The sequence below is a fragment of the Rutidosis leptorrhynchoides genome, chromosome 10 (assembly GCF_046630445.1).
Source record: "Rutidosis leptorrhynchoides isolate AG116_Rl617_1_P2 chromosome 10, CSIRO_AGI_Rlap_v1, whole genome shotgun sequence".
In the NCBI taxonomy this organism is placed as follows: Eukaryota; Viridiplantae; Streptophyta; class Magnoliopsida; order Asterales; family Asteraceae; genus Rutidosis; species Rutidosis leptorrhynchoides.
The window spans coordinates 355,332,393-355,404,481 of record NC_092342.1 but is presented as its reverse complement, the minus strand read 5'-3'; the positions used below and the strand labels follow the sequence as shown (position 1 = coordinate 355,404,481).

The window sequence follows — 72,089 nt, the reverse complement described above, 5'->3', positions numbered from 1 at the left end:
TACTCCGTACATATAAACTGGAACATAAAATAAATAATTATCGAACCTTTTTGACCAGGTTTCAAACAGATAATGAGTGAAATAATTAATTATATTTAATCTAAAAGTTTGGGATTTTTAGGGACACTTTTATACATTAACTGTTTAGCAATGGACACGATATGGCCATCTGGGATAAACTGTCGGTAGTAAGATGACAAGTAAACTGGCTGCTCACTATACATGTACGTTTCATTTCAATCATGTGATTAATATTAAATTATTATTATGATAATTATTGTTAGTTGATTACCAGTTTGTCAAAGATATATGTGATCTTTTTGCCAATCAACTACAGTATCTATCTACACCTATCCATATTTTCCCACTCATATATAAAATATAGATATACATATACATACTGATGCATTGGAGAGAAGGAAAAAGAAAAGCCATAACCCATATTCTTTGCTCGATGATCAACTCAAAACCATCTTACAATCACCTTCTACTACTCGACCGATTCTGGTTCTGGTTAACACACACAACCACATACGCCATAACTTTGTTTCTTCTTCTTCCATTGCTTCATCAACAAACCACCGAACCATGATCACAATCACGACAACTTTGTCTCTGTTATATTATTTTTTTTCTCTCAATTACAAACCCATGCAACACCAAACTAATATTTTTGTTTCTTAAACTATTTCTACTTGCTCACCATCCTATGTTAATCAACCGCCACCACCTTCTTATGTGTTTTCTGCAAACCATCTGAATGGTTAACAAACCAAACACTTCATCGTCGCTACCTTGCTACTGCTCTTGTTCGAAAATCACCACCACCTTGTTGATTTATCAAACTCGAAACCCATCAATCCATCATCACTATCTCGCACTATATTTTTTTTCTCTCTTCTAATCTCGTTCAAGAAACCGTCATCACCACCACTACACCACCGTCCAACGACACTATAAACAACTATCATCACCACACGATTCACCATGAACCTCACGAACACCCTAACTTGCAAATCATATGATACTTAATATTTTCTATCCATACACTTTCGATATCACCTTTCTCCTTGTGATACTCGATCAAACCCAACACAACCCACCATTTATCTATATCTCTCATCCATCTCTCTCTCTAAAACGTTTGGATCATGAACCACTCCAAGGATTACCGCCACTTCCATAACACCATCTCCACAAACTTCATCACCATCACAACACCGCCTTGAATCCCCCACTTAACCACCTTAAATCATCACAATCAACTATTACTATATGATGTTATTGTTTTTCAATTCAAATCGAAACCATCAGGTTAAACTGGTAAAGTGCTTCTGTTTTCTAATCATTTTCCCAACAAACCAAAACCACTTGCAGTCATTGTTATTGCTACCGTTTATACGTACTGTCAAGTAGGACCAAGAATTTTTTTTTTTGTTGCTGCTACATATATCGCTTGTATCTGTTTTCTATTTCAATTAAAAATCAAACCCTCAAACAGTAAACGATGGAACGAAGGAGATAATTACGCGTTTCACATAATAGGCCAAATCATTACACGTTTAGCGTATGAAGACGATTGATCAAACCCTCATACGCACACCCATCAAATTAGGTTGTTGATACCGATACTCTTATGTTTAAAATAACTCGGGTCACTTAAATCTAATTTGGATTGCAACATGATGGGCCTCAACACTAAATAATATGAGAGGTGAAGGAGAAGCCCATTTAATTTAGATTATTGGGCTATGATAGTGGGCTTATAACAAATCCTTTTGAGTTGTAAGGTGATTAAACGAAAGATAATGATTATGTGATAATTTAATGGTGATGATAATAATGATAGTTGATGATGATGAGTTAAATAAGGGAAAATAATGAGGTTATGATAATGATAATAATTGTGCCATGGAACGATGAAGATGGTGGTATGGTTATGGGTGTTGTTGGTAAGCGAGAGGTTGTGGGTTCGAGTCCGGGCATGGGCATTTATTTTTAGAAAAAGCTTTAAAGGTTCGTGAATCCGAGGCCAACCCTACACTTGTTCAATGTCGTCATATGTATTTTTACTACAAAATACATTATGTGAGTTTTCATTTGCCCCTTTTACTCTTTACATTTTTGGGCTGAGAATACATGCAAAATGCTTTATTAACTGTTTTACAATATTTATATGCGTGAGTTTCATTATTCCCTTTTTATATACATTTTTGGGCTGAGAATACATGCAAATACTTTATTAACTATTTTACAATATTTATATGCGTGAGTTTCATCAATCCCTTTTTAAATGCTTTTGCAATATATATTTTTGGGACTGAGAATACATGTGCTGCTTTTATAAATGTTTTACGATATAGACACAAGTAATCGAAACTACATTCTATGGTTGAATTATCGAAATTAAATATGTCCCTTTTTATTAAGTCTGGTAATCTAAGAATTAGGGAACAGACACCCTAATTGATGCGAACTCTAAAGATAGATCTATCGGGCTCAACAAGCCCCATCCAAAGTATCGGATGCTTTAGTACTTCGAAATTTATATCATGTCCGAAGGAGGATCCCGGAATGATGGGGATATTCTTATATGCATATTGTGAATGTCGATTACCAGGTGTTCAATCCATATGAATGATATTTTTGTCTCTATGCATGGGACGTATGTTTATGAGAAATGGAAATATGAAATCTTGTGGTCTATTAAAATTATGAAATGATAATTTATGTTAAACTAATGAACTCACCAACCTTTTGGTTGACACTTTAAAGCATGTTTATTCTCGGGTAGGAAAGAAATCTTCCGTTGTGCATTTGCTCATCTAAGAGATATTACTTGGAGTCATTCATGACATATTTCAAAAGACGTTGCATTCGAGTCATTGAGTTCATCAAGATTATTATTATTAAGTCAATTATAGTAAGATATATTACGAAATGGTATGCATGTTATCAACTTTCGATGTAATGAAAGATTGTCTTTTCAAAAACGAATGCAATGTTTGTAAAATGTATCATATAGAGGTCAAGTACCTCGCGATGTAATCAACTGTTGTGAATCGTTTATAATCGATATGTACTTCGTCCGGATGGATTAGGACGGGTCTCTACACTACGTACTTAAAGGCACGTTTTCACATATAAACGAAAGTAATCCACATGTAGTAAGATCCCAAAGTATAATATAGCTCGGTATGCATAAATACGCAGTTTCGTGAAAGCACAAAGCACAAAATCAAGTCGAAAAAGTCAGGTCGTTACATTACCCAATTGTTAATGAAAATTTCGTCCCGAAATTTTAAGCTGAGGTAGATGGTAGAGTTGTGAAGAGGTGAGGATACTTCTATTTCATCTGATCCTCTCGCTCCCAAGTAAACTCAGGTCCTCCTTTTGCATTCCATCGAACTCGAACGATCGAAATCTTGTTGCGTTTCAAGGTCTTGACCTCACGGTCCATAATTTTGGCATGTTCTTCCACGAAGTGGAGTTTGTCGTCAATTGTAAGCTCCTCAAGAGGTATGATGAGTTATGGTTCGGCAAGACATTTCTTCAGATTCGACACGTAGAAACTGGGGTGAACTGCACTCAATTGAGTCGGAAGATCCAAACGGTAAGCAACGGGTCCAACACGCTCCAAGACTTCAAAAGGACCAATATATCGCAGATTCAACTTCCCACGCTTTCCGAAACGGATTACACCTTTCCAAGGTGTGACTTTCAACATAACGTGGTCGCCTATTTAAAATTCGCGATCTCCACTTTTAAGGTCGGCATAGCTCTTTTGACGATCACGGGCCGTCTTGAGCCTCGCTTGAATTTGGACAATCTTCTCGGTTGTTTCATGGAAGAGTTCGAGATCGGTGAGTTGCTTTTCACCTACTTTAGTGCAACAGATAGGAGAACGACATTTACGGCCATACAATACTTCAAAAGGTGGGCCTTAATACTTGCGTGATAGCTGTTGTTGTAAGAGAATTCGGCTAGCGGCAAGTGCTTCTCCCAAGCCTTTCCGAAATCAATAACATAAGCACGTAACATGTCCTTCAAGGTTTGGATCGTGCGCTCACTCTGTCCATTGGTTTGCGGGTGATACGCAGTACTCATATCTAGACGTGTTCCCAAGGCTTCTTGTAAAGAACGTCAAAATCTAGAAGCGAAACGGGTATCGCGATCTGAGAAAATCATTAAGGGTACACCGTGACGAGATACAATCTCCTTTATGTATAACTGTGCCAGTTTCTCCATCGTATCAGTTTCCTTCATGGCTAGGAAGTGTGCAGTTTTGGTAAGATGGTCAACGATAACCCATATGGTATCATAACTGCCTACCTTCTTCGGTAGCTTCGTGATGAAGTCCATTGTTATTCCTTCCTACTTCCATTGTGGGATTTCAGGTTGTTAAAGTAATCCATATGGCTTCTGATGTTCGGCTTTGATCTTGGAACAAGTTAAACACTTTCAAACATATGCTGCAACATCCCTTTTGAGGTTTGGCCACCAATATTGAACCTTGAAGTCGTGGTACATCTTACCAGCTCCTGGATGAATTGAATACCTTGACTTGTGGGCTTCGTCTAGAATAAGGCTTCGTAAATCTCCATAACTAGGGACCCAAATTCTTCCGGCAAAGTATCGTAGTCCAGTCTCCTTGACCTCAAATCGAGAAACGAAAATGTTCAAGTGCTCTTGAGAAATATTCTCCTCCTTGAGAGCCTCTTCTTGAGCTACGCGGATCTGGCTGTTGAGATTCATCTGAATGGTGATGTTCATGGCACAGACATGAAGGGGTACCGTTCTCTCCTTTTAGCTCAAGGCATCGGCTACAACATTTGCCTTGCCAGGGTGGTAGCGAATTTCACAATCATAGTCGTTCAACGTCTCAATCCATCGACGCTGTCTCATGTTCAGTTGCTTTTGATCAAAGATGTGTTGGAGACTTTTTGTGATCGGTGAAGATATTACTCTTGGTTCCATACAGATAGTGTCTCCAAAGTTTGATTGCAAAGATAACGGCTCTAAGTTCGAGATCGTGAGTAGTGTAGTTTCGCTCGTGAATCTTCAGTTGTCGGGAGGCGTAAGCAATAACCTTCTTCCGTTGCATCAATACGCACCCAAAACCTTGTCGGGAGGCATCGCAATACACAACGAAGTCATCACTACCTTCGGGAAGGGATAGAATAGGAGCGGTGGTTAACTTCTACTTCAGGGTTTGGAATGCCGACTCTTGCTCGGTTTCCCAAACGAACTTCTTCCCCTTGTGAGTTACGTAGTTAAAGGATGCGCAATGAAAGAGAAACCTTCGATGAATCTATGATAGTAAACGGCGAGGCCAAAAATTGGTGGATATGAGTAGGAGTAGTGGAGGTTTCCCACTTGCTGATAGCTTCGATCTTTGCAGGATCGACTTTGATACCCTGATCGCTCACAATTTGACCGAGAAATTGAACTTCCTTCAACCAAAATTCGCACTTAGAGGATTTGGCATAAAGTTGCTCTTGTCTCAAGAGTTCTAACATGAGTCAAAGATGTTGCTCATGTTCTTCTTCGCTTTTAGAATAGATGAGGATATCATCTATGAAGACGATAACGAACTTGTCCAGGTACGACTTGCATACACGATTCATGAGATCCATAAACACGGCAGGTGCGTTGGTTAAACTGAATGGCATCACGAGAAACTCATAATGGCCATAACGAGTTCGGAATGCAGTCTTCAGCACATCGCTCTCCTTCACCCTCAACTGGTGATAACCTGATCGTAAATCAATCTTGGAGTAAACATTGGATCCTTGTAACTGATTGAAAAGATCATCAATCCTGGGAAGGGGATACCTGATTCTTGATCGTCAACTTGTTCAGTTCACGATAATCGATACACATGCGGAAAGATTCGTCCTTCTTCTTCACGAACAAAACAGGCGCGCCCCAAGGCGATGAAATCGGTTGGATAAACCCTCGGTCTAGCAATTCCTGTAGTTGACTCTGCAACTCTTGCAGTTTGGAAGGTGCAAGTCGATAAGGTGCGCGCGCTATAGGTGCAGCTCCGGGCACTAGGTCGATCTGAAACTCCATTGATCTCAGCGGCGGTAATCCAGGCAACACTTCTGGAAAGACGTCGGGAAATTCATTCACAATTCGTACATCATCCACGCTTTTCTCCTCAGTTTCTAGCCCCTTCACATGTGCCAGAATAGCAAAGCGCCCCTTCTTCATAACCTTTTGTGCCTTCAAGCAACTAATAAGGTTTAGTAGCTTCGGGCTACATATATCTCCGTAAACAATCAGTGGCTCACCATCTTCGCGAGGTATACGAAGAATCTTCTCACCACAGATAACTTCGGCTCTTACCTTAGACAACCAGTCCATACCGACAATCACATCAAAACTTTCCAACTTTATGGGTATTAGATCAATCTCAAAATCCACTCCGGCTAGGTTGATAATACCTCCTCGGCCAATTTGGTCAACTTTCTCATGTTTTCCATTGGCTACCTCAACAAACATACTCTCCTCCAAAGGAACTAATGACCAATCTATCTTAGAGCAAAAGTGTCTACATACATAACTCCTATCGGCACCAGTATCAAACAGAACAGAAGCTAATAGGTTATTGATTGTGAATGTACCTGTAACCAAGTCAGGATTCTCGCGGGAATCTCTTGCGTTCATGTTGAAGGCTCTTCCACGTGCTGGCCCGCCATCCTTTTTCTTGTTGGGACATTCATTCCTGAAGTGGCCCTGCTGTCCGCACTCATAGCACTCCCTTGGTCCATTTGGGTTTGTCCTCAAAACTAGGGCGGTGTTCTTACAATCTCTGCCGATGTGTCCAATCCTTTTGCACTTCTCACACAGTACGTTGCATTGTCCGGTATGATGCTTGTAGCATCTCTTACACTGGGGAAGGGTACCTTTGTAGTTAGGGTTTGAGCTAGGGTTCGGGTTCGGGTTCCTCCAGTCATTGTTCCCTTTGAAATTCTCATACCTCCTAGCTGGGTTCTGGTCAAAACCTTTTCCCTTGTTTCCGTCCCACTTACGTTTCCCATTACTAACTACCGATTCTGATTTCGCCTTCTCTGGCTCTTGGCGGGTAATTTGATTCATCAGGGTGTGCGCCATACGCATAGCTTCTGGGACATTCGCTGGTTTCGAAGAAGTGACATTTCCTTGAATGTCCTTGGGGAGTCCCCACAGATACCTCTCCATCCGCTTGTACTCCGGAGTAACCATTGTGGGGCACATCAGGGCTAACTCCAAGTACCTTCGGTTATAGCCATCAAGATCAGTTCCTACCACTTTCAGTTTCCAAAACTCTGCTTCCATCTTCTGAATTTCTGTTCTGGGGCAGTACTCCTCGATCATAGCCCTCTTAAACTCTTCCCATGCTGTAGCATAAGCTTCGTCAATTCCTCGCGCCTGGGCGAGCGTATTCCACCAAGTCAAAGTGCCATCCGACAAAGTGCAGGATGCGAACTTGGTCTTATTCCCTTCGGAGTAGTTACTCACACGAAACACAGATTCCAACTTCTCAAACCATCTCGTCAGCCCAACTGGCCCTTCTGTTCCACTGAAATTGTGGGCCTTGCAGCTCTGGAACTCCTTGTAAGTACACCCGTTCTGAATAGCTGGGTTAGCCGGTGGAGCTGGAGCAGGGTTGGCATTCGCTATAGCTGCGGCACTCGAGTAGCTATCATCTCCTTGATCTGAGCTGCGGTGGGGATTTCTTGCGGACCTCTTCCATTAGCCATCGATCGTCCAAACAAAAATTTTGACTTAAGTCAAAATCCAATGATCGATAACGTCATAGCATAAGGTAAACAGTACGGAAACAACACAACACACAATAACTAAACATGGCAACAAGCAGCAGGTAGCACAAAATCCAACATGTAATAAAACGCCGTACAACAATTAAGCAACTGTAATTCCATTCATAATAAGAAAGTTACGTACAATGGCATGAGGTTCGTACATTACATTAATGAAAATCAGGAAACTATAAATGGAATACATAAGGAAATCTAATACAATAGTCCTAGGGCGAAGGTGGGTAAATGATGTCCATCGGGTGGGACATCTGGTCCTCGAGCTCAGTTACCCGAGCACGGAGGGCATGCACTTCCCTTGTCAATTCCTCGACGACGGGGGATGCTGGTGGGGCAGGTGGTGCAGATGGTGCAGATGGTCCAGATGATGCAGATGTAGACGGCACAGTGCGGGTGGTCTTACGCACGAATGGATCGGTAGGATACGGTACGACCCTCTTACGGGCTGTGACCCTAACCAACTGTCCATGTGCATCTACGAACGGTCTACCTCCATTAACCCCTGGAATAACAGTACCATCGAAACGATACCGCTTCTTCGGCGGGGTAGAGGGCGGCTGCACGGGCACCTCCTCAGGGTCCTCCTCAGAATCCTCCTTGGGATTCTCCTCGCTGGAGTCGTCGGATGATGATCCGTCTGAATCGTCGGAAGGTAATGCGGAATCATCGCGGGTGGGAGAAAGCATCTGGCCAGTGTTCATAAGTCGATATCTGCCTGGTGGAATTGGTACAACACGTCCATCAGCAGTGCGTCTAGCCCAATGTCCATGCTCGTTACGGAAGGGACCGTCTCCATTTCCCCCAAGGATCACAAAACCACTGAAATGGTGATGTGGCTCCGGGATTCTAGGGCTGGGTGGTGCTGGAATCATATCGGGATCCTCGTCTCCATCTGAGACGTCCATCAGGTCAAGCACGAGTCCACTATCTCCAGAAGGCGAATCTCCAGAGTCGTCGAAGGGTAGCGGTGAGTCAGTAACAATAGTAGGCGAGGCAATAGTCGTCTCTGAGTCACTCTCGAAGTCAAAGGTCATGGGCGGCATGTCCGACATCTGAACAAGGAAAAATAACTTTTTCCATGTCAGTAAGACATATAGCAAGCACGTAATCAGGCACTACATCAACCTAGATTGTCTACCACAGTACATAGCATGGCAATAACAACAGTACTAAACAAAGTAACATGCAATCGAAAGCAGACAGTAGCATGCAGTAACGAGGATAAGCAATAGCATACATCAAGTTCACATAGCAGTAAGGGTAAGCAGTAGCATGCAGCAAGATCATACGGCAGTATAAGTAAGCAGTAACAAGTAAACGAGCAAGTTGTAGATTAGTCCTATTAGTGAATCCTACTTGGTCTGGTCTAGACTCACTAATGCAACCTAATTCCCTACAACCAATGCTCTGATACCAAATGTGACGCCCCATACAAAACCATCATGTACGGTTCATCAACAACAGGATCATTACATGGTCAAACACTATATGCTGTTTGAAAAACAGTTTTGCACTCATAAAAAGATACCGTTTTACAAAAGATAACGTGACACAAAGGTCGTTACAAAGTCATTGTTTGAAAATAACATAAGTTATGAATGCAAAAGAAAAGTTCCATGATTGAGACATCTCTAAGTAATGCAGTGGAAATCTAACACAGCAGGTACATAACAGTAAGTCTATAACACCAAGACAGCAATTCTAGCAGTGGAAGCAACATCGTCTAAGCACCTGAGAAATACACGCTTGTAAGTCAACACGAATGTTGGTGAGCTATAGTTTGTAATCAGTAAAGTAATGTAGACCACGAGATTCCAGTGCTTCAATCAGCAGTTTAAATCAGTATGAAAAGTATATGCTTAACCGTGGGTACCCGGTAACTAGACTTAACGTATGTATATCACCCCCTAAAATTACACCTGGCAAGTGCGTTTGTTCTCGAAGTATTAAACACCCGTTGTCTGCTAGCGCGACTAGCCCGAGTGGGGTTGTCAAACCCTATGGATCCATATCTAAGATTCGCGTTCACGGTTAGAAAACCAATGATTAAACGTTACCGAGCTAAGGGGAATCTTTGTGTCGTTTTGTAACCACACATATATAAAGTTTAAGTACTCGTGTTAAGTGTGTAAAACATAAAAAGTGCATGTATTCTCAGTCCCAAAAATAGTAAAAAGTAATAAGGGATGCTATAACTCACAGTGAATAAGCAGTAAAAGTCGATATGAAACGTATGCAGGTAGTAAGTCGGTCCGAAAGGTCGTCAACCCAAGTCAAAGGTCACTAGGTCAGTATTTTGTCCCAATAAGTGTAAAAGTGCATAAATTAAGTTTAAGTGTCATCATCAACATCATCATCGTTCATCAAAACTAAGGTAAGTTTAACAAGAATAGTGATCGAAACAAAAGGCTGATATTGGACAGCTGTTACGACCTCTATAGAAATCTAAAAGACGCGTAGTCAGTGGCCATGGCTCCGTATGTGAGTCCTCTAACCGCTGACCAATTTTTATAACCTAAATAGTCTTCGTTTGACCGTGGCGACGGTTTAAGTGCGAGTAGGTCATAAATTTCAGCACAACGTTACAAAGGCGTAGTGACTTTCGGAAGGCTATAAATCCTAAACCGTATATCGGATTAAGGCGAGGCCTAAATGAAAAGTCATCTAATCAAAACGAAATATCTGAAAATCAATTTTCCAGAAGTTCAGGAGTCAGATTAGACCCCAAAAAACAGCAAACAAATGCTCCGGTGAGATTCTTGATGCTTGATGCTCATCACGGTTCTCATCATTGATGCTTGTAGCTTCAAGTGTACAACTCATTGATGTGTTATCATCACTTTAACCAAGATTCAACCATCAACACACAATATGGTAAGACCAAGTAAGAATACAACTCACTTAAGAGTCTTAGAAGGATGATGAACCAAGGTTACATCATATTCTTAGTCTTAACACAAATACAAGTTCTATTTCCAACTAAAGCTATAAACTTTCCATCAATCAAACAAGTATGAACACAAATTTGATCAAACAAAGTAATGGAACCCTAGGCTAGAGAGCTTGGATCCTTATCACACAAGTTATGAGATTACAAAGCTAGAAAGCTTGAATCTTTGGTGTTCTTGAAGATCTTGAAGCATAAAGCTTGGATCTTCAAGTTACATGAAGATCATAAACACAAGTTTTGATCTTTATAACAAAATAATGAGATCATAAGTTAGAAAACCTAGATCTAACAAAAGTAATGAAGATTCAAAGCTAGAAAACATGAATCTTGGTTGTTCTTGAAGATCCTTGAAGCATGAAGCTAGATCTTCAAGTTACATGAAGATTACAAACACAAGTTTGAATCTTTACAATAAAATAAAGAGATTAAAAGCTACAAGATTTAGATCTACAAAATAGGTGAAGATTCAAAGCTAGTAAGCTTGAATCTTCCATGTTCTTGAAGGATTCAAATCCATGTTTGTATCTACAAGATGTAACAAGACCAAAAGCTAAAAGCTTGATCCTTTAAATGATGATGATGATGTTGTAGATGACAAGGGAAGAAGAAGAGAAAGAAAATTTAAAACTTACACTTTTTAGATTGAGAAAGAATAGAGAGAGAATTAGAGCGTAAGTGTGTGTAAATTGTAAATGAAATCAAGTGTGAAATGGGATGAATAAGCTTGGTATTTATAGAAGGTGAGGTTATGGGGAGGTGGTGGTGGCCGTGGGATTTAAGGGGGGACAAGGGGGACACCTTTTTGCTTTTTGGTTAATGGTTGTCTAAAGTTGGTGCTTATGTTAGGATCCCATGCAACATTAAGGATAATGGTTAACAAAAATGCTAGTATGTTCACTCTAATAAATGGGCATTTGTCTTTCATTAATATGAGTCACTAACTTATTAAAATTGAGCTAATTAAATAGTCCATTAGCTAGTGTAGGATGGGCTAAATTCCAACAAGGTATAAAGTCCAACAAGACTAACTAGTGTGCTCTAGTAAATTACTAAGCGTAATTAAGCATCCAAAAACCCAAGTAATTGTTATTATAAAATAAAAATTAGTATTTCGTAGTCATAATATTCCGATTATGACCAAAGTTAAACGTGTACACAGTACGCAGTTCGTTCTAAATGTCAAGTGACACCAACGGTCATAAATGTAGTGACCCGGGAATTTCTAACCAAATTTAAACTTGAATCTTTATATGATTTCGACACGATAAGCAAAGTCTGTAATGTTGAGTCACAAAATTTTTGAACTGTTTCACATATTCAATTGACCTTCGACCATTCCCGACGATTCACGAACAACTATTTGTAAATAGTTATATATATATATATATATATATATATATATATATATATATATATATATATATATATATATATAAATATTACTTGTAAATATATAATATTATATATAGTTGTTTAAAAGAATATAATTAATATATTTATTTACTTAAACTTGTTAATTAAGATTTGATATATATACAGAATGTGTATATTGAAAATGATTGATTTCGAGCCTAATTAGTAAACGTCAGTAACACTCGGTTGACGTTTTGTTAGTTTTAATATGGATATATTACATGTTCATGAAGGACTAAAATAAAAGTTGAATTGTAAATCGATTTAGAAGATGTTAGATTTGTTAAAAATATTTTTACCTTTTAAAGTTTAAATATTAGTACTCCGTACATATAAATTGGAACAGAAAATAAATAATTATCGAACCTTTTTGATCAGGTTTCAAACAGTTAATGAGTGAAATAATTAAATATATTTAATCTAAAAATTTGAGATTTTTAGGAACACTTTTATATTTTAACTGTTTAGCAATGGGCACGATATAGCACTTCGTGGGAAAACTGTCGGTAGAGTAGAACAAAAAGAGACAGCTTGCTTTTAAAAATAAAATGTGTGCTTTGAATTTAATCACTGTTTTTGTCTTAGCTTATATGTACATATTCATATTCCTGAATGCTACTTACTATGTTTTTATTTCAATCACAAAGAAAACCGCCACTCGTTTTTATTTTTTTTTATTTTTTTTACAATCAAGAACCAACACCCGGTTGTCTTCTTCATCCTCTACCAAAAATCGGAGATCAACACACCCATTTAAATTACACCTATCTCCTCTCAACTTACAACTAGTCATCACCACCTTGCTTTCTTTTCTATTGGCGAGCTACAAACACACATAACCACAACCATCATCACCACAATCAAGCCACCACTTCAACGATCACTGCAAATTACCTCCAACCACCACATAAACACCACCGCTGCTACCATCCTCTATCACCTCACAACCATCAAAGTAACAACCACCATCTCGTCATTTAACCACCACCTTTACTACGATCAAAACCCAATTTTCTTTTATTCTTTTCGTCACTGTTGTGCTACTACTGCACTGCTGCTTCTTGCTTCTGTTACGAATTAAGCACACCATGGCACCTTGAACCTCTCTCTCTCTCTCTCGTATCCGAGAACCTCTATCAAACACCATTAACGTTCAATATCAGACCACCATCAAACTTTCTTTACATTGGAACTGTTGAACTGTCAAGACTTGTAACAGAAACAACCAACGAAACCAACCAAAATATCCAATGATAAACACCACCAATAAACCCACATCATCACCACGATTAAACCCATTTTTTTTACTACTACGTATAATTTTTTTTCTTCTATTATTGATCGAAACTCATTTCTGCAACAAATGAGGCGGATGACTACTGTAATGATGGTGAAACGGAATCAGGCCACTCGTTGCTACAACCTGTTTAAATCACCACCGATCACCCCATTACATTTTTTTTCTGTTAACTTCCTGTTTCGATTAAAGAGCTGCTGTTGCAGCTATATTTTTTTTTTGTTTCTGCTACGGTTGTAACAATGAAAGTGATGATAGTAATGAGGGACGTGATTAAAGAAGATGATAATGGTGATACTAGGAAGATGGCAGCTTAATATATATTAAGTAAATAGATCTGCGAAGTATTACAAGAAGTAACAAGCAGAGCAACGGTTTGGTATGGTTGTGTTAAACTATAGGCCACAAGTTCGAAACTAGGCCACGACATTTTTTTCAATTAGCAACAAGAGCTGATGTTGGGCTTGTGCATGCTGATTGGGCTGAGATAGAAATGCAAGTTCAGTTGGGCCTGACCCCATTTATCCTTACTGTTGGGCCGATCAGAGAATGGACCGAGACATGTTGGAGTTGTTGCTGGGATATACGTATAATAAGAATATGAAAAACTGTTGGATCGATTGAAATTTTTTTAAGAACAAGAAGAAAAATGAAACTGATATGAAACGGGTTAAATAAAAATAGTATTCGAATTATCTTGGAAAAGCTGAGATAGATTGATGGTTAGGAGGTGTTATGGGTGAGTGAAAGGTCTTGGGTTCGAGCCCGGACTCTGCCGTTTCTTTTTAGAAAAGCTTTTAAGGTAGTTTTATCCATTATTATTATTATTATTATTATTATTATTATTATTATTATTATTATTATTATTATTATTATTATTATTATTGTTGTTGTTGTTATTGTTGTTGTTGTTATTGTTGTTGTTGTTGTTGTTGTTGTTATTATTATTATTATTATTATTATTATTATTATTATTATTATTATTATTATTATTATTATTATTATTATTATTAAAAGAACCTTTATTTTTAAATTATCATTTTGATTAAAATTATTAGTAATATCAAAGGTATCATTTAAATGTATCATTTTTATTAAGATTTATATTAGTATTATAAATAATATTATTAGTAAAACTATTTTTTATTTTTTTTATTTAAAATTTCATTTTCATTATTATTATATCATTATAACAAATAAGTATTTGGTATATAAAAATATACTTATACTAAAATTATATTAAATTACCTATAATTTTATATTAAAAATATTAACATTTCTATTATGTATATACAAAATAAATACATATATAACATGCAATTTAAGATATGAATATATTAGAGTTTAATACAAATTATATATAAACTACAACATTAAATATATGAATACTATATAATTAATAGATGGGATTATATGATTTTCATTATATATTTTAATGTATATATAAATGATATAGGTTCGTGAATCCGAGACCAACCTTACACTTGTTCAATGATGTTATATGTATTTTTACTATGAAATACAGTATGGTGAGTTTCATTTGATTCCCTTTTACTCTTTACATTTTTGGGCTGAGAATACATGCAAATGCTTTATTAACTGTTTTACAATATTTATATGCGTGAGTTTCATTTGCCCTTTTTACTCTTTACATTTTTGGGCTGAGAATACATGCAAATGCTTTATTAACTGTTTTACAATATTTATATGCGTGAGTTTCATTTGCCTTTTTACCCTTTTATATTTTTGGGCTGAGAATACATGCGCAATTTTTATAAATGTTTTACGAAATAGACACAAGTAATCGAAACTACATTATATGGTTGAATGATCGAAATCGAATATGCCCCTTTTTATTAAGTCTGGTAATCTAAGAATTAGGGAACAGACACCCTAATTGATGCGAATCTTAAAGATAAATCTATCGGGCCCAACAAGCCCCATCCAAAGTACCGGATGCTTTAGTACTTCGAAATTTATATCATGTCCGAAGGAGGATCCCGGAATGATGGGGATATTCATATATGCATATTGTGAATGTCGGTTACCAGGTGTTCAATCCATATGAATGAGATTTTTGTCTCTATGCATGGGACGTATATTTATGAGAAATGGAAATATGAAATCTTGTGGTCTATTAAAATTATGAAATGATTATTTATGATAAACTAATGAACTCACCAACCTTTTGGTTGACACTTGAAAGAATGTTTATTCTCAGGTATGAAAGAAATCTTCCGCTGTACATTTGCTCATCTTAGAGATATTACTTGGAGTCATTCATGACATATTTCAAAAGACGTTGCATTCGAGTCGTTGAGTTCATCAAGATTATTATTAAGTCAATGATAGTTAGATATATTATGAAATGGTATACATGCCATCAACTTTCGATGTATTGAAAGATTGTCTTTTCAAAAACGAATGCAATGTTTGTAAAATGTATCATATAGAGGTCAAGTACCTCGCGATGTAATCAACTGTTGTGAATCGTTTATAATCGATATGGACTTCGTCCGGATGGATTAGGACGGGTCTCTACAGTTGGTATCAGAGCGGTGGTCTTAGCGAACCAGGTCTTGCATTAGTGTGTCTAACTGATAGTTGTTTAGATGCCTTAGTGAGTCTGGACTTCGACCGTGTCTGCATGTCGAAAGTTTTTCTTATTATTTAGTGTCGAAAATTATTTGCTTTTCATCCTTAAAGTCTAGACACGTCTTACTGCCTCTACTGCATAGACAGTGTATAGATAAATTTATATCTTAGTGTATCTGTTATTGTTACCTTTGCCTGACAGCTTCCGTAGATTCCTCCGTAACTTATGGGATTTTAGTATTATATATGCATATGTAAATTATGTATTGCAGGGTACTAATCTACATCCTATAATCTATTTCTTATCGAAAATCCTTCATCTGATCGTACGAGATGAATCCCTCAACCAGTTCGAGTTCCTCAGATTTCGATAGCTATTCCGATAGTTATTCCGACAGCTATTCCGACATGGATATTCACCTAAGCTCCTAAAGCGGTGTCACCAGAATGAATTAACCAATCAGCCATCCCCAAATCATCTGATAGGTTCGTAGTCGACTTAATCAATCAAGACGCGAAGAAGACGATCCCTTCCACCAACCGAATTTACCTCTTGGTAAAGAAACTGAATCACTTACCGGCGAACCTGTTCGTAACACCATTTTCTCTTTCATTTCCAGAGTATCTCGTCTTGACTACATACTATCACAAATTCTAGATCTTATTCATCCGCTCGTTCGAACCGATAATCATCCTAGAGTAATGGAAGAAGTCAACGAGCTTCGCGCTTGAGCAATCAACTTGGACATTATGGTGCAAAACGTACCACCTTCAGCAACATCACCTGCACCAACAGTACCACCAACAACCTAAGTTTCAACATCACATGCCTCAACATCTCATGCTGTACCTCGAGTATAATCATTGTTCTACATGACGTTCTACATCATTTATCTTCGTTCAACATGGCGTTTATGTAATCTCTAATGTTTTAGAGATTATATATTCTTATTCTAACGGTAAATCATATGAGTTAATATCATATTGACTCATTAAATCCATGATTTCATCTGAAGAAAATATATACGTATATATGTTTTCATAAAGATGATAATTAAAAATTCTTTGTACAAACTGTTAATGGTGAAAATATTTTAACGGGTAGGTAATACCCGTGGAATATTTAGATTTCACATTAATAAGTTACACTGTACATTCTTCAAATCTAAATCAACGGTCATTTACTATCTTACTTACATCCACGAATATTCGAATCTGGTCATTACAGAATAACCATTTTTATTCAATTTCATATTTGGATTTTGACCTATCAGAATCCAACAAGTGGCATAATGAAGAAAACATTTGACAAAATAAAATTTATTAGAAACAAACAAATATGAATGTTGGCAATGCTCAGAAAAAAGGAAGGTTTAGAACTGAAAAACGGATTGAGCAAACCATGAAGGAGGCTGTGGACAAATCACAAAGACTAAACCTGCATTCAAAAAATCCAAATAATTCAGTGTCTGCTGAAATTATTATCGAATACGTTGCTCCTAACTCTAAACCTTTACAGACAAATCTTTATCATCATCCATCGATGTTAGAAATTCTAAGATATCATCATATCTTTCATTATAAATATCTTCGATGTTCCTGAAGATATCTTCCTAACTATTGTTATCTGAAATCATTTACATCTTCGCGCTATCTGTGTTACATCATAAAAGAAACTATTTTAGTTTCTAAATTCTGAAACCTTCGAGTTTAAAATATGAATGTTTTTGAAGTAGTGTTGGGAACTGAAGCATGAGTTAGTATAATATAATGACACTTGATCAACGTGATTATATTACAGTAAGTCATGCTGAATTTCTAATGGAACATGACGATTCACAGACCATACCGTCATCTTGTGCCATGTTACACGACTCTTGTATTCTATTTAATCTCTAAAAATATCAAGAAAATATTTTCTTGATGATTCGGTCTTTTCCGGATATTCTGGTAATTTGACAAATCAAGATCGTGCCATTACATATTTCTTCTTAGAGCATTAACTATGTTCATTCCGAAATTCATATCTACGAATTCTGGATCATTACATACGGTGCTTAAAGGCAAGAAGAGAAAACAAAAGAATGAAGCTCCAAAATAGAAATTGGAGTATAAATCGCAGCAAATAGAAGAAAGCATTAACTGTGGATGTCAATGATTATAGAAAGACAGAAGCAGAGACATCGAAATATAAGGGATGATATAAAACCCAACAACCACCCAGAAATTATAAACCGTATATATCGATGCATATAGTAATATAAAGACACGGGAGGACTAAAAACACTATAAAACCAAGAGTATAGTAGAAGTAAATAGATTCTTCAGGTGACAGATGAAAAAGAAGAATGACAGATATGAAAGTTAGGAGTATATCAAGAATTAGAACCGGGTGAAGCATATTGATGAATGCTTCAAAGTATGAATTGAGGGAGAAAGAATAGAAGGTATGAGCTGTGGAAATAAGGAAACGAAGAGGGTGGATTTATAGTAAATTATTCGACAGAACAATCGAAACATATTATTGCATTTAACCAAAGAAGATCCTAATTTCCTTAATTACCGAAGAACCAAATCTTATTAGGAAGATTTCCTCTAAAATCCCTTGAATTCAGGAAATCAACCGTGACTACGACGAACCTCATTTATTCATTTCACTCTTTTGTGATAGCTTCACTCGTACTCTTCACATAAATGAATTGTTTTATCCATATTACTCTCTGATGATAAAACTCAAATTTCTAGCTCATATGCGTCATGAAAACATACTTATTGTCAACCGTGATCATCCTAATCAAATTTCGGGACGAAATTTCTTTAACGGGTAGGTACTGTGACAACCCGAAAATTTCCGACCAAATTTAAACTTTATCTTTATATTATTCCGATACGATAAGCAAAATTTGTAAAGTTGAATCTCAAGAATTTTAAACTGTGTTCACACATTCATTTCATCTCGACCAAATTCCGACGATTCACGAACCATTATATAAATGAATATGATTTTATATATATATATATATATATATATATATATATATATATATATATATATATATATATATATATATATATATGTGTGTGTGTGTGTGTGTGTGTGTGTGTGTGTGTGTGTGTGTGTGTTATAACTTGAGAATGTAACAAAGTATTAAACGTATAATACTTTACATGAGCATATTTGTTCAATATAGTTATCGACGATATTAAAAGACAATCTCAAATGATTGAATTATCTGATATATTGTGTTATGATTTCGAGTCTATGTTGTGAGGTCCACTGTGATTTGAAAAATCTTTCCATTTTAACAATATTCGGAAAATGGTAATGTAATTTACATGAAAGAAACAAAAGTGTCACGTCTTCTTTAAAATGAATATAATTTTATAAATTTTTAGAGTCACTTTTGATAAATTGTTACTGAGTCATTATGATAAGGATAAAGGTTTTAACGTTATCTTAAATTCTAGAATCTTTCTAGAAACTTTTTGAAAAGTTATAAATATTAACGGTCCATGGTTTAATTGAATATAAACATATAAATAATTTGCAACGTATATTTAAAAATGTGTTTAAATATATTTCGAATAATTTAATAAATGATAATAGTATTCGATTAGTGACTTGATTGATATTTAAATAAGGTTAACTAGAATGTATAAGAAGTTAATAACGCAAGTACATACATGAACTACATCAATTTAAGTTTTAAAGTGTAAATGTTATTTGTTATTATATTTTCTATTATTTAAAAGATTTAGAAATTATATTTGATTATATCGTTAGATAAAGATTTCGAGTATATGTATATGTTATACAAATTTCTAAACGATAATATGTACGTAGTATATTTTACAAGTGACAAAATATAATATTTATTTAGTTATATAACTAATTGATTATATTTACCTTTCTTATAAAAAAAAGAGATTTAAATAATACGCGATGCAGTGAAAAATTTTCGGAATTTTTAACTAATGATACCACTGGATAGTGTAATTTTTTGTGTGTGACACCGCTGGATAATGTAATTTTTTTGAACTTTTAACAAGTGACACTAGTGACTACGAAACCTAGATCTGCCACTGATCACTCGGGGACCTGTACTTCAAATGGGTCGACCCACTATGTATATTTGTATTATGTTTCAAATTATGAATAAGATTATTTTTTTGCTTTTTAAAAAAAAAAAAAAAAAAACCTATGGTAAAAAAAGTCGTGGTTGTGTCACTGGATCATAGCATATGCGACTAATTAATGATTTGAGTGATTAGACGTAACACTAATTAATACATACATATTCTGCTTAATTGATATTTTCATTCATAAACCGAATATTTTTAAGAAAAACTTAACATTTAATAAATATATTCGTTACTCCACTTAATTTAACGAATATGAATATGAAAGAATAAATTAAATGGATAGATTTAAAAATTTAAATGAATATGAATATGAATATTGAATTACACAATTCATATACGATTCATTTTCATATATAACATCAAAAATAAGTTTTGTATTTAAAATCACTTATATTCATCTTGATAAATATTACTCCGTAACATAAATATATATGAGTGTTTAAATGGAAGAGGAACCAAATTTGAACTCGTAACCCTCTTATCGCGGTATTATTATGCTAAATTCTTATGAAAAAAAGGATGACAATTTTGACTATCGTGGTCGGTGAAAGGGAAAATAAGATAGACGGAGTAATATTTATGCCACGTTTTTCATGCCTGACATAAATGTAATAATGAGCAAATAGTCCACATCATTATTTGTGTTTGTTCTATTTCCATGTCAAACTTTAATATCCTCAAACTCTTAAAAACAAAACTAATATCCTCAGTCGATATCAACCGTAGTTCGTAAATTCGTTTTACAAATAACGTTAAAAACATAGATTATAATTAAAAACATGACAAAATCAAAAACTTCACAAAACATTGATACAACGGTCCCTGTAGTTCATAAATCATAACTTCCATGTCATTATTTTGAGGTAAAAGAAACCCATATTAGCAATCGATACAGTCATGCAGGGACACTAGTCCTGAGAATTTGAATGCTCAGTGCGTGATAATTGAAAATATGCCCTAGTCAAAAATTTAAATAATACAACACTATATTTTTAAAAGTTTGCAACATAGTCAAGCTAAATGGTTCATCTCTACAACAATTTTTATTAAATAAATACAATACAATTTGTATAATTAAATTCAAATTACAACCTATAAAACACCTAAAATGATGAATGCTTGCGTGCATATTTTGATGCAAAACCATCAATAATTTTACCATTCATAATCTACATTAGATAAAAAAAAAAAAAAAGTTAATACAATATACTCCATATAACTTAAAAATATAATACATTTTATATCTTAAAAACATGAAAATATATGGGTGTTTTTTTTGTTGAAATTAAATACGGAGTAATATCCTTTTAAACTTCTGCAAGCTTCTCGAGTTTATGAATGTGTTAACTTTTAAAGTACAAGGTGTACTTTTAAATTATTTACAAGAGTATTTTTATTTTTTTAGAAAGGCAAACTTGTATTAAAACACGAAGAATTACACCAAGATGTATGTATGGTTTACAAGGAAACGCCATGACATCAACACGACTAATAACTACTACTAGAAAATTGTGAAGTGACTAAGCTATATACAAAGCAACCCGACATCACAAGGTGTTAAGATATATACTCGGGTTCGAAATCCATGAAAGCCATTCCAATTTTTTCTTTTTGGCTCTCGATGAAATCCACAAATAAGACATAGATTGTATTTCATTTAGAGCCATCGGGGCATTCCAACATTTTCCTTGGAATACCGAGTTGTTCCGATTTTTCCAAATGTGATACGTTGTCACCCATTTACTCGCTTGCCAAAGGAGTCCGCCGAAAGTTGTCATTGAACGATACGTGCTTGAGCCTAGTAAGTCCAAGATACTCGAGTATGCCAGATTGTTAACACCCCACCAGTTATGAACACGCACCCACACTTCGATCACTTGCTTGCATTGAATGAATGAGTGGTCAATAGTTTCCAAATCGCCATCACAAAGCGGGCATCTCACCGAATGTAGATCGATACCCCTCTTGTCAAGTTCAGCTTTAATCAGAACCCGTTTTTTAAGGAGTCTCCAGATGAAGATTTCAACCTTTTTTGGAACTAGAATGTTACGTAATGTAGGCTGATTCGAGCTGAATTGACAAAGAACCTGCTCATCGATTAAAAAGGTGAGTTTTTTGACAGTGAATAAGCCATTACGATCAAGCACCCAACTCCAAGAATCTGGATTGCTGCCATTTCTGAATTCGTATGCATGTAACAGATTTATCAGCGAAACAAGTTCAGATGCCGTTCTGCCTGAAGGGTTCCTTGACCAGCTCCACGAAGTAATGATGTCCCCGTCTTCTTTTTTAACACGATCCTGAACACTAACCGACTGATGCATTTCTAACCTGAATAAACGTGGATAGAGATTACACAGTTTGTCCTCCCCAATCCAATGCTCAGTCCAGAACGAAGTCGACCCACCGTCACCAATGGTCTTGATAAAGGAGTTTCGAAACGCCACCTGAAGTTCATCCATTGAGTAACATGCACTAATAATGTTACGCCAAAGACTTAGAGGCGGAGAATGTGATAAACCATCCTCATCCACTAAGCCACCATCCAACCCGTAAATACTACGAATAATTTTGGCCCAAAAGAAATCGGTTTCGGTTTTGAACCTCCACTACCATTTCCCCAACAAGGCCAAGTTTTTCCCTTTTAAGGTTTCGATATTTAACCCCCCATTCCCGAAATTGTGTATAACATTTTCCCATTTCACCCAAGTTATTTTATTCCCCGAACCCGAATTACCCCAAAAGAACGCTCTCCTCACTTTCTCAAGAGATTTTAACACACGTGGCGGAGCACGAAATAACGAAAAGTAGTACAACGGAAGACTATTAAGAACCGATTTGATTAGGACCAATCTTCCTCCAAAGGATAACGAACCTATTTTCCAACTCGCAAGCCTATTTTTAAATTTTTCAAGAACCGGGTCCCAACTATTCAACTTATTCATTTTAGCCCCGATTGGTAACCCTACGTAAATAAAGGGGAATTTCCCCACGTTGCAACCAATGTGTCTAGCGGTACGGCTTACTTCTTCAAAGTCCACACCAACCCCGTATAAGCAACTTTTTTGGAAGTTGACTTTTAATCCCGAAGATAATTCAAAGCACTTTAGGAGGCTACGAAGGTTAAGTGCATTAGATCTTCTCCACTCCCCGAAAAAGATAGTGTCATCCGCATATTTTAGGTGAGAGACTAAAACTTTATCCTCCCCAACTTCAACCCCTTTGAATAAACCTCTATCGATGGCCGCTTTAGTAAGAATATTCAAACCCTCCGCCGCAAGGATGAAAAGGAAAGGTGATAGCGGGTCACCCTGTCGAACGCCCCTACCCAAAAGAAATTCATCCGTTGGTGACCCGTTGATCAAAATGGAAATAGAGGCCGACATCAGGCATGAAGAAATCCATTTGATCCATTTGCTTCCGAACCCCATGCTTCTCATAACTTCCAACAAAAAGTTCCAATTGAGGATATCGAAGGCTTTTTCGAAGTCAACCTTAAAAATAACACCTTTTCTTTTTTTGATTTTGAGGAAATCAATAGTTTCATTTGCAATTAAAGCGCCATCAAGAATAAAATGACCTTTTAGAAAGGCACTTTGTTCCGAGCTCACCAAATTAGGTAATACCTTTCAAAGACGGTTTGATAGGATCTTGGATACAATCTTATAATAGCTACCAATTAAGCTAATTGGACGGAAATCACCAACCCCACCGGATCTGACTTCTTTGGTACGAGTGTAACAAAAGACGCATTACACCCTCTCGAGATTTCACCATGTTCCCAAAACCACTTGATTGCCTCAACCAAGACCACTTTAACAATATCCCAAAACTTTTTAAAGAAGCGCATATTAAAGCCGTCCGGGCCAGGGGCTTTCGTACTTCCACACTCTAATATGGCTTTATGAATTTCTGATTCTGTTATAGGGTGTTCAAGAGCTACGGCTTGATCTGAAGAAATCGAGGGATATAACAGCCCTTCCATCGAAGGTCTCATCGTGTCAGGTTCCTCAAAAATTCGCTTAAAGTGATTAAACGCCTCCCGTTTGATATCTTGCGGATTTTCATTCCATAATCCTTCAATATTGAGACCTCGGATATTAGATTTGTTGTACCTATTACGAATGATGGAGTGGAAAAATTTTGAGTTCTCGCTCCCTCGAGAGCCCACCGAATTCGCACCTTTTGCTTAACCATGCTAGCCTTCATATTCTCTTTTTTCCAACCACTGTTTCCTAGAGTTTTTCCATAACTCAAGCTCAGCATCATTAAGGGTTGTTGTTTCAGCTTTTAGTTCAAGCGAATTTGCAACAAATTTATGTAGGTCTATTTCCATGTCAATCTTTCCGAATTTGTTTTTGCTCCAGGATCTCAATTCTGCTTTGTGGTTTTTTAGTTTGGCCAAGAACTTACGATCAGGCCTAGGCCCATTGTAATCTGAGTTAGCCCACGAATCCTTGACAGTCTTATCGAACTCTACATCTTTAAACCATCAAAAATTTTAAATGGCTTTGGCCCAAAATTCTTTTCTTCATCTTTTAAAATAATAGGGCAGTGGTCCAATTTGGTTCTTGCAAGTACCGCCGCTTCCAAACTATCCCAAAGGCAATTGAACTTTTCGTTGACAAGGAATCGATCTAATTTACTAAACTTAATTCCATCATCACTGACTCGAGTGTAGATCCTACCACCAAGCGAAATATCAATAAGTTCGCATGATAGAATAAAGTCATTAAACCATTTTGCTCTATACCCATAGAATACACAGTTAAATCTTTCAGATTGGTCCCAAACCTCATTGAAATCCTCGCATAAAATCCAAGCCTCATCACGATTGCTAACCGTATTACCTAGCGAAATCCAAAACTGTTTTTTCTTGTCGTCTTCATGAGGACCGTAGACGTTAACAATGTTGACAAACTGATCATTACTTTTCCACTTCCCACGAATACCAATTGCGTAGTTTAGCGTTATTACTTCAATAGCATCGAAGTAATTGGTGTCCCATACAAGAAATTGACCCCCCGATTTCCCGACTATCTCCCTTTGAATGAAGTCGAACTCTGTACAGCCCCACAACTTCTCTATTTATGACCTATCCACTAATTTCAATTTTGTTTCTTGCAATGCTAAAAATATAGGTTTTACACTACGAATCAATTTCTTAGTTGACCCGAACTTGCTTTCCTTCCCAACCCCAAAACCCGAATGTTATAAGATAGAATCTTCATTAAAAAGACTAACAAATATGAAGGTGGAACAGAAGAATTCTTACTGAGGTAGAGTATTCTTCTTTTGCCATCTCAATCCCAGATGGCTCCCAAAATCATGAAGCTCCTCATCATTAATCGGAACATATGAGTTTGATTTGGCACTTTGATTGGGTTTCGATGAACTGGAGTTACACGATACTGATTTATGGCCTACCTTATCTGTTGCACACGACGAACATTTGGAGCAAAGATTGGTACCTTTTCAAGCCACACTCTTGATGTACATCATCCTGGATGAAGCCTTCCATCTATGAACCGATCTCCAACAGTAATTGTTCTTGTCCTTGTTGTTTTGTTTGCGAGTTGGAATCCCCCTTTTGCCAATCCCATTCTTCTTACTCGAATTTATTGATGTACTGGACTGGTGATTGTGTCTAGTGGATTTGTCACTTGCTTGGGGAATAGTATCTGTAGGCCCAACATCTTCATTTTCTGTATCTGACCCAACTTCAGTATTATCATAGTTTGCCTCCATACTATCATTAACCCTCGATGGGCTTGATAATCTAACATCAGGTGAATCACCTATTGGGCTAATTAGCCCAACGTGACTCTCCTGCCCGTTACAGTTTCCTTTACCTGTGAAATTGTCTTGGGACTCACTCACCAAATTAATAGGGTTTTCGTAAACAGAGTTCTCGGGCCCTGGAACAGTTGTCATACCCCGTCCAAAATCTTCCTGAACGAATACAATAACATCTGGTACCATCGCGATGAACTGACGTCTATATGCCATGAACGACTCCGTGTAATGTCTCTAGAATGAGTAAATGCACAGCTGTAACAGACTGAAACCTGGGCTAGTTGTAAGTGGACTATTTTTGCCCTTAGGGTTTGTGCTTAGTCTTAAGTGCTTTTATTTTAATTATTTAATTAGTGTTTTATTATAATTGTGTTGTGACCAGTTTGTGACAAGGGTCCCAGAACAGGTTTGTTTATTTAATTTGGACCTCGTTAGGGTATTTTATCAGTTGTGTTAAGTTGTTAGATAACTGGTAAATACCCGTATGTTGTGAGGTGGGGAAAAATAGCATCCTTAAGTGACTAGTGTACTGCCTTCTTCTTCCCATTTCTAGAAATCTCCTAAACCAAATCGTACCCACTTCATCTCCCATCTCTAACCCTAGATTCCTAAATTGTGTTCTAGAGCTCAAATTGTTCATACCATCTTGTTTCTTACAGATTACTGAGTCTATCAAGGTAAGTAACATGTGTTTTTGTGTTCAATTCGTTGTTAAATTCATGATTTTGTGTGAGTTTTGTAAAAAGCTTGAATTTGTGTCAAAACAAGTGATTTAAGTGTTGTTATGGTCAAATTGTTGTGGGTTTTGAGTCTATAACAAGTAGTGAACAAGTTGTGGTCGATTTTGGTGTTTAAAACGAGCTCTAGATCGAGATTTGAGGATTTCATCGTGAAGTCCGTAGCCTTTGTTCAGTTTCTGAGGAAGATGAACACAGTCGGCCGACTGTCGGTCGACAGTCGACCGACTGAGGGTGAACCGACCGACTGGCGAGTGAACCGACCGACTGAGTTTGACTTTCGATCGGTTGTGGATATACCAAATAAGTCGACCGATTGGGAAAGTCAGTCGACCAGTTGTGTCAACAGTCGACCGACTATCTACGTTAGTCGACCGATTGAGGAGACAGTCGACCGACTGTGTGTCCAGGGCAGAATATTTTACCAAGGTGCCTTTTTCTAGCTGTTATGCTGCCCGTTTGTATTTTGGTATTCCGGATGTAAATTTTGAAAGTGCATAAGTGTTAAGCATGAAAATTTTAGCGGACGCAAATTTCTACTAATTTGCTATAATTCGCTGTCAGTGTGTCTAATCTTAATGGGAACACTATTCTAACTTAGTTTTTGCAGTTCTCAGGAGATAAGGACAAGGAGGAAGCTCAGAAATAATAACTGAGCAGTTGCTGGTAATTGGTGAGTGGGTCTATCTACGGATAGAGTTTAAGTAGCATATCATGCTACTGTGGTTGACTCTTTTACCATGCATAGTGTGGAAATTGCCATGTTAGAATAATATAGTATGCCTGATGTTGTATGTGAATTATGTGTACACTGTGATTGGCATCAGTCGGGCCTAGGGAGACTGGGGACTCGAGACCGTACCTAGGAGAGGTTAGAGTCCGTATGAGGTCAACCGTGCCTAGGGGAGGTTGGTTCCATAGGCTACGGATTGTTGAGTATAGTGTGAACGATGCACCCCCTGCATCTGGATAACTATATTGTGAATTGAGTAGCAGGGACTATCGGTAGACTCAGGCCCGATCAGCTGGGAGTCGTGTGCTCGTACAAGCCGCCGATCCTCGTATTGTCTTATTGTATGCTAGTTGGTAGTTAGCAAGTGTTGTTGTTAGTATATAGCTTGTGTATGGCTTAAGCTATATCTGTTAGTTAGATTTCATTCACTTAGCAGTGCGCTAATCCCCCACATATTCTCCCCTTGCAGGTTTAGGTACTGCTAGTCGGGATGGGTGCTGTTGCAGAAGACATGTTTGACAACCCAACTCTGATGTGGACTTTTGTATAAATAATGTTTTGTAATAACGTAATACCGTTGTGTAAACTTAAACGTAATTACACGGATTAATGTAATGACGTGACATATATTGTGTTTGTAAATAAAGTCTTCCGCTGTGTGTTTAAAAAAAAATGGCCGGTGTTACAACAGCGGAAGATTTCTTTCATACATTAGAATAAACATGCTTTAAAGTGTCAACCAAAAGGTTGGTGAGTTCATAGGTTTATCATAAAACAATAAAATTCATCATTTTGATAGACCACAAGATTTAAATGCTGCATGGTACAAATGGGCCCGAATCCTATACCCACCTGTAATGTACATGCGATATCTTTTAAATACAGTACACCTTCTTGTGTACGAAACCATTTTTCATAAATCTTAGTAACCGTACACATATCTCGTGCACAAAAACTAATACACATAACCTGTGTATAAAAATCATTCTCTCGATACACAACATTCACATTAATTGGTGGCAATTATCATGTCCACATAATTCAATGGTGGCAATTATCATGTCCACATAATTCAATGGTGTCAATTATCATGTCCACATAATTCAATGGTGGCAATTATCATGTCCACATAATTCAATAGTGGCAATTATCATGTCCACATAATTCAATGGTGGCAATTATCATGTCCACATAATTCAATAATAATCCGCAGAACTTCTGTCTGCATAATAGTTCATTAGAGAAATATTTTGCTTGTGTTTATCGCGTCAAACATTTATAAAAGCATTTCATGTATTCGCAGTTCAAAAATATATTTCAAAAGTATTTAATAAAGCAGTTGTAAAAACAGCGCATGTATTCTCAGTCCCAAAAATATAAAGAGTAAAAGGGAGTAAATGAACTCACAATACGTTATTTTGTAGTAAAAATATGCATACGATGGAATTGAACAATGCAAGGTCGACCTCGGATTCACGAACCTATATCAAGTATGTATATTAACACATATAATAATATTCAAATAAATATATATTTTGATGTTAGTAATATACTTGTGATATTAAATTTAATATTAATAATTACTTAAATATATTTATTTTATATATATTCTATAAAATTATCATAATAATCTATTACATACTTTATTAAAATATTTTGTACTTAGTATTAATATTTTTAAATACTTATAATTTTTAATATGATAACATTTTTAATAAATTCGAGTTATATTAAAACGTAAATGAACAAAAAGTATTTTATTAGTAAAAGTAGTATACTTATTATATATACTTCTATATACTTAAAGTTTGTATCTAATCTATAATATCTATCTTTTTAGTTTAGTATCATAAAAATATAATTATATTTTATATATGAAATATATTTAAAACTAAAGTTATAGTTAGTAATATTAATTATAATAATAATGATAAAAATAATACTAACTTTAATAAAAAGATAAATTTTAAAAATAGTGATACTTTTAGTAACAATGATTATAATAATAGTAATACTGATAATAATAATAACTATAGTAATAATTTTACTACTAATAATAAAAATGATAATAATTTTTAAGATAATAATACTAATAATGATAATCATACTATTAGTAAGGATAATACTAATAATGATATTGTTAGTAATAATATTACCAGCTGCTGTAGTTTGGCTCGACAGAATTTGCAGCCCAACAGAAAGAATACATTGCATCTTGGCCCAAATTTCACAATGTAATACCTAATCCAAGAACAAGCCCATGTTGTTAGATTGTGAAATGTTCCGGCCCAATCAGAATAAACAGCCCATAGCAAAACTTGGAATGAGGTTTACATTTTTAACATAGGATTCGAAATAGGAACCGTCATTTTCTATTATCTTTATGTCATCACTTATATTTACCATCATTGTTCCAATGTATCATCTCCCATTATCAATAATTCAATATTATTATCACGTTACCTTTATCATCATATCATACTTTTGGTAAATCAAGTGGGGCATTCGGTTAGCTAGAAGGACAACAACAAACGCATTATTTCAAATGCTTTGTGAATTTAATAGTCAAAAGGAAATAATGGGTGGGTATATGTCTGCCATAAAGAAAAAAAGGAGCTTGATGTATTTGCAAGTGGAGTTCATTTGTTTAATTTATATAGAAAAGAAAAGTAGTACTCGATGATAGCATTTGGGAGGTTGTTTTGTCAAAAGGAAATCAAACAAGTATTTGGTTTTGTTTAATAACTCACATCAAGGATTTTGGTTTTCGGTTTGCAGCAGAAACCCAGAGCAGAATCTGCAGTGGTCTGAACGTGGTCTGAACGTACGTGTGTGTGGTTATGGGGAAGGTTATGATAGAAGTTTGATCGAGCATGGAAGTAGTGATGAAGGTGAATTATGGTGGGTTGGATCCGTAGGGTGAAGGTAATAGGTGAGGGTCTGATCGAATAGTTTGGTGGACAACACTTAGTCGAAAAGAAAGTAAACGTTTTATATAGTAGCAAAAGTGGGAGAAGGAAAGGTGAAGTGGTTGATGGTTCGATCATTCTTGCATTAAATAATCGTGGTGATTGTTTCTTTACTAGCTAACACGATGGTTAGTGGTGTTTGTGATTCAAAAAGAAACAGGAAACGAAAGAGAGCAAAAGAAAATACCAAGTTGATGATGGTGGGTGTTCCGGATACAATTGGTGATGGTACGGTTGTGAGAGTGATGATCAAGATGCATTTCTTATGTATACATAATATGTGTGTAAGTAATATATGCCTATTTATATGTATCTTAATATTCCTATTTGATTTTTCAAATTTTCAGTGAGGTTTTGGGTTTTTCTGAGTAATGAGTGAATGTTAATACTTATTATCGATCAATTTTATTGTGTAGTGCTTATTGAGGTCGATGGGTAACAATATTCAGACAGGGTTATACAGTAACAAGATTTGAAGGATGATTGTGAAGTCGACGTGTAACAGAAGGTTTTTCAAACAAGAAGAAGAAAACAAGAATATATAAGTCAGATGTAACAAATTCTTACATTCTTCTATTACTGATTTCTATCCAAGTTTGTTTTGTTCTTGTGATTAAATCTTGATTTGTACTAGATTAGAGCCCTAAAATCAAATTACTTATAGTAGAATTGTAACTTGAAACAGATTTTGATTCTGTGTTTGTTTTATTCCTTGTTTAATTAATCTAAATTTAAGATTATATGATTAATACAATAATACTGGTTCATATAATATATCTGTATATATATCTGTATTTATATATCTGTTTTTACATATTATTATTAATCTTATTAATTAATAAATATAACTATAATAATAATACTCTTAATAATAAAAAATTTAATAATATACTAGTAATAATTTTATTATTAATGATAATGATAATAATAACTATAGAATTTATGACTGATGTTATGCAAGGTGTATATAAAATAGCTTTATTTTTACAACGAAAAACTTATTAAATATGATACAATTTTACACAAGATATTTATTTATTTATAGAATGGATATACTTAAACCTTGCTACAACACTTATAGGCATTGTACCTAATCGTGCAGTAGTGTAGTTTTTACTAAGTCCGGTTCGTTCCACAGGGAAAAATCTTTAAACAAAGCTTAACGCTATATTAGTTTTAATTTATAAAAATACAAATATATATATATATATATATATATATATATATATATATATATATATATATATATATATATATATATATATATATATATATATATATAAGTAATATTATTATTATAAAAAGGGGGTTTTACCGTTTAATGACCGGTTTGTCGATTTTAAAACTTTAGTCGCAGTTAAAACCTAATGTAAAATATTAAATAAATAAAAGACTTAATTTAAAGCGTAAAATAAATAACGATAATGAAATTGCAATAAATAAAAGTGCGATAAAATAAAATTGCGATAATTAAAATGTACGACAATTAAAAGTGCAATTAAATAACAATAAATAAAAGTGCGATAATTAGAAGTGCAATTAAATGTAAAATAAAGGAAATTAAATATGAAATAAAAGAATTATGCTTATTTAAACTTCTGTAATCATGATGTTTTACGTGTGGATTTTAGTTTTATGCCCATGGGTTAATTGTCCTTTGTCCTGGATTATTTAATATGTCCATCTGGTTTTTGTCCATAACAGTCCATCAGTCATAAATATAAAGTGCGAGTGTCCTCGTCAAATTATCCTTATACCCGAAGTTAAATATTCCAACTAATTGGGGACTTAAACTGTAACAAGGTTTTAATACTTTGTTTAATAATTACACCAGGATATCGACTGTGTGTAACCCAAGGTTTTAATACTTTGTTATCAATTATGCTAAGTGTCCTTGTACATAATTTCACCCCTGTTTTAATAATTTCATAGACTATTAATTCATTCCCGTGTCCGGTTAAATGAACGATTATTCGTACATATAAATATCTCGCCCATCGTGTCCGATCGAGTGTATATGGTTATTTATAGGGACGTCCAATTGTAAATCTTTATATTAAAATTAAGAAACTATCATTTAGTTAAACAAATATAAAGCCCATTAATAGCCCATAGTCTAATTTCCACAAGTGTCGTTCTTTTGTCCAAACCCCAATTATGGTACAAAGCCCAATTACCTAATTTTAGTAATTAGCCCAACATCATGATTACTTCGGATTAAATAAGCATAATAATAACTTAGCTACGAGACATTAAATTAAAAAGGTTGAACATAACTTACAATGATTAAAAATAGCGTAGCGTTACACGGACAGAATTTTGACTTACACTCTTACAACATTTGCTAACATACCCTTATTATTAGAAATTAAAATTAAAATTAAAATTAAAATATAAATGTATATATATATATACGTTTAGATAGAGAGATTAAAGGATGGATAAAACGTTCAGAATGCGCGAGCTTTTATAGGCATTTTCAGAATTTGGGGCTCCGCGAGTCGCGGTATTTTTACCCTTCAAACTCTGCAAGTCGCGGAGTTTGCTTTTACAGCTCATCCCTTTTTGGATCTTCTTTGCCGACAGTTTTAATATATAAATATAATATATATATAATTTATATAATTAATTATATATTATATTATATTTATATACATAGTTAACTTGTAATTTTTAGTCCGTTGCGTCGAGCGTTGAGAGTTGACTCTGGTCCCCGTTTCGGATTTTCGAACGTCCTTGCGTACAATTTAATATCTTGTACTTTGCGTTTTGAATCTTGTACTCTTGTAATTCTGAGACGTTTCTTATCAATAATTGGAACCTCTTTGATTGTATTTTGTACTTTTGAGCTTTTTGGTCGTTTGCGTCTTCAATTCGTCGAATCTGTCTTTTGTCTTCACCTTTTATTATTTAAACGAATATCACTTGTAAATAGAACAATTGCAACTAAAAGCTTGTCTTTCTTGAGGAATAATGCTATGAAATATATGTTCGTTTTTAGCATTATCAATGACAATAATATTATTCATAATAATAATATTAATTATAATAATACTAATATTATTAATGATAATAATAATAATATTAGTAATAATAATACTATAATAATTTATTTATATCAATTTCATATCTATATGTAGTATATTAAAAATAATAATATTATTAATACTGATTTTAATATTAATATTCCTATTGATAATAATAATGAAAGTAATGATAATTATATTCAAATTTGTAACTTGATTTAATATATTACAATTTATTATTATTTGCCAATTATATAATATATTGAATTCTTAATATTTATTACATATATATATATATATATATATATATATATATATATATATATATATATATATATATATATATATATATATATATATATATACATTACAACATATAATATTACAAATTATAAATTCCAATTACCAAGTATATATATACACACACATATCTATTTACAATTAATTGTTCGTGAATCGTCGGGAACAGTCGAAGGTCAATTGAATATATGAAACAGTTCAAAATTTTTGTGACTCAACATTATAGACTTTGCTTATCGTGTCGAAATTATATAAAGATTAAGTTTAAATTTGGTCGGAAATTTCCGGGTCATCACAGTACCTACCCGTTAAAGAAATTTCGTCCCGAAATTTTTTCTGTGGTTGTCATGGCTAACAATAAAAAATTTTTAATGACGGATATGAGTTGATAAATAGAGTTTTATCAACATTGAGTAATATTGATAAAATAATTCGATTACTCGAAGAGTACGAGTGAAGCTATCACAAAAGAGTGAAATAAAGAAAATCAAGTTTGTCTTAACTTTTGACGTAGTCACGGTTGATTTCTGGAATTCAAGAAAATTAAATAAAATCTTCGAAATCTATATAAGATTTAATTCTTCGATATTTAAGGAAATTAGAATTCTTTTTAATTCAATGCGGTAATCTGCCTCGATTTTCTATGGCTGGTATTTCGCTATAAATTAGCCTCTTCCGTTCCATTATTTTCACCATCCTTACACTTTCTTCCTCATTTCATACTTTTAAAATATTGTGGAAATGTTCCATCCAGTTCTGATTCTTGATATTTTCCTAACTATCGCATCTGTTATTCTTCTTTTTCATTTACCGCCGGAGGAATCTATTCACTTCTACTATTACCTTGGGGTTACAGTATTTTTCATTCTCCCGTGTCTTTATATTACTATACGCATTGATATACACGGTTTGTAATACCTGTGCTGTTGTTGGGCTTTATATTGTTCCTTACAGTTTGAAGCTTCATGCTTTTGTTTTCTTTTCTTGACCTTGAGTAAAGCAAGTAATGATCCAGAATTCGTAGGTATGAAGTTTCGAATGATCATAATGTTCTAAGCAGGAAGGAACGTAATAGCATGATTTGATTTGTTAAATTACCAGAATCTCTGAGGATAGAACTATCAAGAATATATTTTCTTGATATGTTCGGAGGTTAGGTAGAATGAAAGAGTTATGTAACGTGGCACATGATGACGGTATGATCTGTAAACCATCATCACGTTCCATTAGAAATTCAGCATGACTTATTGTAATATAATCACGTTGGCCGGGCGTCATTATATTATACTAACTCATGCTTCAATTCCCAACACTTCTCCATAAATCATTCATAATTTAAACTCACATTTTTACAGAAGTATAGAAACTAAAACAGTTTCGTTTATGATGCAACATAGATAGCACGAGGAGATAGATAATTTCGGACAAAGATATTTATGAAGGTATCTTCAGAAATATCAAAGATATTTATAACGAAAGATACGATGATATCTTAAAATTCTAAGATCAAAAGATGATGAAGGAATTTGTTCGCAAGAATTTAGAATAAGTAGGGGCAAGATTTTCATTTTAAAGGTTTCGGCAGGTACTGAATCATCTGGATTCGTTAAGTACATGTTTAATCGTGGTGATTTGTCCACAGCCTCATTCATAGTTTCGCATAATTCGCTTCACAGTATCAAATTTTCTATTGAGCGTTTCCAACACCCCATTCAACACCCCATTCTTTATCATCAAACTTTTGGCCATTAAGACCCTCTACAGTTTTGCTGCTTCATCAGTATTTAAAGTTATCATAACTGAATCATTGGTTATCAATCCGAGATGTTTCAAGAATTTCGAAGGATTTGAACGGAGATTGTAATCGTCAAGATACAATGAGGTTTAAGATGAAATCAAGTGGCAAACTTGAGGAAATATTTAACTGTAGTAGATGAAATTTATTTACGATCTTTTAAGTCAAAAAGTGTTGTAATTAATATTTCTTACTCTTTTAATACTTTTTAATTGTCCAATGATAGTAGTCCAATAGTCCAATAGTTCAACCAAAACTAGTATGTTATAAGGAAATAGTCATACAGGAACAGTTAGCTAGGAACAGTTAGCTAAGATTTGGTTAATATAGGTTTAAAGTTTTACATAGTTAATTAATTGGTTACTAATCAATTTTTATTTTGTTCATTATTTTCTTCATTATGCCACTTGTCAAATCTTGATTTGGATTTTGATCGGTCAAAATCCAAATTATGAAATTGAATTTGAATGAAAATGGTTGTTCTTCGATGAACGAATATATATGTGGATGTAGGTAGAATAGTTCAATGACTGTTGAATCGGATTCGAAGAATGTACAGTATAACATGTTAATGTGAAATCTAAATATTTCTCGGGTATTACCTACCCGTTAAAATATTTTCACGATTAACAGTTTGTACAAAAGAATTTTTAATTACAATCTTCATAAAAATATACTTACATCTATATTTTCTTCAGATGTAGTCATGGATTTAATGAGTTAATATTATATTAAACTCATATGATTTATGGTTAGAACTGGAGTACATAATCTCTAAAACATTAGAGAATACATAATCGCCGTGTCGAACGAAGATAAATGAGGTAGAACGATACATGGAACAAAGATAATCGATGCAGATCGATATGTAGAACGGATATCATACTCGAAGTACAGATGGTGATATTGAGGCGTGTGATGTTGAAACTTAGGTTGTTGGTATTACTAGTGTGGATGTTGGTGGTACTGTTGATGTTGGTGATATTGCTGAAGTTGGTAAGTTTTGCACCATATTCTTCAATTTGATTATTCAAAGGCGAAGCTCGTTGAATTTTTCCATTATTTCCCGATGATTGTCGGTCAGAACGAGCGGATGAATAAGATTTAGAATAGTAGATATTACGTAATCGTTGCGAGCTATGAGGGTAAATACGGTGTTTTAAACTGGTTCGCCGGTAAGTGCTTCAGGTTCTTTGCCAATAGAGCAATATGGTTGGTGGGAGGGATCATTCCTTCGCATATCTATTGATTAAGTTTACTTCGTACCCATTCTCAATTCATCCTGAATTTATGATGGCTATTTGGTTGACCCATTCCGGTTACACTGCTTTCGAAGCTCGAGTGAAAATCCATATCGAAATCCGAGGAACTTGAACTGGTTGCAGAATTCATCTTACACGGTTAGATAAAGGATTTTCGATATGAAATGATTCTCGAATATCGGATGATATTCTAATTACATAGAATACCTAATATTTAGTACAGAAGATCTCGTAAATTACGGAGGGAATTAAGGAAACGTATCAGATAAGGTCTAATGTGATGGAATATGGATTCGTCTATACACAATATATGCAATAATTGCAATAAGACGTGTCGAGACTGAAAATGATAGGTAGATATTTTTCGACAAAGAATGGTAAGCAAAACTTTTGACATGCAGACCAGGTTCAAGTCCAGACTTATTAATATATCCTAACAACTACTAGGTCAAAGTCCAGACTTATTAATGCATCCTAACAACTACCAGTTAGATACACTAATGCAAGACCTGGTTCGCTAAGACCACCGCTCTGATACCACATGTCATACCCCGTCCAAAATCTTCCTGAACGAATACAATAACATCTGGTACCATCGCAATGAACTGACATCTATATGCCATGAATGACTCCATGTAATGTATCTAGAATGAGTAAATGCACAGCGGAAGATTTCTTTCATTCCTGAGAATAAACATGCTTTAAAGTGTCAACCAAAAGGTTGGTGAGTTCATAGGTTTATCATAAAACAATAAAATTCATCATTTTGATAGACCACAAGATTTAAATGCTGCATGGTACAATTAGGCTCGAATCCTATACCCACCTGTAATGTACATGCGATATCTTTTAAATACAGTACACCTTTCTTGTGTACGAAACCATTTTTCATAAATCTTAGTAACCGTACACATATCTCGTGCATAAAAACTAATACACATAACCTGTGTATAAAAATCATTCTCTCGATACACAATATTCACATTAATTGGTGGCAATTATCATGTCCACATAATTAAATGGCGGCAATTATCATGTCCACATAATTCAATGGTGGCAATTATCATGTCCACATAATTCAATGGTGGCAATTATCATGTCCACATAATTCAATGGTGGCAATTATCATGTCCACATAATTCAATAATAATCCGCAAAACTTCTGTCTGCGTAATAATTCATTAGAGAAATGTTTTGCTTGTGTCTATCGCGTCAAACATTTATAAAAGTATTTCATGTATTCGCAGTTCAAAAATATATTTCAAAAGCATTTAATAAAGCATTTGTAAAAACAGCGCATGTATTCTCAGTCCCAAAAATATAAAGAGTAAAAGGGAGCAAATGAACTCACAATACGTTATTTTGTAGTAAAAATATGCATACGATGGAATTGAACAATGCAAGGTCGACCTCGGATTCACGAACCTATATCAAGTATGTATATTAACACATATAATAATATTCAAATAAATATATTTTTCGATGTTAGTAATATACTTGTGATATTAAATTTAATATTAATAATTACTTAAATATATTTATTTTATATATATTCTATAAAATTATCATAATAATCTATTACATACTTTATTAAAATATTTTGGATAAGTACTTAGTATTAATATTTTTAAATACTTATAATTTTTAATATGATAACATGTTTAATAAATTCGAGTTATATTAAAACGTAAATGAACAAAAAGTATTTTATCAGTAAAAGTAGTATACTTATTATATATACTTCTATATACTTAAAGTTTGTATCTAATCTATAATATATATCTTTTTAGTTTAATATCATAAAAATATAGTTATATTTTATATACGAAATATATTTAAAACTAAAGTTATAGTTAGTAATATTAATTATAATAATAATAATGATAAAAATAATACTAACTTTAATAAAAAGATAAATTTTAAAAATAGTGATACTTTTAGTAATAATGATTATAATAATAGTAATACTGATAATAATAATAACTATAGTAATAATTTTACTACTAATAATAATAATGATAATAATTTTTAAGATAATAATACTAATAATGATAATCATACTATTAGTAAGGATAATACTAATAATGATATTATTAGTAATAATATTACCAATAATGTTTAATTATAATACTAATAATAATAATAATAATAATAATAATAATAATAATAATAATAATAATAATAATAATAATAATAATAATAATAATAATAAGTATACTACCTTAAAGAATAGCTTCCTAAAAAGATGTCGTAGCCCAGGCCCGAACCCAAGACCTTTCGCTTAAGCATCAACACGCCTAACTATTCCTCTACCCGATCACTTATGTTGTTATTTACAACTTAAATCTATTAGACCTTTAACTGTTTTCATCATCTTCTTCTTAATTTCATCATCATCCTTTTCATTACTTCATGTATCAATTCACTATTATTAACAGTGAATACATGAACTTTTCATCATTAAACTTATTGATTAACATTATCACATTTTCGTGATCCATCTTCATCATCCAACCTCATCATCTTTTATTTAATCATCATCTTCAAATCATCATCCTCATCTCACGGTAATGTGAACATCTTCTTCATTACCATTTTCGTATTTCACTCTCATCATCATTAGTACTATCCCCTTACTCAACATCATTGGTTATCACCTCATCATTATCATTATCTTCACTGCAACTCATCATTACTATGATCCTATCATCATCATCATCATCGAACGCGTACTTGAATCATTATTATTTTGTTATTTCATGTATCGTTTATAACATTATAACATCATCTTCGTATGTACAACACCATCATCATTCTTACTTCTTTGGTCATCATAAAACAGGAATTAAATTTTGTAGCTTCTTCTATTAAAAGCAGCAGGTCTTGGGTTATCGAGAAAAAAAATATATAAAAGACGGCATAGCAGCTGCTGCAGTTTGGCTCGACAGAATTTGCAGCCCAACAGAAAGAATACATTGCATCTTGGCCCAAATTTCACAATGTAATACCTAATCCAAGAACAGGCCCATGTTGTTAGATTGTGAAATGTTTCGGCCCAATCAGAATAAACAGCCCATAGCAGAACTTGGAATGAGGTTTACGTTTTTAACATATGATTCGAAATAGGAACTGTCATTTTCTATTATCTTTATGTCATCACTTATATTTACCATCATTGTTCCAATGTATCATCTCCTATTATCAATAATTCAATATTATTATCACGTCACCTTTATCATCATATCATACTTTTGGTAAATCAAGTGGGGCATTCGGTTAGCTAGAAAGACAACAACAAACGCATTATTTCAAATGCTTTGTGAATTTAATACTCAAAAGGAAATAATGGGTGGGTATATGTCTGCCATAAAGAAGAAAAGGAGCTTGATGTATTTGCAAGTGGAGTTCATTTGTTTAATATATATATATAGAAAAGAAAAGTAGTACTCGATGATAGCATTTGGGAGGTTGTTTTGTCAAAAGGAAACCGAACAAGTATTTGGTTTCGTTTAATAACTCACATCAAGGATTTTGGTTTTCGGTTTGCAGCAGAAACCAGGAGCAGAATCTGCAGTTCAGTCGACAAAGAAGAAAAGAAACAACAACAAAAAAATGTAAATATATAAGCAGTGGTCTGAACGTACGTGTGTGTGGTTATGGGGAAGGTTATGATAGAAGTTTGATAGAGCATGGAAGTAGTGATGAAGGTGAACTGTGGTGGGTTGGATCCATAGGGTGAAGGTAATAGGTGAGGGTCTGATCGAATAGTTTAGTGGACAACATTTAGTCGAAAAGAAAGTAAACGTTTTATATAGTAGCGAAAGTGGGAGAAGGAAAGGTGAAGTGGTTGATGGTTCGATCATTCTTGCATTAAATAATCGTGGTGATTGTTTCTTTACTAGCTAACACGATGGTTAGTGGTGTTTGTGATTTAAAAAGAAACAGGAAACGAAAGAGAGCCAAAGAAAATACCAAGTTGATGATGGTGGGTGTTCCGGATACAATTGGTGATGGTTCGGTTGTGAGAGTGATGATCAAGATGCATTTCTTATGTATACATAATATGTGTGTAAGTAATATATGCCTATGTATATGTATCTTAATATTCCTATTTGATTTTTCAAATTTTCAGTGAGGTTTTGGGTTTTTCTGAGTAATGAATGAATGTTAATACTTATTATCGATCAATTTTATGGTGTAGTGCTTATTGAGGTCGACGGGTAAAAATATTCAGACAGGGTTATATAGTAACAAGATTTGAAGGACGATTGTGAAGTCGACGTGTAACAGAAGGTTCTTCAAACAAGAAGAAGAAAACAAGAATATATAAGTCAGATGTAACAAATTCGTACATTCTTGTGTTACTGCTTTCTATCCAAGTTTGTTTTGTTCTTGTGATTAAATCTTGATTTGTACTAGATTAGAGCCCTAAAATCAAATTACTTACAGTAGGATTGTAACTTGAAATAGATTTTGATTCTGTGTTTGTTTTATTCCTTATTTAATTAATCTAAATTTATGATTATATAATTAATACAATAATACTGGTTCATATAATATATCTGTATTTATATATCTGTTTTTACATATTATTATTAATCTTATTAATTAATAAATATAACTATAATAATAATACTCTTAATAATAATTTTTTTTAATAATATACTAGTAATAATTTTATTATTAATGATAATGATAATAATAACTATAGAATTTATGACAATAATATTATTAATAATAATAATATTAATTATAATAATACTAATATTATTAATGATAATAATAATATTAGTAATAATAATACTATAATAACTTATTTATATCAATTTCATATCTATATGTAGTATATTAAAAATAATAATATTATTAATACTGATTTTAATATTAATATTACTATTGATAATAATAATGAAAGTAATGATAATTATATTCGAATTTGTAACTTGATTTAATATATTACAATTTATTATTATTTACCAATTATATAATATATTGAATTCTTAATATTTATTACATATTGATAGTTAAAGCTAAGGGGTATAAATTACTATTAAATTTTACAAGAAAATACTATTAAATACGATACAATTTTACACAAGATATTTATTTATTTAAAGAATGGATATACTTAAACCTTGCTACAACACTTATAGGCAGTGTACCTAATCGTACAATAGTGTAGTTTTTAGTAAGTCCGGTTCGTTCTACAGGGAAAAATCTTTAACCAAAGCTTAACGCTATATTAGTTTTAATTTATAAAAATACAAATATATAAATAAGTAATATTATTATTATAAAAGGGGGGTTTTTACCGTTTAATGACCGGTTTGTCGATTTTAAAAAAACTTTAGTCGCAGTTAAAACCTAATGTAAAATATTAAAAATAAATATAACTTAATTTAAAGTGTAAAGTAAATAACGATAATGAAATTACGATAAATAAAAGTGCGAAAAAATAAAATTGCGATAATTAAAAAGTACGATAATTAAAAGTGCAATTAAATACAATGACAATAAATAAAAGTGCGATAATTAGAAGTGCAATTAAATGTAAAATAAAGGAAATTAAATATGAAATAAAAAAATTATGCTTATTTAAACTTCCGTAATCATGATGTTTAACATGTTGATTTTAGTTTTATGCCCATGGGTTAATTGTCCTTTGTCCTGGATTATTTAATATGTCCGTCTGGTTTTTGTCCATAACAGTCCATCAGTCATAAATATAAAGTGCGAGTTTCCTCGTCAAATTATCCTTATACCCGAAGTCAAATATTCCAACTAATTGGGGACTTAAACTGTAACAAGGTTTTATTACTTTGTTTAATAATTACACCAGGATATCGACTGCGTGTAACCCAAGGTTTTAATACTTTGTTATCAATTATGCTAAGTGTCCTTATACATAATTTTACCCCTGTTTTAATAATTCCATAGACTATTAATCCATTTCCGTATCCGGTTAAATGAACGATTATTCGTACATATAAATACCCTGCCCATCGTGTCCGATCGAGTGTATATGGTTATTTATAGGGACGTCCAATTGTAAATCTTTATATTAAAATTAACAAAATATCATTTAGTTAAACAAATATAAAGCCCATTAATAGCCCATAGTCTAATTTCCACAAGTGTCGTTCTTTTGTCCAAACCCCAATTATGGTACAAAGCCCAATTACCCAATTTTAGTAATTAGCCCAACATCATGATTACTTCGATTTAAATAAGCATAATAATAACTTAGCTACGAGACATTAAATTACAAAGGTTGAACATAACTTACAATGATTAAAAATAGCGTAGCGTTACACGGACAGAATTTCGACTTACACCCTTACAACATTCGCTAACATACCCTTATTATTAGAAATTAAAATTAAAATTAAAATTAAAATTAAAATTATAATATATATATATATATATATATATATATATATATATATATAATACGTTTGATATAGAGAAAGAAAGATTGATATATTTGATGCACCAAACTGCGACTTTTATAGGCATGTGGGCTGGAAAAGGGCCTCATGCGATCGCATGGGCTTTGCCCTTCAAGGCCATGCGATCGCATGGCCAGCTGGGGAGGCTCAAAAGTCTTTAAAAACGTGGGCTGCTTATTTATTTATTATATAATATAATATAAATAATTAAATTTAATTATATATATATATATTATATTATATTCTTGTACTCCGTTGACTTGCAATTTTTAGTCCGTTGCGTCGAGCGTTGAGAGTTGACTCTGGTCCCGGTTCCGGATTTTCGAACGTCCTTGCGTACAATTTAATATCTTGTACTTTGCATTTTGAATCGTGTACTCTTGTAATTCTGAGACGTTTCTTATCAATAATTGGAACCTCTTTGATTTTACTTTGTACTTTTTGAGCTTTTTGGTCATTTGTGTCTTTAATTCGTCGAATCTGTCTTTTGTCTTCACCTTTTATTATTTAAAAGAATATCACTTGTAAATAGAACAATTGCAACTAAAAGCTTGTCTTTCTTGAGGGATAATGCTATGAAATATATGTTCGTTTTTAGGATTATCAAATATTCCCACACTTGAGTGTTGCTTGTCCTCAAGCAATATAGTCTTGAAATACTAGAATCACTTCTTTATTTTTCAAACTTTGTAAATCAGTGATTTCTTTACGGCGGTATAAACAATGGTAGTAACGATGTGGTTTACAGTCCCACATGACTATAAAATTTAGATCCTTTAAGGAAATTGGATCTTTATGAAAACATTTGATCTTTTTGAAAATTCAATCTAGTTTTTACCCTAGATAAGTTTTCCGGAATAACCCTTCACCGATGTTTGCAAAATATTTTTGTGGGTTTGGTGGGTTAATGATATCTAAAATTTTAGCTCAAAACTTGTGGTTTTGTGTCACTCACTTGCTAACCTTGTATTGGGAAAGCAACGCGTCCAGTATACTTGTTCCGTATATTACCTTTCGTTAAACTGCCGTCCGGTTGTAAAGGAAAGCGTTGAACAAGCAACTGTTAAGGCAATGTCCCCTGACATGCTTTTAATTATGGTCTATAACGTGTAGGACGCAATTACTATCCTTTGTAGGAGCAATAGTAAAGCTCACCCTTATAGTTTTTCGGTCTGGCACAAGGTCCTGTCTTTGACCATGCTATGCAACCACCGTTCTTACGGTTGACACCCGATTTGGTTCAGGTGACCTAATGAATTCCAGGTGAATTCCTAGGATTTTACGTTCAATGGTAATGAACGCATTGAAAATGGGTTTTCAGAAAACAAATTGGTTTGTATTTTGATCAAAATATTTTCTCGTTCAAGCTCGAGTTTAGATATCATCGAATTCCATGAGTTTGTAATTCTCAATCTTTAAGGTCAATCTCTAGGATTGAGTAATATCAGTCTTAAAAGCTGATTTTTGATCTTTTAAAGGAGATTATCCTTTCTGGGGATCTGATTCATTAGTCTTATCCAGCTAATTTGCACGGCGTCCTCCCCATTTTACAAGACAGATCCTCTCATGGTTAGGATAAGTCTGACCACTTGGCGACCCTGTTTGATGCTGAGGTCCGTGGATTTCCTGCTGATTTTAGAGATGATTTTTCTAGATTTTTCGTCAACCTACAGCTGGTCTGGACGACAACTTCATGACCTAAATCAAGAAGCGCGTTTCTTTTTCGGAAGACTTTACTTCCTTATAATGATGGAATTAATTCATCGTGTAGATCCATTTTTCTTTCAAATATTTTACAGTAAATCGGGTAAAACTTTTTAGAAATTGTCCAAAACAAAAGTATCTTCAGTTATTAGTACAAAAATATGTGATATATGTTTTAAATAACTTGGTAAATTTTCCCACACTTGGCTTTTATTTTCTTTTATTTGCCTTTTTATTGTCCTCTATTCCATTTTAAATGAATTCTAACATTTTGGTTTGTTTCTCACTTTATGTCCTTTCCAAGGTAACAATAATTTCGGTGTTAACACCTAGTTTTATCGTTCATAAATATGTATAAACATGATTTTGAGTTCATTTAATTGAAAATTTTGAAAAATTTTACTAGAATTGGGTAGTCAGTATATAAGACTAGGGCTGTTCTTTATTATCAGAGAGCACTAGATTCTAATACAACTACTGCGTTACTAGTATTTTTAATGGTAACCAAGTGTTTAAATCAAAATTTTTTTTAAAATCCGAAAGAATTTAACCCCTTCCCACACTTAAGATCTTGCAATGCCCTCATTTGCAAGAAATCAGTAACAATTTAAATTATTGAGGGTGATTAGCGTAGAAAAATGATTAAATTTTACCAAAGTTTCCAAACATATTGGTGTTTGTTTGCTGAATGATAAATGGTGCACATCATTTGTTCATTCCGTCTTGTTGTTACCTCACATTTATTTTTCATCTTGTCGTCAAAATTAGTAGTTTTTGCTGAACTTAATGCCAGTCTTTGAAAATGCGCTGTTTTACCCTGTTTTGTACAATCGACAATATACATACATACAAATATAAACATGCATGGCAATTTGAAATGGGACTTAATATCCCACTTTTAAATCCTAAATGTGAAATATTAGTACATAATAATAATAAAAATTACATAAATATATCCAATAACATAAGTTTAAACATGAATAATTAAAAAGATAAAAACATAAAAATCATAAAAATAACCAATGGAACTAAATCAGTCTGGATAGGGGTTCCAGTTCATCTCGTCAGGTGGGTTCCATTGTTGATTATAGGTGTCCTGATAGGCTTGGTTATAGTCATACCGGTTAAAGGGTGGTCGGATGTCGGGGCTGTGTGGCGGAAAATGAGCAGGTCGAGTAGGCACGTAATTATTTGGTACCTGATATGATAGCTGGCTCATGATTTGGTGCTGATGAACTAACCAGCTATCGTGTTGGCGTTGCCTATAATCCTCGTATACTCGCTCGGAGTTCCACTGCTCGTACATACTATGTCTGGCCGCACTCGTCATTGCTTCCTCATCTATACGAACGTGGACGTCAAGAATAGCATCTCGAAAGACATCCCTAATGTCTTCCGCTTCCTCCATTTCCTCGTCCGAGCCTCTCTCTACCTGAGGATGAGGGCCCTCATAGGGTACTGCCTGGTTGCGTCTACTTTTCAATACCTTAGCAACCACATAAACTTTCAATCCTAAAGGCCCAACCTGTTCTCTACAAAGCTGTAATGGACCCCCTTAGTTCCTATCAACACCTAAATACTCTCCAATGAGAGTAACAAAAATACCTCCTCATATTATACTCCCGTCCTCTTTGTGTAATCGAGTTAGCCAAACATCTATGAATGATACGAAGCTCGGCTCTGTCGATATGTGTATAGGAGTGTCCTCCCGCTCGTGTAAAAACATCAAAATGTGATTTACGCCTCCAAATGGCGTCAGCGTCAAAGTTGCTATCTACCCTTTCACCATAATGAATCAAATTTGTACAATCGGGTAGTAGCAACTCACCAGGAGTATATATCTGTAAAGCCCTGGCCATGTCCAGCATGGACATTCTGTACATCCTACCGCCAAGGATAAACCTAAGAAATCTTCTATCATCTATTCTAACTATATTTGTATCAAGTGATACAGTACTCATGAGCTCAACACACCGTTCCTTATATACAGGTCTACGAATGGTGAAAAGACGTTCCCAATCTGTAAAAGAAGAGTTCCCGTACCTCTGAATCAGTAGCAGTCTGACTCTATTAGCTAGCTGAACTCTTTCCAAAGTATCCCAATCGATTACCCTTGGCACCTCTACATTTTTAGTTACCAATCTGAATTTGTTCCTTTGATATGTCTCGTAATCTCTCCATCTTCTATTAAATCTCAGATTAGGATGCAAAGTGTGCTTAGGAATCGTTGGGTATTCTACTGGCGGCCTCATCGGGAATACTATGAATTCATTAACAAACTGTACTGGATCATAATAAGGTACGTGTTGATCAGATAGTTGTTGTGGTTCCTGTTGTGGTTCTTGTTCGGGTTCTGGCTCGTATTGCATTTCTGGTTCTGGTTCTGGTGCTGGAGCAGGTCGTCTAGATGATGATGCTCCTGAACCTCCAGTATCGGCTTTCTGCAAAACACATTAAACACAAAATTTGTGCATCTAAATATGCATTAGTGTTAGCAAAATAACAACTTAAAACAATCACAATAACATGTTAAATCAAAATTAAACTTATACACATTTTCACAATTTTTTACAATTCTACACTTTTCCAAATAAGCACATATGAAAGTATACAAAGTTCATAAGCATTTAACTCAAATAACATGTCAAAATAGTCATTACTAATAATTAAACAAGTCTCAATTGGCAATTATATCAAATTAATCAAGTTCATGAATTTTCACCTAAAAAGTCCACTTTAATCTTTAAAAATCATGTTTAGGATCAATGTTTGAATCATTTAACTACCTAAACATGTTACACTACTCAATTAAACAATAATTCATGACAAAAATCGGCCATAACCTGTTTATATCAAAAAGCCCCAAATTGCTCAAGAACACAAACCCTAGATTTCTAAAAATTTTGAAGTTTTTGGCTTCAAATCATGTTAAATAGCACCAATCTAGGTTATACATGCATAAAATACTAACAATTTAACACTAATTACACTAGAATTTAACAAAATTGCATTAGGTAAAATATTGGTAATTATCACAAAAACTAGGAATTTATAGAGTTTAGGGGTGTAATTTTTACCTTTTTGCTGAAGAATGAGAATCTAGGCATGATTAGAGCAAAAAATTTGACGAATTATGGTGAAAAATTGCGAATTTTAGAGGTGATTTTGGGGTTGGTTCGAATATGTGTGTGTGTTTATAGACAGAACAGCGAGCTGTTCTTTTTATCAAACTGTAGTGACCCGAACTTTTCCATGTTTATATATATTAATTGAGATTGATATTTACATGATTAAATGTTTCCAACATGTTAAGCAATCAAACTTGTTAAGACTTGATTAATTGAAATAGGTTTCATATAGACAATTGACCACCCAAGTTGACCGGTGATTCACGAACGTTAAAACTTGTAAAAACTATATGATGACATATATATGGATATATATATAGTTAACATGATACTATGATAATTAAACATATCATTAAGTATATTAACAATGAACTACATATGTAAAAACAAGACTACTAACTTAATGATTTTTAAACGAGACATATATGTAACGATTATCGTTGTAAAGACATTTAATGTATATATATATCATATTAAGAGATATTCATACATGATAATATCATGATAATATAATAATTTAAAATCTCATTTGATATTATAAACATTGGGTTAACAACATTTAACAAGATCGTTAACCTAAAGGTTTCAAAACAACACTTACATGTAACGACTAACGATGACTTAACGACTCAGTTAAAATGTATATACATGTAGTGTTTTAATATGTATTTATACACTTTTGAAAGACTTCAATACACTTATCAAAATACTTCTACTTAACAAAAATGCTTACAATTACATCCTCGTTCAGTTTCATCAACAATTCTACTCGTATGCACCCGTATTCGTACTCGTACAATACACAGCTTTTAGATGTATGTACTATTGGTATATACACTCCAATGATCAGCTCTTAGCAGCCCATGTGAGTCACCTAACACATGTGGGAACCATCATTTGGCAACTAGCATGAAATATCTCATAAAATTACAAAAATATGAGTAATCATTCATGACTTATTTACATGAAAACAAAATTACATATCCTTTATATCTAATCCATACACCAACGACCAAAAACACCTACAAACACTTTCATTCTTCAATTTTCTTCATCTAATTGATCTCTCTCAAGTTCTATCTTCAAGTTCTAAGTGTTCTTCATAAATTCCAAAAGTTCTAGTTTCATAAAATCAAGAATACTTTCAAGTTTCCTAGCTCACTTCCAATCTTGTAAGGTGATCATCCAACCTCAAGAAATCTTTGTTTCTTACAGTAGGTTATCATTCTAATACAAGGTAATAATCATATTCAAACTTTGGTTCAATTTCTATAACTATAACAATCTTATTTCAAGTGATGATCTTACTTGAACTTGTTTTCGTGTCATGATTCTGCTTCAAGAACTTCGAGCCATCCAAGGATCCATTGAAGCTAGATCCATTTTTCTCTTTTCCAGTAGGTTTATCCAAGGAACTTAGGGTAGTAATGATGTTCATAACATCATTCGATTCATACATATAAAGCTATCTTATTCGAAGGTTTAAACTTGTAATCACTAGAACATAGTTTAGTTAATTCTAAACTTGTTCGCAAACAAAAGTTAATCCTTCTAACTTGACTTTTAAAATCAACTAAACACATGTTCTATATCTATATTATATGCTAACTTAATGATTTAAAACCTGGAAACACGAAAAACACCGTAAAACCGGATTTACGCCGTCGTAGTAACACCGCGGGCTGTTTTGGGTTAGTTAATTAAAAACTATGATAAACTTTGATTTTAAAGTTGTTATTCTGAGAAAATGATTTTTTTTATGAACATGAAACTATATCCAAAAATTATGATTAAACTCAAAGTGGAAGTATGTTTTCTAAAATGGTCATCTAGACGTCGTTCTTTCGACTGAAATGACTACCTTTACAAAAACGACTTGTAACTTATTTTTCCGACTATAAACCTATACTTTTCTGTTTATATTCATAAAATAGAGTTCAATATGAAACCATAGCAATTTGATTCACTCAAAACGGATTTAAAATGAAGAAGTTATGGGTAAAACAAGATTGAATAATTTTTCTCATTTTAGCTACGTGAAAATTGGTAACAAATCTATTCCAACCATAACTTAATCAACTTGTATTGTATATTATGTAATCTTGAGATACCATAGACACGTATACAATGTTTCGACCTATCATGTCGACACATCTATATATATTTCGGAACAACCATAGACACTCTATATGTGAATGTTGGAGTTAGCTATACAGGGTTGAGGTTGATTCCAAAATATATATAGTTTGAGTTGTGATCAATACTGAGATACGTATACACTGGGTCGTGGATTGATTCAAGATAATATTTATCGATTTATTTCTGTACATCTAACTGTGGACAACTAGTTGTAGGTTACTAACGAGGGCAGCTGACTTAATAAACTTAAAACATCAAAATATATTAGAAGTGTTGTAAATATATTTTGAACATACTTTGATATATATGTATATATTGTTATAGGTTCGTGAATCAACCAGTGGCCAAGTCTTACTTCCCGACGAAGTAAAAATCTCTGAAAGTGAGTTATAGTCCCACTTTTAAAATCTAATATTTTTGGGATGAGAATACATGCAGGTTTTATAAATGATTTACAAAATAGACACAAGTACGTGAAACTACATTCTATGGTTGAATTATCGAAATCGAATATGCCCCTTTTTATTAAGTCTGGTAATCTAAGAATTAGGGAACAGACACCCTAATTGACGCGTATCCTAAAGATAGATCTATCGGGCCCAACAAGCCCCATCCAAAGTACCGGATGCTTTAGTACTTCGAAATTTATATCATATCCGAAGGGTGTCCCGGAATGATGGGGATATTCTTATATATGCATCTTGTTAATGTCAGGTTACCAGGTGTTCACCATATGAATGATTTTTATCTCTATGTATGGGATGTGTATTGAAATATGAAATCTTGTGGTCTATTGTTACGATTTGATATATATAGGTTAAACCTATAACTCACCAACATTTTTGTTGACGTTTAAAGCATGTTTATTCTCAGGTGAATATTAAGAGCTTCCGCTGTTGCATACTAAAATAAGGACAAGATTTGGAGTCCATGTTTGTATGATATTGTGTAAAAACTGCATTCATGAAACTGATTTCGATGTAACATATTTGTATTGTAAACCATTATGTAATGGTCGTGTGTAAACAGGATATTTTAGATTATCATTATTTGATAATCTACGTAAAGCTTTTTAAACCTTTATTTATGAAATAAAGGTTATGGTTTGTTTTAAAAATGAATGCAGTCTTTGAAAAACGTCTCATATAGAGGTCAAAACCTCGCAACGAAATCAATTAATATGGAACGTTTTTAATCAATAAGAACGGGACATTTCACAAACTGGCCTGGAATCCAGCCTCATGCGATCGCATGAGGTTGGTGTGTAAACCCCATGCGATCGCATGGGGTGCCGGCTACAGTGTTTTTTTTTTTTTTTTTTTTTTTTTATAAAACCTTACACTTTATAAAACATAAAATTAATAAAATTTTAAAAATTTGTTTCTTTTTTAGGATGAAGGCGTTTCGGATCGTTGTCCTAGTCCGTCCCTCGACAAAATTTTAAAATTTGTCAATTTAAAGCGCGGTTTTTAAAAGTAAAGATTTTTGAGTTTTTTTTAATGTTTTTGGCATACTTTAATTCAATAAGATTAAAAATAATGATAATAAAAGTTCTCGTCCCTCCCTCGGGTAAAGCAATTTCGGTTCAACGACCTAGTCTTCAACTTACGATGAATTTTAAAAAATCATATTTTTAACTTAGCGAAATAAAATAAATTTTTGTTTTTTTAAAATTCACACCAAACTTAAATTTAAAATGCATAAAATTAAAAATTCATATTTTAAAAATTCACAACAAACTTAAATTATATTTTTGTTTTTATACATACAAACTTATATTAAAAATATTAATTTTTCAAATATTTACAATTTTAAATATATTAATTTTAAAAATTGCACAATATTAATTTACTATTAATTTTAAAAATATTGTAAAAATAAAATTAAAAATCTTTTTGGCTTTTATTACACTTTAATCAATCAAATATTATCAAAAATATGCGCCCCTCTTTTTGGTAAAGTAATTTCGGTTCCATGACCTAATTTAACTCATGACGAATTTTTGAAATATTTTGAGTTAATTGATTAAAGAAATTTATACCTTAAGAATAAACGTTAAATTTCGCAGTGATGTAATAAATTTTTGTATGATATCAATAATTTCGGTCGCAAGATCTAATTTCATTGAATACCAATTTAATACTTTATAGCGAACAAATTAGCGTTTATTATCAAAAGGTTAAAAATAAAAATAAAAATAAAAAAAATAAAAATGAAAACTATACAAACTTACCTGTGAAATAGATTTCTTAGTGATATGCTCTAGCCCACTCATAAGATAGTAGGACTAATTGATTTTCCATGGCTACATAGGCGTAACCTCGAGCATTTAATATTTTTTCTTCTAAACATATGAACGGTCCATCTCTGCATAAAGTAACAAATTCGGTGTTTGAATAGGTTTGATTATTTAAACATTTACCTTCGTGTGACCATTTTCCGCATTTGTGACATTTTTCAAGGTGTCGTGCTCTTCTTTTCGCTGCGGATTTTGATTTTCCTTTACCAAATTGTAACTTATTATCTTCGCATCTGGATTCTTTTCTTACTCCGTCCAATTTACCTCTGATTAATGATACGATTTCACTCGGAAGTGTGTCATTATTATGTTTAGTAATCAAAGCGTGTAGCATTAGACCATGGTTTAGTTCACAGGAAGTCTTCATTTCGTAAAAACCTAAAAAAAAATAAAAATTCAGAATGGGGGGAGAAGACTAGTTCTTTAGGGTCTGCTAGGGAAAGACCATTCGGGTTCTATTTTCGAGAACTACACGAAAACAAAAAATCTAACTCTAACAGAAATACATATTATCCTTTAAAGACTTGATTCTCCCCACACTTAGTTAGCTGTGGTGTCAAAATTGTGATTAACTCCGTTGTCAACTTCCATTGGACTATCTATGTAGTGTTTAACTCTGTGACCATTAACCTTAAATTCAATCCCATTTGAATTTATTAATTCTATCGTTCCGTATGGGAAAACTCTTTTGACTATTAATGGTCCAGACCATCTTGATTTCAATTTTTCAGGAAATAGCTTGAATCGTGAATTGAAAAGAAGAACTCTGTCTCCTTCTTTAAATTCTTTTGAACTTCTGATTCTTTTATCATGTCATTTCTTCGTTCTTTCCTTATAGATTAACGAATTTTCGTATGCTTCTTGTCTTAATTCTTCTAATTCGTTTAGTTGACTTAACCGTAGACGTCCAGCTTCATGTAAATCAAGATTACATGTCTTCAAAGCCTAAAATGCTTTGTGTTCAATTTCTACTGGAAGATGACATGCTTTTCCATAAACGAGTTTAAAAGGTGTGGTTCCAATTGGAGTTTTGTAGGCTGTTCTAAAAGCCCAGAGTGCATCCTCCAATTTTATGGACCATTCCTTCGGATTTGATCCTACGGTTTTCTCTAGAATACGTTTTAAAGCTCGGTTGGTATTTTCAACTTGTCCACTCGTCTGTGGATGATAAGCGGTGGAGATTTTATGAGTTACTCCATATCTTTTAAGAACTTTCTCAGGTTGATTATTACAAAAATGAGTTCCCCGATCACTTATTAAAGCTTTCGGTGTTCCAAACCTTGCAAAAAGACGTTTTAAACAGTTGAATACATCTCGTGCATCATTAGTTGGGAGAGCTTGTGCTTCTGCCCATTTAGATACATAATCAATGGCTACGAGAATATATAGATTATTATGAGATTTTGGAAATGGACCCATAAAGTCAATACCCCAAATGTCAAATACTTCACATACTTGAATGACATTTTGTGGCATTTCATCACGTTGACTTATTTTTCCGGCCCTTTGACAAGCATCACAGGATTTGCAAAGAAGGTGTGCGTCTTTGTAAATTGTAGGCCAATAGAATCCAGCATCGTAAACTTTTCTTGCTGTTAGTTGAGGCCCATAATGCCCTCCTGTTGGTCCTGTGTGACAATGGTTTAAGATTTTACTAGCTTCATCTCCGAATACACATCGGCGTATTATTCCATCTGGACAACTTTTAAACAAATGTGGATCTTCCCAGAAATAGTGTTTTATATCACTGAAGAATTTCTTTCGTTTTTGAAACGATAATCCTTTTTCAAGAAATCCACATACTAAGTAGTTTGCATAGTCTGCAAACCATGGTATTTCATTATAATCTATCTTCAATAGATATTCATCAGGAAAGTTGTCTTGTATGGCCGATTCATTTAGAACTTCTAATTCAGGATTTTCAAGACGAGAAAGATGATCAGCGGCGAGATTTTCTGCTCCTCTTTTATCTCGGATTTCAATATCGAACTCTTGTAAGAGTAAGATCCAACGGATTAATCTTGGTTTGGCATCTTGTTTCAAAAATAGGTATCTAAGAGTAGAATGGTCGGTATAGACCACCATTTTTGCTAGAACGAGATATGAACGAAATTTGTCAAAAGCAAAGACAATAGCAAGGAGTTCTTTTTCAGTAGTTGTATAGTTCGTTTGTGCTCCTTGTAACGTCTTACTAGCATAATATATAGGTTGAAATCGTTTTTCAATCCTTTGTCCTAAAACGGCTCCCATTGCAAAATCACTTGCATCGCACATAAGTTCAAACGGTAGATTCCAATTTGGTGTTATCATGATCGGCGCACTAGTGAGTTTTTCTTTAAGTATATTAAAAGATTTGATACATTCATCTGAAAAGATGAATGGAGCATCCTTTTCTAGGAGTTTATTCATAGGAGTGGCAATTTTAGAAAAATCTTTTATGAAACGTCGGTAAAAATCGGTATGCCCTAGAAAACTCCTAACTCCTCTAACATTGGTGGGATGTGGAAGTTTAGCAATTACATCTACTTTAGCTCTATCCACTTCAATTCCTTCCTTTGAAATTTTATGTCCAAGAACGATGCCTTCTTTAACCATGAAATGGCATTTTTCCCAATTAAGTACTAGATTTGATTGTTCGCATCTAATAAACATTCGTTCAAGATTAACTAGACATGATTCAAAAGTATCACCGAAGACTGAAAAGTCATCCATGAAAACTTCCATGCATTCTTCTATCATGTCGTGAAAAATCGCCATCATGCACCTTTGAAAGGTTGCAGGGGCGTTGCAAAGTCCAAAAGGCATGCGTTTGTAAGCAAAAGTACCATAAGGGCACGTGAATGTGGTTTTCTCTTGGTTTTCGGGTGCTATTGGAATTTGAAAATATCCGAAAAAACCATCAAGAAAACAATAGTAACTATTTCCGGCTAATCTTTCTAACATTTGATCAATGAAAGGTAAGGGAAAGTGATCTTTTCTGGTGGCGTAATTTAATTTTCTATAATCAATACATACACGCCATCCTGTTACAGTCCTAGTAGGAATAAGCTTATTTTTCTCATTTGTGATGACAGTCATGCCACCCTTCTTAGGTACGCATTGAACTGGGCTTACCCATGGACTATCAGAAATTGGATAAATTAAACCTGCATCAAGCAGTTTAATAATTTCTTTCTTAACAACATCTTGCATATTAGAATTTAGTCTTCGTTGGCGTTGCACATACGTTTTATGACCTTTTTCCATAAGGATTTTATGTGTGCAATACGAAGGACTTATTCCTTTAATATCATGAATCTTCCATGCAATAGCTGGTTTATGAGCTTTCAACACAGAAATGAGTTGAGATTTTTCATTTTCAGTAAGAGAAGACGATATTATTACAGGTAATTCAGATTCACCATGTAAATAAGCATATTCCAAATGGTTTGGAAGTGGCTTTAACTCTAATGTCGGAGGTTCTTCTATCGATGATTTATATCGATATCTGTCTTCTTCTTTTAGCATTTGAATTTCTTCTGTTGTTGGTTCATATCCATTAGCCATATGTGTAGCTAACATTTCAGTTTCATCAATTGGTTCAGTACCTTCTTCTAAAGAACACTCTCCTGTTCCTTGTAATTCTGGAAATTCTTCTAACAATTCTGCATGTGATTCTATAGTTTGAATATAATAGCATGTATCATCTGCAGATTGCGGTTGTTGCATTGCTCTATCAACTGAAAATGTAACACTCTCGTCCTCTATACTTAGGGTCAGTTTCTTACCAAACAAGTCTATCATTGCTTTAGCCGTGTTTAAGAATGGTCTTCCTAATATGAGAGGAACTTGAGAATCTTCTTCCATGTCCAGAATAACAAAATCTACTGGAAATACTAAAGTACCAACTTTAACTAGCATGTTTTCCATTATCCCTCTAGGATATTTTACTGATCGATCGGCTAGTTGTATGCTTATTCGTGTTGGTTTCAATTCTCCAAGGCCTAGTTTAGCGTATAGTGAATACGGCATTAAATTTATACTAGCACCTAAGTCTGCCAATGCTTCTATTGAACTAAGACTACCCAGAAAACATGAAATTGTGAAACTTCCTGGATCAGATAATTTTTCTGGTATCTTATTCAACAGCACTGCAGAACAATTAGCATTCATAATAACAGCCGAGAGTTCTTCCATTTTCTTTCTATTTGAGATTAGATCTATCAGAAATTTAGCATATCTAGGCATTCCTGAAATTACATCAATGAAAGGAAGATTGACATTTATTTGTTTAAACATATCCAAGAATTTGGATTGCTCAGCTTCAAGTTTCTCTTTTTTCATTTTACTCGGGTAAGGAAGTGGTGGTTGGTATGGTTTAACATAAGGTTTAGCCTTAACTGTGTTATCTTCATTATCCTTTTCAACTACCGGTTCTTTTTCCTTATCATGTTCAGGTTGTGGTTCTTGTGGAGTAGGAATAGCGTCCTCAGAAATTACAGGTATTTCAGGTGGTTTAAGTGTAATACCACTTCTTGTGGTAATGGCTTTAGCTGTTTCATTCCGGGGGTTAGCATTTGTATCACTAGGTAAACTTCCCGATAACTTTCCTCTCAAGTGTAGTGATGTCTTGTAGTGATGTCTTGTAGTGATGTCGCATCCTTGGTAGAATATTTGTACTATTTGACAAGTGTCTAAACCATGTTGCGGACATCCTCTCAATAACTTTCCAAATCTGGTCCATGCCACATATAGAGTTTCATTCGGCTTCTGTGTGAACGTAACAATTTCTCCTTGAAGTCTTACGGCTTTAGATGCCGGAAAGAATTGTTTAAGAAATTTTTCAACTAAAACGTCCCATGTATCAATCGCCCCTTCAGGTAACGATTCCAACCAATCTTTGGCTTCTCCCTTTAAAGTCCAGGGAAATAACATGAGATATATCTGTTCATCCTCAACTTCTCGAATTTTAAATAGTGTGCAGATCCTATTAAAGGTACGAAGATGTTCATTTGGATCTTCCTTCGGCGCACCACTAAATTGGCATTGATTAGTCACCATATGTAGAATTTGTCCTTTGATTTCATAATCTGGCGCATTAATGTCTGGATGAGTAATTGCGTGACCTTGGCCAATGCGTTTAGCTCGCATTCGGTCTTCCATACTTAAAGGTTCCAGATTCTCCATAATTGAATTTGTTGAATCTGAATCACTAGAGGATTCTGATTTAATGGTTCGTTCCTCAACAATCTCTGTTTGAATGATTGGTGGTTCCGGAGGAAAAATTAATGGTTCAGGATCTATGAATCGTCCCTGAATATTTTTCGGATTCTCAATTGTGAGGTCGGGTTCAAAAAATGGATTATCGGAAATTTGAATTGGAGTACTTGGTCGACTGGATGACGATTCTAAAGAAAAATCAACGGCGACAATATTTGCTAGATGTCTTGATCGAGTTACAGGTGGTGAACGTACAAAAGGTGGTGAACGTCTTGCTCAGTGCATTCACTGAATATCCTATTAGTTTTTAAAAGGAAAGAAACATTATATAAGTTATCTAATTAATAGACTTTTCTGATTTTGCCCACGTTTCGAATAGCCAAAAGATGCAGCAGAGGGGCAGGATTCGTTTGGTCTCAATATAATTGAGTACTGTTTGGCTCCAATAACCCGGTCCACGTACAAATCCAACTATTACTACGAACCAGAAAATTTTGATGTCTATCAATTTAACCACTTAAAATAAATTTTCGTAATTTTAAGAAATTTAGAGAAGAAGTAGAATAAAAATCTATGTCCTAAAAACTAGGATGGCGAGAAATAAGAAAGAAAAAGAGCGCGTCGAAAAAGGAAAAAAAAATGACTATAAAACTTTAAAACACTCGACTAACCCAACCTTATTACTATCACTAACTTAAAATTAAAATTGCAAATTGAGATTACTAATTGGAGTGATAATTGATACATAGGTAAAAGGCGTCGAAAAATGAAAGTAAGAAAGTAGCGCGTTGAAACTTAAAAAAAAAAAAAAAAAAAAAAAAAAAAAAAAAAAACTAAGAATTAAAAGTTGCGTCTAAAAATATTAAAGCTTACAAGAAAAACTATATCCCAAATGGCAATATCTTAAAAAGGTACTAAAACTAAAAAAGGCGTCGCAAAATTCTAAAGCACCTAAATCTTAGTCTAAAGAGAAAGCACTTAAGGGATTTTACGGCAAAGCCTAAAAATCTAGAAATAAAAATAATTATGGCAAAAACTAAGTTTTAAAACTAAATACGAACGAAAAATATAAAAATTACTCTAAAACAATTAAAAAGGGACAAAATATAAAAATATACTAAAAGTTGTAAAAAGTACAATTTTTATAAAAATATTATTTTTATATTATTTATTTTATAAAAGTATTAATTTTTATATATTTATAAAACTAATTAAAACTTTAAATACAAATTAAATAACAAAACTAAATTAAATAATAAAATACTAAACCCTAATTAGGGTTTAAGTATAATTAATAATAATACTCCGTAATGATTACTGAATTAGGGTTGTATGTGGCCTGTCAGAAGACCTCATGCGGTCGCATGAGATTATGCCTTCGGGCTCATGCGATCGCATGAGCTTGGATTTTGGGCCAGTTTACGGGCTGTAACAATACCGGGCTCGAGTATTTATTATTTTTTTTCTGTTTTAAATATTTATATAATATAATTACAAAATATTTAAATAAAATTTAAATTTTTACAAACTAAAATAAAAATAAAGAAACTTTATAAAACTTATATATTTAACAAAATCTTAAAAATATTTATATTTTTGTTTTCTTTTTATATTTTTGAATTTTTAAAACGTATTTTTACAAAAGCGTATTTTAATAAAAGTAAACTAAAAATAAAAATCCTTTTTTTTATATATTAGCGTTGCGCTTCTGGATTTTAAGCTAGATTTCGATCCCCGGCAGCGGCCCCAAAAATACTTGATGTGCGTAGAGGTGTATATGAAATAGCTTATATTTTACTAGAAAAAACTATTAAATACGATACAATTTTACACAAGATATTTATTTATTTAAAGAATGGATATACTTAAACCTTGCTACAACACTTATAGGCAGTGTACCTAATCGTACAGTAGTGTAGTTTTTAGTAAGTCCGGTTCGTTCCACAGGGAAAAATCTTTAACCAAAGCTTAACGCTATATTAGTTTTAATTTATAAAAATACAAATATATAAATAAGTAATATTATTATTATAAAAGGGGGGGGTTTTTACCGTTTAATGACCGGTTTGTCGATTTTAAAAAAACTTTAGTCGCAGTTAAAACCTAATGTAAAATATTAAAAATAAATATAACTTAATTTAAAGCGTAAAGTAAATAACGATAATGAAATTGCGATAAATAAAAGTGCGATAAAATAAAATTGCGATAATTAAAAAGTACGATAATTAAAAAGTACGATAATTAAAAGTGCAATTAAATACAATGACAATAAATAAAAGTGCGATAATTAGAAGTGCAATTAAATGTAAAATAAAGGAAATTAAATATGAAATAAAAGAATTATGCTTATTTAAACTTCCGTAATCATGATGTTTGACGTGTTGATTTTAGTTTTATGCCCATGGGTTAATTGTCCTTTGTCCTGGATTATTTAATATGTCCATCTGGTTTTTGTCCATAACAGTCCATCAGTCATAAATATAAAGTGCGAGTATCCTCGTCAAATTATCCTTATACCCGAAGTCAAATATTCCAACTAATTGGGGACTTAAACTGTAACAAGGTTTTATTACTTTGTTTAATAATTACACCAGGATATCGACTGCGTGTAACCCAAGGTTTTAATACTTTGTTATCAATTATGCCAAGTGTCCTTGTACATAATTTTACCCCTGTTTTAATAATTCCATAGACTATTAATCCATTTCCGTATCCGGTTAAATGAACGATTATTCGTACATATAAATACCCCGCCCATCGTGTCCGATCGAGTGTATATGGTTATTTATAGGGACGTCCAATTGTAAATCTTTATATTAAAATTAACAAACTATCATTTAGTTAAACAAATATAAAGCCCATTAATAGCCCATAGTCTAATTTCCACAAGTGTCGTTCTTTTGTCCAAACCCCAATTATGGTACAAAGCCCAATTACCCAATTTTAGTAATTAGCCCAACATCATGATTACTTCGATTTAAATAAGCATAATAATAACTTAGCTACGAGACATTAAATTAAAAAGGTTGAACATAACTTACAATGATTAAAAATAGCGTAGCGTTATACGGACAGAATTTCGACTTACACCCTTACAACATTCGCTAACATACCCTTATTATTAGAAATTAAAATTAAAATTATAATATATATATATATATATATATATATATATATATATATATATATATATATATATATATATATATATATATATATATATATATATATATATATATAATACGTTTGATAGAGAGAAAGAAAGATTGATATATTTGATGTACCAAACTGCGACTTTTATAGGCATGTGGGCTGAAAAGGGCCTCATGCGATCGCATGGGCTTTGCCCTTCAAGGCCATGCGATCGCATGGCCAGCTGGGGAGGCTCAAAAGTCTTTAAAAACGTGGGCTGCTTATTTATTTATTATATAATATAATATATATAATTAAATTTAATTATATATATATTATATTATATTCTTGTACTCCATTGACTTGTAATTTTTAGTCCGTTGCGTCGAGCGTTGAGAGTTGACTCTGGTCCCGGTTCCGGATTTTCGAACGTCCTTGCGTACAATTTAATATCTTGTACTTTGCGTTTTGAATCTTGTACTCTTGTAATTCTGAGACGTTTCTTATCAATAATTGGAACCTCTTTGATTGTACTTTGTACTTTTTGAGCTTTTTGGTCGTTTGCGTCTTTAATTCGTCGAATCTGTCTTTTGTCTTCACCTTTTATTATTTAAACGAATATCACTTGTAAATAGAACAATTGCAACTAAAAGCTTGTCTTTCTTGAGGGATAATGCTATGAAATATATGTTCGTTTTTAGCATTATCACACACACACACACACACACACACATATATATATATATATATATATATATATATATATATATATACACACACACACACACATTACAACATATAATATTACAAATTATAAATTCCAATTACCATGTATATATATACACACACATATCTATTTACAATTAATTGTTCGTGAATCGTCGGGAACAGTCGAAGCTCAATTGAATATATGAAACAGTTCAAAATTTTTGTGACTCAACATTATAGACTTTGCTTACCGTGTCGAAATTATATAAAGATTAAGTTTAAATTTGGTCGGAAATTTTCGGGTCGTCACAACAGCATGGATTCTAGTGTTTACATAATGATTGAATTCTTGAAAAAGTTTTTCCAATCCCCAAAAACCAGATGCTTCATCTTCGCCTGCATCTGGACTGTTGTGTTTCCGTCTGAACCCATCTTTGTTGCCGGAATTATGGTGATTGACCTTCGGCTTGGTGGTCGGAGATTGTTGGTTTCCATCTTCTCTACCGGCGACATCTATGTCCATATCCCGATTAAAATACTCTTCACCATCATCATCATCGTCTGATGATCCATAGCTATCATCAATAAATTCATCGTCTGAGGAGGATTTAAATGACTGAGCATCACCATCCTTTTGAGTATTAAATTCGAACTGGACAATTCTTGAGGAGTCTTCTTTAACGCTAACATAATGGATATTATCTCCATCGGCTAACATGACCCAGCCATCTATCGTACCCGAACTTTTACGAACATGAAGCAAAGTGTTGTCGTGTTTGATGTAGGGGTTGTGATTCCCTAGTCCACCATTGTTCTCGGACCCCTTGTTACTCTCCTTCTTCCTGTCTAACTTTCTCTTAGATCTTCATCCTTTTGCTTATTGAATTTGAACCTAAGATCCTCATGCTGGAAGTGGTTTACCCGACTTGACCTCTCTTTATCCCTAAGTTTATCCCTAAGATCCTCAAGACGACCCCCTGCAATATCACAGAATTTCCTATCATCTCTGTATGGATTCCGGAATGGTTGCCTGTGCATGAATTGATTCTGACCAGGTTCCCCACGCCGTTCATCTTCCAACTTTTCCTCTCTATCTCTTGCTCTGAATATTTTAATAGGAGTGCCTTCGAATTTGATTTTTTCAAGCCTCGAAATAAGTTGTTCAACACTGTTTAAGTTGGCAAACCTAGCAAACGCGAATCGATTGCCGTTTTTCAATCTTTTCCCTGCTACATAGATATCTCTAATATCACCAAAGGGTTTGAAACTTCTCCAAAGATCTTCCACGCTCCAACTTTCCGGGAAGTTGAAAAACATGAACGATGTCAATTGGATTCCGAATAGCCTAGTTAACCGATCTTGAAGTCCACCGTTGTACCTATTTCGTGCATAACCTGCTCCGCCCTCTCTCTCTCTCTCTCTCTCCATGTTGCCTCACTTTCTCTCTCCTCGCATTCTCTCTCACACTCTCCATTAGCTTTTTAAATAAATATTTGATAAAATGGTAAAATTGTGTCATCTTTTAGGTCAAGGTCCCCCCGTAACTCAAAACTCCATCAAAATTGAGGTTTGATTTTTTTCAAACCTCCATCAAAATTGAGGTTTGATTTTCTCTTACTTTTATTTTTTTTTCACTGTAGGCTATTCAGAAAAATATCAGTGTACGTCACGTATTTTCAAAAAGTGTTATAATGTAGGCTATTGGCGACCGGTAACCTGCAAGTGCAGTCCCTGGGGCTAACAGACGTTAACAAGAAGCATTCATTGATCGAATTGATTAGAGTTTCAGGTTCCTGATTACTCTATCAAGCATCATGTTGCAGCATATCGTGTTAAAATTCATCTTAAATAGCAGATCGAAAAGTCAAAGTTTATAGATTTTGGTCAACAATTCAATTGGATCGTTTCTCGAATTTTCAGGTATTGATTTTAGTTCACGGGTGTTAGATGATGGAATTAGAACAACTTTCATGAAGAAATCATATCCTAAACAAGCCTAAATCTTAACGTCTGTTAGATTCAGGGACTGCAGGCGGGTAACCGGTCATCAATATCCTACATTATAACACTTTTTGAAAGTATGTGATCTACACTAGTATTTTCTAAGTATATAAACAAATATAAGAGTATAAAGTTATTTGGTAGCCTTAACCCTATTTTTTCATAACGAATTGTCAACCGATTATATCAAATCATAATGAAAAAAATCAATTATCCATATTAGTTTTCATAGTTAAAACCCTAGAAATTTGGTGCCCCTCACAACTTGATGTGCAGTCCCGTCGCACACCTCGACCCTCCCGGGTCGGCCCTGAATCGATGCAATGGTCTCAACCACCTTCGTCGTATTTGAAAATCACTAACTCGTCTACCATCGATGACCCTGCCACTGGAACCTTTAAAAATCCACTAGATTTGTTTCAAAAAGGGTCACCGGCGACAAGATTGACAGTTTCTTCAACCTTAACTTGGATACTTACAACCTTGACTTGTTAATTCCACCACCAGTAGTTGGATTCTACCGGAGAACACCATCTAACCTCTAACGAAGAAATCACTATCGTCTTCATTTCGTAGATTCGTTTTTTTCCCTCCGGCAACAACCTGCAATTAACTAAAATATGCTACCAGCGAAAAAGACCTGCAACTTCTAGTGAAAGAGATCTCAATAACCCTTTGTCGTTTTCGTAGTTTCGTGATTTTAAAGAATCATTATTCTTTTGTTGATCTTTTAAATTTGTTATTGAAAAGCTATAGTTTGTGACTTATTTCTAATCAAGTAATTTCTCATTGTTTGGAAATGAGTTTCATGTTTGGAAAATATATATTTTGATTAGAAAATTGCTGGAATCCAAAATAGTATTTTCAACGATTAGCATTTTTTATTTTTTTATTTTTATTTATTTATTTATTTATTTTTTGCGATATCCTCAATTTTTGATGTGCTGATGATAATAATGTTTGGGTGGAAATGTTTGATAATGTGTTGGCGATGATGATAATGTTTGATACCCATATTATATTATATTATATTATATTATATTATATTATACTATATACTATACTATTATCTAGACAAAATCTGTCTTATTAGCGATGAATAATACTACGCACTATTTAAATTTTCGATTTTTACAAAATTAACCTCCTAACTTTCATTAAAATACAAATCAAACCTCCCACTTTATACCTATATTCTAAATTCTAAATTATTATTTATCACATTACTAAAACCAAAAATACTGAATAATAACACCCACCACGCTTTACCGACTTGTACGCTGCGCTCAAACAGTTAGACTCACAGGGGCCACTACTGTGCTACAGTAAATTTTTTTCCCAACGATAAAAGAAGCAACTTTCGTAAAAGAACCAACCCTTCAATGCTACCAAAAGATGTCGAAAAACATTCTTTTTTACAAAATAGATCAACTAACTTATTTTAAAAAAAAAAAAAAAAAACTCGAACGCTAAAAGAAGCAACTTTCACAAAAGGAACAACCCTTCAATGTTAGATGTCGAAAAACAATCTATTTTACAAAATATATCAAGACTTTTTTTTTAACTCGCATTCAAAACGGAGCCTCCTGAGCGAAGCGAGGGCTCCACAACTAGTTTGTTCTAATAAAAAAAAATAGTATTACATAAACTATGTAATAAAAAATACATTACATAAACCATGTAATACAATCATGCTGCTAATCGTTGATCATGATAATGTTCGGATGAAAAATAGTTACAAAAAATATACTCCATATTAAATAAATACAAAATATACCAAGAAAATAACATGCAAATACATAGTAACAATATAAAAAAAGAACAATAAAAAATAAAAGAATAATTTCATGTATCAATTTATACCTCAATTGTAATCATTTTCAAATCATAAACCCTTTTAAATACCAAATTGAAACTAAAATCTTTTATAAGCAAAGAAACAGTCGATATTTTTCTGTATTGGAAAATTGTGATTTTTATCTTACCTTTTTCAACAATTTTCTCATAAAATATCGCACGTATCACGAAATAAACGAGGCCCAAAGGAACCGTTTTACTGAAACACGTACTTCCGTCCAATTATTATGATTTTTTACAAAAATAAATATTACTGAGTATATTTATTTATATAAATAAAAGATTTAATGATCAACGAATAAAGTTATATATTAAGTTATAATTGACATAGATTCGGCCATTTGTTTAAACCTACCAGTCATTTGACATGAATGACACCATTAACATGCAATAACTAACCAATAACAACAAACATACAATATTCAACTGAGACACAATCAAAGCTAGAGTGAAAACCCAAACCGGGAAGACACCGTGACTCGACTAAAACTGCACCAACATCAAACTAAAAAAACTTCGACCCCGAAACAACACCCCCTCGACACCGCGAAAGCATCCCATCACTCCTCACATAACTGTCATCAAAGACACAAGAATCACCAACTGGGCAACCTAAGAACACCCACCTCGAAACCGCTATCAGAAAACAGAGGAGAAATCTCGTTAGCCAACAAACCCTGGAGGAAACCGCCAACAAATTTGGATCATAGGGAATCAGCCAGTCTCCCAAAAATTTTGTTCGGTTATACATCATTCAAGAACGTTGATGCCCCAGGATTCAATAAGAAAACAAGTGCTAAGTTTCAGATCAATGAATAAACCAAACGAAAGAATAGACCTTTCTCGCTCGGTACCAGTAACTAAACCCCAAATTGATAAAGATACCACCACAAATTAGAGATCTAGAAACACTACAAACATTCAATTACAGCTGATAAAGATTCCACCACAACTATAATATCAGATATGAAGATTTGGATTTCACCACAATGTTTGATAAAGTAACACCACAAACACTGATAAAGAAACCACTCTTAGCCACCAGAATCAAAGATTCGTAAAGACACGGAGATTTTGTAAATAGATAAGCTCTATCAAACTTTCATTCATTCATCAACTAAGTTTTACAATTACAAGATCTCTCTATTTATAGTAGAAGCATCTTTCTAGATAAGACAAAAACATAAAAAGAAAAAGGAGACAAAAAGGAGAAACAATTACAAATTAGCCAATAAGAGTAAATGACACAATCTGCAAAAGCCTGCCATTTGGTAGTGCTCCTCCTATGATAAAAAGCAGCCAATGATAGACAAGAATCTTCCTGGACAGCTCAACATTCTAGAACAGCCACACACACGTGTTAAGCATGTGACTTAACCTGGTTATTGAAAAGCATAAGATAAACTTGAATCGTATCAGCATGCTAGCCCTTCACAGAAAGAAAACAGCGTCGCCTGCTGGTTGAACTAGGACTGTAAACGAGCCGAGCCGAGCTGCGCCCGAGCTTGATAGTGTTCGAGCTCGGCTCGTTTGGTTTTCAAAAAGCTCGAGGTCGGCTCAGTTCGAGCTTTAAATTTTTAGCTCGAGCTCGGCTCGTGATTAATGTAAAAAGCTCGAGCTCGGCTCGTTATAAGCTCGTTAATTATTTAAAATTAAATTTCGCTCGGCTCGTTAAACTAAGCTCGAGCTAGTTAAACAAAGCCCGATCGACTCGTTAAATGATTTGTTGAAGGGACCTTGATGTTTGCTAAGGAAGATTACTTGTTTAAAAAGAAGAAACGGTAGATAGATATTGAAATATGGTACTTCTCCAAGGAAATAATATTACGATGTATTGGTTCACACGAACCAGCTCGAGACAACTGATATGTATATTAGACTTAAGATACTAGCTATAATAATAAAAATATAAATACATAACTTTATAATTAAAGCTATATATATGACGTAAATATATGAAGAAGTAGATGCAGATTCTTACAAATTAAATTTAGATGATTGGTTATGTGATTTCTCTTTTGAAAGTTCTCTGACTTTTTTAAGAGAAATAGACGGATTGTGCAAATGAATAGAGAGTAAATAAAATTGAGAATGTTAAAAGATGAAAGAAAAATAAAAATAAAAAAAGTAAGATGAAAGTTTAACAGTTAGGGACTTGAGAAAAGGAATATATCATATATACGTGATGTGAAAAGCTCAAAGCCTATTCAGCTTCGAGATTCGTGAAAGAAACTATAGCATGCACTCTGTCATCATATTCAAACTAGATTGGTGGTCCGTGCTTCGCGGCGGATTAGTGTTATTTTAACGCTACTATATCGTTAGACAGTTTTTGGCCTGAAAGTCATCAAAATATTGTCCACTCTTTCCAGACCATTTACGCAATGGCCGACAACTGTTATGGTAATATTCTACTATATAAATGAAAAATGCGTAAACAACTGGATATATATATGTTACAGTCTGGGTTGCAATACTCAATTTAACAACAAAATGAATCAAAATAAATTAAGTTTTGAGGCTTCTAAACAAATTACTTATCGGCAAAAACTTATCGTCCATATAACTTTAGTAGGTTTTTTAAAAGATAAAAAATCAAGTAATATACATTATATTGAAAAAGGTGATGAAAAATAAAAATATAACCCTTTTTACCTATATTTTTTAAGCTTCTATTTGTTGCTAGAAAACCCATTAAATAAACACCTACCATCGATTGTATTAGAAAATTGGAATTAGATTTTTATGTATTTGAAAAAAAAAATGTATTTGCAAAAAAAAAATGCTACAGTAAATTGCTACAGTGAATGCTACAGTATAACAGTGAATTTGAGAGTATGTGGCGGTTCCTAATTGAATGTCATTTACAACAATTAATATATAGTATAATAATCCGGTGAATAGTAAAGTATACTTTCTATTGATATATATATATATATATATATATATATATATATATATATATATATATATATATATATATATATATAATTACTTAACATAGTACCAGTAATTAATAAAATAGAATAATACACACACACACACACACATAGATATATATATATATATATATATATATATATATATATATATATATATATATATATATATATATATATATATATATATATATATATATATATATATATATATAAAGCTCATTTAGGCTCGCGAGCTTATACGAGCTCGATATATGAAGCTCGAGATCGAGCTCGTTTATTAAACGATCCCTAACTTAGGCTCGAACTCGAGCTCGAGCTCGTTTAAGCTCGACTCGAACCGAGTTTTTAATGAGCCGAGCTCGAGTAGCTCACGAGTAGCTCTGCTCATTTAGAGCCCTAGGTTGAACTAAGTTTCGTGTGCTGGTTGAACTAAAATTCTTCGGCTGGTTGAACTAGCTGGTTCGTCTAAGTATAAATTTGCTGGTTCGGTTTGCTGGTTAACCGGCTGAGTGAATTAAAGCTTTACTGGCTGAACTAAGCTCGTTTGCTGGTCTGGCTACTGGTTCTTCTTCTTTGCTGACTTGCCTTCAACTATCAAAAACTTTATTCATGAAAAACTTAATTACTTCAGTTTAAGGACTGAAGTAGGGTAACCCCTGACCCTCTTGAACCAGCTCCAAAAACACATAGATGATAAGAAAGAGATGGCAACACGACCATTGCTTGACCTGATTCGGGTGTAAAATCTTTTGAGCTTGTGCTGGTTGTGTTGCTGGTTACATTGACCAGCTCACCCGCATCATCCTCCCCCTCTAAAAAGGAACTTGACCTCAAGTTCTCAAGGTTATCATCTTCCAAGTAGGGCATCAAATCACCAACATTAAAAGTGCTAGAAACAACACTATCACTAGGCAGCTCGACCTTGTAAGCATTATCACCAACTTTTTCTACCACCTTGAATGAACCCTCAGCTCTTGGCATTAACTTGTTCTTTCTTTTTGCTGGAAATCTTTCCTTCCTTAGATGAATCCAAACAAGATCACCAGGAATGAAAGTGGGCTGCTTTATGTGTTGGTTAGCCTTAGCTTTGTATTGCTGGTTGGTCTTTTCAATTTGTGCCTTCACCTGCTCATACAGCTCATTCATCTCTTTTGCTTTTGCTTCCGCCTCAACACTTGCCTTAGGCTCAATTGCAAAAGGAACCAGATCAATGGGTGTGAGTGGATTTGCACCATAGCAGATTTCAAATGGTGATTTTCCAGTGGAGTAATTAGGTGCTCTGTTGAAAGCAAATTCAGCATGTGCAAGCTTCAAATCCCACTCCTTCAAACTTTTCTTCACAGTGTTCTTAGCAGTATTCCCACAGTTCTATTAGTAACTTCAGTTTGACCATCAGTTTGGGAGTGGTGAGAAGTGCTGAACAAAAGCTTAGTACCAAGCAGCTTCCATAATATCTTCCAAAAATAACTTAAGAAGTTTGTATCTCGATCAGACACAATTGTTTTTGGCACTCCATGAAGACGAACAATCTCTTTAAAGAATAAAGCAGCAACAATAGTAGCATTATTGGTTTTGTTGCAGGCTATGAAATGAGCCATCTTTGAAAATCTGTCAACAACAACAACCATAATTGAATCTTTGCCTCGCTGAGTTCTTGGCAATGCAACAATGAAGTCCATGCTCAAATCTTCCCATGGCTGGTTGGGAATAAGAAGAGAGGTATACAAACCCTTGTGAAAAGCTTATCTAGCTTGAAAACGGGTAGCACAACGATTAACCATAGCTTTAACATCTTTATCCATGCATGGCCAATAGAAGTGTTCATTTAGGATCTCCAATGTATTGTTAATCCCAAAATGACCAGCTAGACCGCCTCCATGTGCTTCTCTAATAAGCAACTCCCTGATTGAATCGTTTGAAATACACAATCTGCTGCCCTTGAATAGAAACCCATAATGTTCAACATAATCTCTTTTGAACTCAGCAGGTGAACAATTCAAAATTGGATCAAAGTCTGGATCAGCTTCATATAACTCCTTAACAAATGAGAATCCAAGAACTCTAGCTTACGGATTTGACAACAATGAATATCTCCTTGATAGAGCATCAGTAACAACATTAGAAATACTAGCCTTGTGTTTAGAAATAAAGGAGTACATCTGCAAGAATTCAACCCATTTTGCATGCCTTGGATTTAGTTTGTGCTGACCATTAATGTATTTCAAGGCTTCATGATCAGAAAAGAGAACAAACTGCCTTGGTTTCAAATAATGAGACCAATGATCAACAGCTCGAATGATAGCATAAAACTCTTTATTATAAGTGCTATAATTTAGCTTGGATCTACTTAGCTTTTCACTCAAATAAGCTACTGGTCTTTTTTCTTGCACTAGCACAGCTCCAATGCCAACACCACTTGCATCACACTCAAGTTCAAACGACATATCGAAAATAGGCAAAGCAAGTATAGGTGATGAACTTAGCTTTTCCTTTAATGATTCAAATGTTGATTGTGCAGAACTGGACCATTCAAATACCCCTTTCTTCAAGCAATCAGTAATTGGAGCAACAATTGTAGAGAAGTCTTTGATAAATCTTCTATAAAATGAAGCTAAACCATGAAAACTTCTGACTTCAGTAATGGAAGAAAGACTAGGCCATGATCTGATTACTTCCACCTTAGATGGATCCATTGAAATGTCTTCTTCAGAAACCACATATCCAAGAAACACCATTTTGCTAACAAAGAAATCACACTTCTCCAGCTTTGCATATAATTGATACTGCCTCAACAACTCAAATACTTTCCTCAAATGATCCAAGTATTCTTCTTTAGTTTTTGAGTACACTAGAATGTCATCAAAGTAAACAACCACAAACTGCCCAATAAGTGGCCTGAGCACTTCATTCATAAGTCTCATGAATGTGCTGGGTGCATTGGATAAACTAAAAGGCATAACCAACCACTCAAATAACCCACCTTTGATCTTGAAAGCTGTCTTCCATTCATCTCCTTCTTTCATTCGAATCTGATGATACCCACTTCAAAGATCAACTTTGGAGAATACACAAGAACCATGCAGCTCATCCAGCATATCATCTAATCTAGGTATGGGATACCTATACTTGCTAGTGATGTTGTTAATAGCTCTGCTGTCTACACACATTCTCATGGAACCATCTTTATTTGGAACCAGCAAAGCTAGTACTGAACAAGGACTCATGCTGGTTCTAACATACCCCTTTGCAACCAGCTCATTACTTGATTTTATAATTCTATTGCTTTATTAGGAGAACATCGATAAGCTGCTTTGTTAGGAAGAACATACCGAGGTACAAGATCAATTTGATGTTCAATACCCCTGATTGGTGGTAAAGCAGCAGGTAAATCATTTGGGAACACATCAACAAATTTGGATAACAAGGGTTTTACCCCAGCTGGTACTTCATCATGCTGGTTCAACTCATCGCTTTCAACCAGCAACAACAAGTAAGCACCAGTACCACCCTTTAACTCAGTATCAACTTCAGCTTGAGTCATAAACAAAGTTTTATCATTCTTAACAATAGGATCAGCTCTAGGTATTTCACTAGGCTTTAAAGAAGTGAGGGTGATCTTTTTACCATTCACATACAACGAGTAAGTATTTTGGTGTCCATTATGATAGACATACTTATCAAATAACCAA

At 33.7% G+C, this 72,089-nt stretch overlaps 1 protein-coding gene across 1 annotated transcript; it reads right to left on the bottom strand.

Annotated features, from left to right (window-relative positions):
• Positions 1-21,327: 21,327 nt before the first annotated feature.
• Positions 21,328-62,318, bottom strand: LOC139871513 (uncharacterized). The gene is made up of 8 exons (XM_071859214.1): positions 61,979-62,318; positions 25,711-26,142; positions 24,806-25,287; positions 24,451-24,689; positions 23,937-24,339; positions 22,930-23,850; positions 21,922-22,833; positions 21,328-21,393 (listed from the first exon to the last, which is right to left on the bottom strand). The coding sequence occupies exons 1-8, from the start codon at positions 62,316-62,318 to the stop codon at positions 21,328-21,330; spliced, it is 3,795 nt and encodes a 1,264-aa protein (XP_071715315.1).
• Positions 62,319-72,089: the final 9,771 nt, after the last annotated feature.

Coding starts and splice junctions, on each gene's coding strand:
- LOC139871513 (XM_071859214.1), bottom strand. CDS start 62,318: ATGTTAGCCGATGGAGATAATATCCATTATGTTAGCGTTAAAGAAGAC. Junction 26,143..61,978: donor AGGCGAAGATGAAGCATCTG/GTTTTTGGGGAT, acceptor CAACTGTTCCAG/GGCCCGAGAACTCTGTTTAC. Junction 22,834..22,929: donor CGGGGAATAAAATAACTTGG/GTGAAATGGGAA, acceptor GGGAAATGGTAG/TGGAGGTTCAAAACCGAAAC.